Source organism: Rattus norvegicus, chromosome 1 (genome assembly GCF_036323735.1).
Source record: "Rattus norvegicus strain BN/NHsdMcwi chromosome 1, GRCr8, whole genome shotgun sequence".
NCBI lineage: Eukaryota > Metazoa > Chordata > Mammalia > Rodentia > Muridae > Rattus > Rattus norvegicus.
In genome coordinates this window covers 99,706,033-99,778,121 of record NC_086019.1, presented here as the reverse complement: position 1 = coordinate 99,778,121, position 72,089 = coordinate 99,706,033, and positions in this window count along the sequence as shown.

The window sequence follows — 72,089 nt, the reverse complement described above, 5'->3', positions numbered from 1 at the left end:
GCGGTTGCTCCACGGTCGGATCCCTGCCTATGTATGATTTTATTTTCTTCCATTTCATTTGGTTGTGCACAGTGGTTTGTAGTATGCAGCCTCTGATATCTTTTGCATTTTTATATTTAATTCTTTTTGATCTGATTACTTAAACCAGTATATCTTAGTGACATAGCCAGTGTCTGTTCTTTCATTTCTAGGTCCCGTAAGCTTTCCAGTTTCGTGAGTGTCTGGTCTGGAGTACACATCCATAATTTGTAGCTTACCCGCCCTCCCTAGAGTCAGTGGACAGGTTTGTCCTCAGCGTGTTCATAGCCTAATATACTCTTACCTTGTGAGTTATGAAGTTACAGAGGCCCAGCATTGCCTTGTGCTAGTTCCTAATGCTAACCTTGGAGCCAGTGTGGTTGGCCCAGGCAATGCTGGAACCTCAGAGCTGTATGGGCTCGTCCCATCTGTTTACCACTGAGATTGCTGTTGTTTTCAGAAAAGTCTGGACGGTGAATTTTCCCACAGTGTTTGAAATATAGTCAGTGTCTTAGTTAGGGCTTCTATTCTCATGATGAAACTCCACGACCAAAACCAACCTGGGTGAGGAAAGGGTTTGTTTTGCTTATGCTTCCAGATAACAGTCCATCACTGAGGGAAGTCAGCGTAGGAGCCTGGAGGCAGGAACTGAGGCAAAGGCCATGGAAGGGTACTGGAGGTCTTGCTCCTCACGGCCTGCTCAGCTTGCTTTCTTAGAGAACCCAGGACCACCAGGCTAAGGATTTCCCCAGCCACAATGGGCTGGACCCTCTCAGATCAATCACTGATTAAGAAAATGTCCTTTTAGCTTGCCTATAACCTGGTCTTACAGAAGCAGTTTTTAATTTGACGTTCTCTCCTATCAGACTACAGCTTGTGTCAAGTTGACATAAAACGTGCCAGCATGGTCAGCCTCCCTCAACATAAATGTTCTGATTTGATGAGCTGCCCCAGCTTGGAAGGGACTGCTGTGAAAGAGGGTGTCTAAAAAGACACTGTCCCCAGCCTCCCGCCCAGATTTCACTATTTTTCTTGAATGAATATGAAGTAGGGCTGTATTTCCAGATTCTTGTAATGGTTATATTTTGATAATTTTGTCCAACAAACAACAACAGCGTCAACAAATAGAGGCTGGGGAGATGCCTTAGGGGGTTAAGAACACCGACTGCTCTTGCAAGAGACCCCAGTTCACTTCCTAGCACCCACATGGCAGGTTAACAGTGATCTGTAACTCCAGTTCCAGGGCATCCAATATCCTGACCTTCATGGGCACTGCTCCCATGAGGTATGTATATATGTAGGCCTAACAGCCATACATGTAAAAAATAAAGGGCTGGAGGAATGGCTCAGTTTTTGATGTTCAAGGGCTCCAGGCTCACACATAGTACACATACATCCATGAAGGCAGCACACTTATGCACATAATTTTTTTAGACTTATAAACTGTTACAGGTAGATCTAGAGTCATAGTGATAGGCCCACATGTGCTCAGGCCCCACACATGCACAGCACTCATTTTCAGCATCCCCCACCAGAGTGATACTTTCATAGCGATTGTTGAACCCGTATTTACTACCCGAAGCCTGTATTTTAGGGGCCAGCCTTGTTGTACAACATATTTTGTGCCCTAGAAACTCTGTGTCAGTCCCTACTCATTCTCTCTATAACTTTGCCTTTTCCAAAGGTTGGAATCACGTAGCATGTAGGCTTTTCACATTGTCATCTTTCACATATGTTTTAAGTCTTTAAGACTTCTTGGCTCTGATATAATGTTCCACTTAAAGGGATGCCATGGTTTGTCCATTCTCTGCTAAGTAAGGGACACCTTGGTTGCTCCCAGCTGTTTATAGCTCTCAGAGTTCCCATTACCATCAGGTCATTGGGTGGGTGTATATCCAGCCCCTTGTGATAAATGCCAGTTGACAGGATTGCTGGCATGTGTGCTAGGCTACTTTTGTAAAGATTAGCACGCCGCCTTTCAGAATGAGAAGATTCCTGTCTGTTTGTAGCAGTAGTGGCTGAGAGTCCCTGCCCGTCCCCATCCTTGCCAGTGGTTGGTATCTAATGGATTCGGCCCGTTGTGATAAGCTTGTGGCTCTGCCTGGCATTTCCTGGATGGTATAAAATGTAAAACAACTTCCAAATGCTTATTTGATGCCTGTCATTTTGGTGTGGTATGTGTTAAGGATTTAGGCTCAATTTTTTAACAAAGTGGGTTTTCTTATAAAGCTTAAAAATACTGTGTATATATCCTTTGTCAGAGACATATTTCTGTTTTTATTGTTTCCTGAGACAAGATTTCTCTGTGTAACCCTGGCTGCCCTGGAACTCACTCTATAGACCAGGCTGGCCTTGCTCGAACTCAGAGACCAGCCTGCTTCTGCTTCCCAAGGGCTGGTTAAGGCCTGTGCCACCACCCAGCTAGAGATGTCTGTTGGAAATTACTTCCTCCCAGTGTGCTTTTTCATTCTCTTAACAGTAATTTTTACAAACCAGAAGGTTTTAGTTCTAATGAACCTCATCTCTTCATTTATAGGGTAAAAAGTTGTCACTAAACACATTATCTTCATCTGAACTTCTGACTTACAGGTTTGCACTTTTATTTAGGTCTCAAATCATTTTGAGTTAAATTTTATGAAGAGTTTATGGTTTGTGTCCAAGTTACTTCAATTTAACTTTTGAAAGATGTCCTCCTCTGTGTTGCATTGCTGATTAATGGATCATCGGATGTCTCTAGTTATGCCTTTCTCATTTCATAGACTCATGGCATCCCACTAACACTGGACCATCTTGGTTGCTGTTGTCGTGAGCCTCGAGTGTGGAAAATGCTAATGCTTTTCTTTTAATAGTCCGTTCTTTGAAGATTCTGTTGGCTATTCTGGGCATGTTGCTTTTTGCAGGTTTTAAAGTAATTTTGTTGAGATTCCAAGTTAAGTTTCTATGATTGTGATTACAATGTACAGATTAAATTGAGGAAGGCTGATGACAGAATGGTCTTCCTGTCCATGAACATGGACTGCCTTCGTTGTTTTAGTTTTTGAGGGGGGGTATTTTTCTCATCATAAATGTTTTATATGTATTTTCTTTGATTTATACTAAGTGAATCTGTCTGGGGCACAAGTTCATTAGTGTTTGCAGTGTTTCGTAGCTAGCGTGCAGGGAGGCTGTTCACCTTAGCTCTTAGGGATGGCTGCAGTTGCTTGCTAGTTAGAAGAGAGTTTTTTTTTTTTTTTCTTTTTTTTTCGGAGCTGGGGACTGAACCCAGGGCCTTGTGCTTGCTAGGCAAGCGCTCTACCACTGAGCTAAATCCCCAACCCGAGGTTTTTGTTTCTTTTCTTGTCAGTTTTTTTTTTTTTTCAGCTTTTCTCCAAAGATGATTATGTCATCTATGAGCCAAGATAATTTTACTTATTTCTTAGGATAGATATGTCTATCTCTTGTTTCCTTTTCTGGTTTTACTGAATTAGCAACAGTTTCTAGTATAGTTAAAAGGGAAAAATGAGGTTGACTTAACCTTGGGATCTTTATGGGAAAGCTGAAGATTGTCACTGTTAAATATGCTAGATATGGGACAGTGTTTTGTTTTGGGATATTCTTTATTAAACGAAGGAAATTTCCTAGTTTACTGAGTGTATTAGTCAGGGATCTCTAGAGCCACAGAACGTATGGAACTGAGGGAATTTATTATGATGACTTAGTCTGTAGTCCAACTCCTTAACAATGGCCATCTGTGAACTGGAAGTCCAGGCATCTAGTAGTAGCTCAGACCCACGAGGCTGGTTGTTTCAGGTGGTCTTCTGTAGAAGTGGATTCCATCAGAGGTGCTGGCAAGTGAATGCAAGCAGGGGAAGAGGAGCGAATCTTCCTTCTTCCAATGTCTGTATGTAGGTCTCCAGCAGAAGGCGTGGCTTAGATTAAAGGCGTGTACTACCTTGACTGGGCCGAAGCTTCTCATAGCCACCATACCTCAAGATCTCCATGCCAAGATCCAGGTCAGAAACTTGTGTCTTCCAGTCTCCAGATCTGGATCACAGGTGAGCCCCCCAATTCTGGATTGTAGTTGATTCCAGATATAGTCAAGTCGACAACCAGGAATAGCCATTACACTGAGAGACTTAATTTTTTATATGGATGGATGTTATATTTACCAATGCCTTTCATCAGGTGATATGATCATTTTTTTCCCTCTCTCATCTGTATGTTGGGCTACATGAATGTATTCTCAAATACTCAGTGAACATGCCTGAGATAAATCTCACCCGGCCATGGTGTGGTGGATCACACTAACTTCAGACATTGTTACACTTTGTTTGCTAATGCTTTGTTGGGGACTTTTACATCTCCCTTCACGAGTTCATGAGAAGCTTTTGTAGTTTCTGATATGCTTGTCTGGTTTGAATAGGGGAACTCACAGATGGCCCAGGAGCACTCTCCCAGTTGATCTTCTGGAGAGACTGGACAGATCTCTTAAACGCTGACGGATGGACCCGGTTATCTATCTCAGCCTCATGCTTTCTCTCGTGGGCAGTTCCTAACATGTCTTTTTCGATCTGCTGGGGTTCTGTACGCCTCCTTGGGCGAGTTTTGGTGGATTGTGGCGTGCAAGGAATCGCTCCACTTCGTGTGGGTGAGCTCGTGGTGTTCCTTTGTTATCGTTTTAGTCCTCCTGGGATTTCTTTGGAGTCTTCTCATTCTAACCTCAGCCCTCTGTATTCTTGTCTGGCCAGAGGCTTATCAATTTTACTATTAAAAACCAGCTTTTAATTTGGTTGATTTCTCCCCCTACTCCATCCACCAATCTTTTATATTTTCTGATTATATTTTATTGACTTTTGCTTTACTTTCAATGTCAGCATCAGAATGTTCACCATCACACCGGGCAGCCCTCTATCTCTGTTTTGATTTCTTATTTCCTTCCTTCCTTCAGAATGGATGCGTTCTTCTTCTGGTGTTGCTAAGCCTGAAGCTTTGGTGATGGATGGGCTTGGTTTCACTGCACTTCTGAACTTTGACTGGTTGTGCTTTCCTTCTGTTTAGTTCAAAACCTTTTAAAATTCTCATAGAAATTTTTTGCTTTGACCCATGTATTATTTTAAATGTTCTGCTCAGGGTTTCGGCTGTTGTAAACTTTCCAGCAGTCTTTAGTGGTTTCTGGTTTAATTCCATTGTGGTTTAACTTAGTTCAATAAGGTGAGTTTGTTTCTTTTCCCAGTTTTTTTTCTTTGAGTTTTATCCGCTGTGCCTATATTCACACCCACTTCTATGCCACACATACAAATATAAGCTATGATCTGTGTATGAGGAGAAATGGATTTTTGTCTTTTTGAGTCTGTTACTCAGCTTAAAACTTGCCAGTTCCAACCCTTTTCCTACAGATTTTAGATTTTCTGCCTGTCTGTCTGTCTCTCTGTCTGTCTCTGTGTCTGTCTGTCTCTGTCTCTGTGTGTGTATATATATCCCATTTTTAATCTACGGTGGCACTTCTTTGCTCTTGTGACTAGGACAGCCATACACATGGATGTGTAAGTGTCTGTGGTAGGATACAGAGTCCTTTGGGTCATGCCCAGGAGTGGTATGGCTTGGTCCTGTGATAGTTCTGTTTTTGATTCTTTTAAAGGAAGCACCCTGATATCTATAGTTGCAACAGTTAACAGTCCTCCTAACAGTGAATAAGGGTTCATTTCTCCACATCCTTGTCAGCGTTTGTTGTCATTTGTTAATGTCATTTCTTAATGACAGCCATTCTGACTGGGGTGAGATGGGATCTCAGAGTAGTTTTAATTTCTATTTCCCTGATGGCTGGAGATGCTGAACATGTGTTAAAGCTCTTATATGGGCCATTCGTGGTGTTTTTTGAGAACTGCCTGTTTGTTTCATTAGCCTATCTGACTGGCAGATTTGTTTGTGTGTTTTGTTGTTTAATGTTTGCCGTACTTTATACTATTCATTTTCTGTGCATGTCCGTGGGTGTGTCCATGTGTGGAGGCCAGAGGAGGCTGTCACATACGCTACTCTGTTGATCTTCACCTTATGGTTTGAGGCAGTGTCTCTCACTAAACCTAAAGCTTATCATTTCTGCTAGACTGGATGACCAGCAAGCGTCTAGATCTGCCCTGTGCTGCCAGTGTGGGGTTACAGGCGTATGACGCCACATCAGGCCTTTCGTAGGAATGTCAGGGTTTGAACTCAGGTCCTCTCACCCACAGAGCAGGATCTCTCACTCACTGAACCATCTCCACAGCACCTTCATATTTCATGTTAAGCCCCTGTGTGGAGCGTAGCCAACAAGAGAGTGCTCATTCTGTAGGCACTGTTCACCCTTTGATGGTTCGCTTTGCGGTACACAAACTCACATGTCGTGTTGTCCCATTACTAATTTCCTGTGCTGTTGACATCCTGGTCAGGAAGGTCCTACCTGCCTTCATAAGTGTTTCCCTCTTGTGGTCTCATGTTTTAAATCATGGTCCTTGAGTCCACTTTGAACTGGTGTTTTTTCAGGGTGAGAGATAAGGATCTCATTCCGTCTTCTGTAGTTGCATCTCTAGTTTGGTCAGCACAGGGTGGTGAGTGGGCATGCTTTCTTTGCCATATGTGGGTTTACTTCTGGGCTCTGCATTCCACTGCTCTGTTCTTATGCCTACCCATGCTGACTTTGTACACACACACACACACACACACACACACACACGCGCACGCACGCACGCACGCACGCACGCACACACATACACACAGTGTAATTTGAGGTCAGACATGGACATTCCTCACCTTGTTCTCTCCAATAAGCGTTACTTTGGCTACTTTTTTTGAGTGTGTGTGTTTACATGTGACTTTTTGGATTAAATTATTCTTTTCTAGTTCTGTGAAGAATGTCATTTGGTAGTGGCTTCATTGAGTCTGTAGATTACTTGTGGTAGTGTAGACGTCTTCACAGTATTAATTCTGCCCATCTGAGGGCACGCTGTGTCTTTCCATCATCTAATACATTCTTTCTTACTCTCTTCAGGTTTTCATGTGAAGATTCTTCATTTCCATGGCCACGTTTATTCCTTGATGCTTTGTTTTCTTACTGGTTTTGGAGCTACTGTGAGAGGGATATTTCCCCAAGTCCTTAGTAAGTTTTTCACTGGTGTCTATTGGTTTTGTATCCTGCAGCTTCGCCAGAGTGTCTGCTCAACCCAAGAGTTTTCTGGCAGAATCTCTGAGGTCTTGAAAGAATCCAGTCATCTGTGGATGAAGATAATTTGACTTCTTCCTTGGCTTCCACTCCTCCTGTATCTCTTCCTCTTGTCTCAGCGCCCTAGCAAGACTTCAAGCACTGTGCTGAGTAAGAGTGGAGAGAGTGGGCACCCCTATCCTAGTGCAGTCTGTGCTATATTGCCTTGATTGTTTTGAGGTATACTCGGTCTATTACTAACTTTCCTAGGATGTCTGTCACAAGAGCATGTTGAGCTTGTCAAATGCCTTTATCATCTACTGATGTGATTATCTGATTTCAGTCCTTGTGAGCATTTATGTGGTATAGCATGTTTTGCTTTGTGGATGTTAACAGAATCTTGCAATCCTGGGAATGTATGGCTGTCTTAATAGTTGTTGGATTTGGTTCACAAGTGTTTTCATAACAGTTTTTTACACTTGTGCTAATTTTTACACTTGGACGGTGGCTCTCTTTTTTGCTGTGACTTCATCTGGTGTAGGTTTCAGGATAACACTGCCTTCTTTTCTGTTTGGTGGAACAGTTTGAGAAAAGTGTTGGTATTATGTCTTCCTAAAAGTGTGCTAGAACTGGTAGACTTGCTCAGTGGGTAAGCCTAATGGCTGGAGACCTACCCCTGGGACCCACCCGCGTGGTGGAAGGAATTAGTAGGCTCCTGGAAGTTCCATATGTACACTTGGAACAAACACATCAAATACAACAAATAAATACATGAAATGCTGTTTTGAAAAGTTGGATAGACTTAGTGAATTTATCTGATCCCGAGCTTTACTTTGTAGAGAGAATTATGGCTTCAGTCTCATTGCTTGTAATGGGTGTGTTTTAAAGTTATATTTTTAGCTTTAATTCTTGTAGGCCATATGCATCTAGGTATTTATCAGTTTCTTCCTTTTTTTTTTTTTTTGATTTCGGAATATATGTTTTCAGAATACCCCCTAATGTTTTTCTGGGTTTTATTGGAGTGGATGAACAACCCTATTTTTGTCTCTCAGTTTAGTCACTTGGGCTTTGGGTCTCTTGATGCTTATTTGACTGGGAGTTTGTCAATCTCGTCAACTTTTCCAAAGAACAAACTCCTTGATTGATTCTGTATATTCTTTTAGTCTTGACTTCATTAATTTCTGCCTTCATCTTCATTGTTCCCGCTGCTACTGGGTTTGGGGCAGCTTCTTATTTTTAAGGCACATCATTAGGCTGTTTACTTGAGGTTTTTTCCCTTTTCCTTTTCTCCGTTGTTGGTTGTTTGTTTGTTTTTAAAAACAGAGTCTCAGTATACAGCTCTGGCTGTCCTAGAACTCAGTTTTGCCGGCCTCCGCGTCCCAAATTCTGCGACCAAAGGTGTGTCCCACCACACCCAGCCATTTTTCCATTTATTCTATTTTCATTGATTTTCCTTCTGCCTATGGGTTACAAGTTTTTTAAAAGATTTATTTTTACTTTATGCGTGTGGACATTTTGCCTGTGCGCCACGTACATGCATACAGTGCCCACAGAGGCCTAAAGACGACATTGGGTCTCTGGGGCTGGAGTTACAGCCTGGGCTCTCTGGAAGTGCTCTTATCCATCGAGGATTCTCTCCAGCCCTTAGTTGAGATTTCTTAATATGAGCACTCAGCAGCTATACACTTCCTTCTGAAGAACCGATGTCTTAGCTGTGTCCCAGAGGACCTCCTAGCTTGCTCTGTCCTTTTTTTTTTTTTTCATTTGCTCTTAGGAATTATTTCTTCCTTGAGTTGGTGACTCAGCTGTTCATTCAGAAGTATATAGTTCCATCTCTAGGTATTTTTGTAGTTTCTGAAGTTTCTCTTGCTGTTTTTTTCCCCCCTCCATGGTGGACTTATAAGGAATTCTCCGTGTCTCCCTTACTCCTTCTGTCCTCTTCCCTGTCCTTGTCTGTCTTTCTGCATTTGCCAAGGATTGCTTTGTGGCCTATAATGTGATCAATTTTGGAAGTTCCATGTGTTGCTAAGAATCTCTGATGGCAGATGGACTAACCTATAGCAGTTTGATAGCCTGTAGCTATCTGTCCATTCAGTTGGTCTGTGGTATATTAGCTCGGACATGTCTTTGTTGCATTTGGAAGACTATATCAGTTGCTGTTCCTGCTGCTATGATAAAATACCCCAGTAACAGCAACTTCAGGCAAATGAGGTTTATGTTGGCTCATGGTTCCAGGGTCGAGTCCCTCGTGGCAGGGAATCTATGGCAGTAGGAGCTTAAGGCATCAAGCAGCGTTACATTCCTGGTCAGGGAACAGAGGGAGAGAAATGTCTGTGCTTAAGTAGCTTTCTCCTTTTTCATGTTGTCCCGAGCCCAAGCCTAGGAAATGGTGCCACCTTGTTTGAGCGTGGGCCTTCATACTGCATTAACACGGATGACCCCTCATAGGTATGTCAGGAGGCTGTCTCCTAGGTAATGCTTCATCCTATCGGATTGATGAGAGCAGCCATCACAAAGGCCTCTCTGATTCTGAGGGTGCGATGTTGAAGCCTCTCACTACTATCCTATCAGGAACTATGACCGTTCGTGCTTCTCAGTATTTGGTGAAATTGGGAACCCCAGTGCTTAGCGCATAAATGTCCAACATTGTTGATGCATTGTTCCTTTACTAACATGCCACGGCCCTCTTTATCCCCTTTGACAAGTTCTATGTTGAAGTCTACTTCAGCTATGGTAATAGCGATGATAGTTGGTTCTTGTGTTTTGATCCAGTCATTCAACTCATGTTTTATATCAGTGACTTGAGGCCAGTTACATTTAGGTATTTACTACGAGGGACTGAGGGACTGTCATTTTCTTTTCTATTTTATTTTATTTTTCTCGGATATTTTATGTATTTACATTTCAAATGTTATCCCATTTACACCCCCCCCACCACTGTCATTTTGGAGTTTGGTCATCTGCAGTGTTGGACGTGATGACTGGTTTCCTGGCTCCTCTCTGTTCACCTGCCCCTTTCTTCCCATAGCTCTTAAGGAAGAGGCGGTCTTTCTTCTCCCTTTATAGGATTCGTTTTAAGGATTTTCTGCAGTGCTGGATTGGTCGTCACGACTGGGTTGGTCGTGCATGATTTGCACTTGTCTTGAAACACCCTCATTTCTCTCAGTTCTGGAAGATAACTTTGCTGGGTATAGTAATCTTGGTTGGCAGTTACTCCCTTTCATGCCTTGAAATGTATCATTCCATGATTTTCTATGCTTTTTACACCCCCACCCCATCTACTGACGAGACAGTGTCTCTTGCATAGACTAGAACTCATTATGTACACCAGGCTGGCCTTGAAATCACAGAGATCTGCTTGCCTCTGCCTTCCAAATGTTGGGATCAAAGGGGTGCACCACCACACCGAGCTCTTTGCATGGATTCAGTTCTCACTAATTTCCCTCCTGGCTATAGGTAACAGTTTTTTCTTATCCTTATATTTTAATCTCCGTTTAATTTCATACAAGACTCTTTTGTTGATTTTTTGTTTTTATTTTTGGAGACAAGTTCTGAGTTTTAAATCCTCATGGCTCTACCTGCTGATTGCTGGGATTAGAGATGGGCACCATCACATTCAGCTGGAATTTTCTTTATCTTTTTATTCTGGGATTGCGTTACAGGAGATCCTAAGACAGAGTTTTCATATCCTCTCACTCAGTTTCAGTGTGATTGTGTTGCCAGCCTTCAGGTTAATGTGCTGTGAGGTCCATTTGTCAAGGGTGAGGAATTAGCGTGACATAGTGTTGATAAATCCCTGGACTGTCCTAGGGTACCTGTACCCTATCCTGCCTATGGCAGTTTCTTAACTTTTCAGGACCTTCATACTTTTGCATACTTTTTAGTACTTTTATAGAGTAGCTTTCATTTTGGGTTTAGCAGTGTGTTCCTATGAGTGTTGAGGAGTTATGACTTTGGGAACAGTGAAAGCATCAGCTTTCCTTACTGATGTAACCAATCACTTATGGAAGTGACCAGGGAGGGAGAGCTGATTCCGACTGGAGTTGGAGAGGGTGCAGCCCATCCTTCTTGGACGGGCATGGGAGAGTTCTCAGCAGTAAAAGAGCCCCCCTAGGACTCTCACACCTTGTGGACTTGGGAAGCAGAGAGAATTAGACACAAGATAACCCTCTAGGTCCACCTTCCACTGACCCATTTCCCTCAGTTAGGTCCCACCCTCCTAAAACTGCCACCAGCAAGTGTATGTATGAGCCTGTGGGGGATTTTCATGTTCAACCTTGGCATGCCTTTCTACACCTGCCGTGAGATGTTAATCCTAATGACTCTTAAATATTTATTTATTTTTATTTATATAAGTACACTGTAGCTGTCTTCAGACACCAGAAGAGGGCATTGGATCTCATTACAGATGGTTGTGAGCCACCACGTGGTTGCTAGGAATTGAACTCAGGACCTCTGGAAGAATAGTCAGTGCTCTTAACCACTGAACCATCTCTCCAGCCCCCTAATGACTCTTGAATTGGCATTTCATTTGTTTCTTCCCCATAATGCCTAGCTTATTTTGCTTGGATTTCTTCTCCTTATGCTGTAGCTCAATGTCACCTGAGACAGAATCACCACATTTGCTTTTGTCTGTTGGATATCTTGAGTCTCATGCTACCTCTTATCCCAGTATCAGAAACCGCTGTGTGGCTTTGTTGAGGGTGCGATAGCAGCCTGCTCATGCTAGATCAAGGGCTTTGGGTTGGGTCTCTATGTTGGGGCCATTGCTTGGACTTTCTCAGTTAATTCCATGACAGACTACAGCTCACATCTGGGCCCTGGTAACAGCTGGCCCACAGCACATACCTACATAAAATACTAGCCTGTCTTCCTTGGAGCTCAGGGGGACTGAAGCAGGTTTCCTTGTTTTCATAGTGGGAAAATATCTCCTAATGGAGTCTTTCCCCAGCCCCATCTTCCCAAATGATCTTAGCTCTAACTCATTAGTTGAGCCTAAGGGCTTGGTTTCCACCTCTGGTTTTAAGACAAGAAGTTTTTGTTTAGGAACCAGGATACAGTTCTAACCTAATGTGGTTAAGTGTCTGGTGTTTGTTTGTTTGCTTTTTGTTTCTTTTATCTGTTACTGGTGGTTTCTAAAATTTCCTTGCAAGTGTGGCTCTTTTTGAGTTGAGAAGGCCTCTGTTGTATTTTACCCAGCATCCTTTTGAAGTTTTCTAACAGGAGGGCGGGTGGCACTGGAGCCTTTTCCTCTATGTAGAAACTCTGCTCATCCCCTCCACCCCCACTTCCCCAACCCCACTCTCTCTCCAGAGAGTAACAGGCTGCCAAAGTGGTTAGCCTAAGTTGGCAAGGTGGGCCCAGTGAGCAGGTCAAAGGAGAAGGCAAAAGTGTTCTCTGAGACAAGCAGTGAGGGCCAGCCTTGGAGGAACAGGTCTTCAGTGAGATGAGCCACCAACTGCTTGAGTCCGATACTGCACCAGGCGTTCGGGAACCCTGAGGTTTCAGGAGTGTTGGGACCGGACCCAATAAACTGTCCCCTACTGCTGTTCAAGGGTATAGTCTGTCGTCAGCAGCACAGATCTTTGGGAGACTCAGATATTCTCTTTAGATGGGAGATATTTTTGCCCATGGCAGCTTAAAGGACGCGAGTGTGGGTAAGTAGAGGCTTGGTGTTGAGTGGCTCACCGAGGGAACTGCCCATGAGAGTCATTTTACCTACCCAGAGTCCGTCTGGCTAGGCTCCATCACCCACTTGTAGTGGCAGAGGAGAAAAGTAAGTTTGATTTTCCACATCGACTGGAAATCTTTCAAGGGGCTCTTCTTAGGGGCTTAACTGAGGTGTAGCCGAGGAACAGCACTCAGAGCCTCTTGGGGAGGGAGGAATCTGCAGATACTTGCTCGGAACTTGAATGTGTTGGCAAGTGGGAAGCCCCCTTTGGCCTGTGGAGGCTTTCTGCAGGGCCTGGAATCCTCTGCTCTGCATTCTGGTGTCTTCACCCTCCTGTGTGGCTGCCGCATCTTCACGCCGCCGTCAAGTGGGTCCTTGAATGAGAATGGCTTGAAGAAGTTAGAACAGTGTCAGGACTCTGCAAAAACCCGAACAACTGGGGAGATTTTGTGCAGTGCCATCGGGCCTTCCTGAAAAGCAAGGTGGTTGGTGTTGGGTAACTACCCACGCGAAGGAGTGCGAATCGCAACGGGAGAAGCGATGAGCGTTGTTAAATTAGGTTGGTTTTAGAAGTAAAATATTTTGATAAATCACTTTTTCTGTTATAATGAGATCAGCTACTTAGGGCTTAGGAATGGAAAATTCCATGACGCTTAATATGAACTTGATTAGAGAACATCTTTTGTGCCAGTAAATCTCAGACTCATGGAAGGACTTGGGGGTTCTGAGAGTTGTGTGGATAGCTTCTTTGGAACAGCTGTGCCCTGCTGTTTAGCTTCTTCCTACCCTCCATCTTTGTGACGCTCCCCGAGCCTTCGGAACCTTCTCGGGCCGAAAGGACACATGATGTTGCAGTGTCCCGACCAGTCAGACCCGGTGAGTGGTGGAGCAAGGCAGCCGTCAGCCAGGGGACACCTTTTGCAGTGGCTGTCGTGTGAGTCACTCCCCACCCAGTGTTCTCTTGCACTGGAAAATGGCAGCTCTCTGTCCTCAGAGTGGCAAATGCAGCTGGTTTAAAAAAATTTTTTTTTTCTTTTCTGTTTTTTTGGCAGACTTAACGCCTTTCTGCAAAGAAGATGAACTAGGATTAGAAGAAATCAGATGTGTGTACTTGGTATGCAATATTTTTGTATTACAAATAGCTACATTCTAACCCACATTAACCCCATGATATGTGAATTTTGCCAACTCCTGCTGTGTCTTTTAAATCAAATCCAGTAAATCACTATGAATGTTCTAATTTCTAAACAAACTAGTCTTCCATAGAGGTACTTTAACACTGTACTGCAAATTAGACAACCTAAGACGGATGGACCATCTTTGTTAATTATGTAGTTTAATTGATCAAAACTACCAGATAGAATTTTATTTATAGCAGTTTTGCTTAGTATCAAATTCTATACTATTAAGGAGCTCGTGAGTCGTATATGGGGTGGGGGTGGTCATTAAGATATAAGCTGTTATTTAGCTTCTGTTAACCTTATTAAGTACCTTTTTTTGGGGGTACTAGCTTCTGTCATAATATGAAATTGCTTTTAATTGAGATGACCAACTTCCATTAGATTGTCCAACCCCCATTGTGTGGATGAACACAGAGCACTTTTCATTTTCGCTCTATTGATCGAGCAGCGGTTTGTTTGAGCTGCATTCAAAACCTGCTGGAGAAAGATGGGGAAGCGCTCTTTAAAGGCTCGGTTCTTTTTTTTTCTTCCCCCTCTGCCCTGCCCCGCTGTTGACTTGTAGCTTATTCTGCACGCCAGTAGGGAGCAGTGGCGAGCAGAGGCCTGGACAGAAAGCTGCCAGTCAGCAGTGATAGATTACTATTCGCTTCTGTTATAGGTGGGGTGTGCGGTCGGTTACAGTAATAATTACCGGGAGTAGAGGGTTTCCTAGGCAACCGATTCCCCCCCCCCCCATTCACGCTGTTGCTGAGAGTGTCTGGAAAGCATGACATTGCTGTATTCTGAGGTCTGTTGCCCCCCTGCTGCTCCAGGTTTGAGGTTAGTTACAGCATCATAAGACGCTCTCAAGCATAGAGGGCTCAGGCTGGGCTTAAAAAGCATGCCGGCGGTGGCGGTGAGAGGGCCTCTCCTCCCTGGCTTCCCTGCTAAGGACTGGAGTTCTGAAAAATGCAGATTTTCCATCGTGCTTTGCAACAAGGGTATGGGCTCTGAGTCTCAGGGCCCTTTCATTTTCCACTATTTTGGAGACTGCAGACGATACTGTTTTTAAAAGTTTTATTACGCCAGGGAAGGGTGCAGGAACCAGATCTGGCCGTAGGGATTCGAGTCCTATCCATCAACGGGCAGCTGTCACAGCTAATCATAGAGGTCTATGTGGCTTGTTTATCTTATGAAAACGGACCCTAAAGAAGAAGAAGGTAACTTCCTTGCTGGAGCAGGCTCGGTCCCGTATGTGGTAGGAAAATAATAGACACCGCCTCTGTTATCCGGGCACTGTGCATGAATCATAGCATCCTACATCCGGGGCTCTCTAATCTTTCATTTTCATGAACTTTCATCAAGTGCTGTGCAGTGATAAAAAGTAGCATTTGTTTGTGTCTGCTCTGAAGAGAGATAGCATGATTCAGGCTCCAGTCTTAGGCAGACATGTGAAAGGTTTATCCATTTTCCAAGCAGAAGTCACAAACAGAGTTGACAGTCCAGATCTCGTTCTGCGCTAGGTGGCTACAGGAATGCTCGGTCCTGCGTACCAGACCCATTTATTACCTCGGTTCTGAGTGAGCTGTAAGCTGTCCTCCTGTGCATTTGTCATGGAGCCGCACTGGTGCTAGTTGTGACCACTAGGTCTCTTTGCGTGTGAATTGAGAGCGTTGGATGTGCTGGAGCAGCTTAGAGGCCAGGGAAGATGTTAAAGGAGTGGGCTCTGTCCCCCACATGATCTCACTGCATCGTCAGCTCAGCACACATAGCCTTGTTTCTTCTTGCCTTTCTGCTGGCCACAGGGGTTGGGAACCTATAGTGAGGCATCAGAAGCAGGGAGGCTCATGAGGCAGCTTGGCCCTGGTTTTCTGAGAGGCCAGAGACAACAGCTTGGGGCCCTTTGATTTCCCAGAATGCCTGGAGGAGAGTCGTCTCTCACCCGACCTGGCTTCTTCTGTGTTAGGACACAGGCTCCCATGCTGCACTAGGCAGGGGGAATCTGCTTCCTCCCACCTGCCCAATCATACCCCGAGCACCACTAAGGGTATCCTGTCTTCCAGTCGCATAGAGCACCGTGAAGGTACTGAACAGACATTTCCAGTCACCCTCCTTAGATGTAGGCTTCTGGGTTGATTCGCTGAAGAATGAAATATGCGGTCTGTGTTTTTGATAGGGATACTGTAAAATGGAATTGGCTTAAGTGAATCCATGCGGCCGGGGTCATCTGAAGTTTAGGCTCCCTTTAAATACTTTAATCATCTTTTACAAACGCGTTTATAAGCTAAAGCTACGAGGCTAACACCTGCTAGCTCAAACAGTTTCATCGAGTAATTCCAGGTTTTCTTGCAAGCCATTAAAACGACCTAGACGGAAAGGAGTAAGTAAGCCTCTTGGAGCACTGATAGACTTCGCAGTTTAGCCAAGGAACTGACTTTTGATTTTCATATTGCATATCTCCAGTATAAATTATTTGAAGCGTGGGGCTTAGACAAACTAATGGTTCAGGTTAGATAATAAAGGATACCATGATTTACAGCAAATTAAAGACCTACAATGAGCTCATTATTTATTGACAGACAACTACCCTTGTAAGAAGCAGCTGGACGTGGGTCCAGTGAATCCTCTCTGAACTCCAACTCAGAGTCAACCCCTTCTTCTCCATGTCTCTGGATTCTGGGGAAAGAAACAATGTCTTGATTTTTAGAACAGCCAGCTTTCTGTTGATAATAATGATAAAATTATACCTAAAAAAAATAAGCTGGGAAGAGCCTTCCTTATGAGCCTGCTCTTGCTTAATTTTTTTGTTTTTAAATAATTAAACCATGTCAGGCAACATTGTTAAAAATCTTAAGGTTAAAGCATTCCTTCCCCCCCCCCCCCCCGTCTCAAGATTACTCTGCACCCTAGACAAAGGAAATATTTAAACTGTTAAATTTGAACAAAGATGCAGTCTGCATATGACTTCTCTGAAGCCCTATAAAAATTCTTCAAAATTGCCTATTCACTCAAATTTACTGAGTGTAGCAAAAATGTCAAAGGCATAAAGTCAGAGAAGATTGAATAAAATAATGCAGAAAGACAGATTAGTCATGCACAGACCCACACAGCCTTTCAGAGCACACAATACCACTCTTTATTACCGTTCTATCTTTACAAAGACTACGTTCGATACATGGAAGATGATACATGGCCAGCCATGTCATCTGCCTGTGGTTCCAGGACTCATTTATCTGGGCCCTTTTCACAGTGACATTGATGAGAGATCGCAGTGTTTTCGGAGTATTGTTTTATTTATCATATATAATGGCTGGGGAAAAAAATAGGAATTATGTCACCGATAGCACATAAAAGAGTTGCACAGAAGGTTCTGTGACAAAGTTTGGTCAAGCCTAGGACAAGGAGGCTCCTGTCAGCGAGCTTCTCAGATTTCTCCCCTGCTGCCTGCCTCTCTCCCTGACCCCCTGAGTTGAACGCCGCCTCCCCGAGATCTGCGTGCTGATAACGGTTGAGAAATAGACAGAAAATGTTTCATTCGGTCAAATGTCGGATATCCCAGCGCTTGTGAAAACTCTGGCCATTGTGTGTTTTTGTCCAAGTGGAAGGGCCCATTTTAATTACTCCGCAGTCACTGAGCGTGATTTCTGCATTTGCGAAGGGAAGGAGACCGATTATCGGCCACAGTTTTGTGTCTTGCAAATTTAATAAAGAGCAGCCCTTAAGATAGAATTTCGTAGGCTGCCACAATTGACAAAAGCCAGCTATGTTGAAATGTCAACAGCAAGCCTCATCAGCAGGCTGCAATGTTGTGCAATCAAGAGAACACCGTAGCTCCATATAAACAAATGTATAGAATGTGCAGGGGGCAGGGCCTGGGACCCAGGATCTCAGGGCTCAGGAGACAGTGGGCATCAGCTTGCAGTGGGAACATGTTAAGTGATTCTCAGAGGTTAGCGGGGGTGATCCCTTCTTCATCCTCTAGATTGCGGGGAAACTAGAGCTGTCCACACTTCATCAAGACTGTCAGGGAGAGCGGCTGAGCCGGTGACTGACAGCTGCCTTACAGAGTAGGGTGTCTTGCCCTGTGCTCTTTGGGGTGCACCCCATTGCCGTGCCTCTGGTGTGGTGTAGGTGGCGGCGCGTCTCTGGTGGTTGAATCGTAGAACACAGAGCCACCCCCCCCACACACACACACAGACTGAATCTTGAAAACGCTGTCGAGCCCTGTTCTGGGTGCTCGTCCCCTCAGGGAAAGCTTGGGGGCCATGTACACTCCATCCTTGCCTTCTTCCAGCCGACCAACCCTAGTCTTCCCTCCTGAGCCATTTTCCTGTTTGTTCTCTTGAGTTCTATGAAGAAGGCTGTGTGGCTGGGACGGGTCGCACGTGTGAGCCAGTCAGTGCTGCAGTGGGCGAGGTCACGTTTCCTGTGTCCACTGGGGAGCTTTGCTGTGGTCCTGGGCCTTTTTATGTGTCACTGGCCTCTAGTGGACTGGCAGGCTGAATACAGCAAGGATCTCCAAGTGAACAGAGACTCAGAGGCGGGTAAGCCTCCCCGGGGTCAGGAGGCCCCACTGTCTCCAGTTTTACTTTCTCTTCTAGTAGAGACAGTGGATTCCAGGGGTAGAGAGAGAGAGCCAGAGAACGTAGGGTGTCCTCAGGGCTGTTACAGGGACAGCAGAAGTCTTCAGTGGAGAGCTATGCATGTATTGTAGGTATGGAATTTTGGGCCTCATTTGCTATGCAAATGTGTATATAGGCAGACCCTAAACCCTAAATACTGGTAGGTGCTGGGCAAGCTCTCAATCCCTGAACAATGTTCCAGGCATAGGGCCTCAGAAATCTTGCATGGTGTGTGCCAGTCCCATCCTTTGTAATCCCCTTTTGCTCCATTTCTTCTGTCCCTCCTTCCATTCCTTTTCCCTTTCCTCTCTCTTTCCTTTTTCCCTTCCCTCCCTCCTTCCCTTCCTCCCTCGTTCTCTCCTTCCTTCTTTCCTTCCTTCCTTTGCTCTGCTGCCTCTTTGTTCTTTTTTTCTCCTCTTCCTCTTCCTTCCTCCCCTCTCTCCACTGGCCAGGTAAACCTGTGATACTTCAGCCTGCCCCTGGGGCTGGCAGCCATGTGCCAGCCATTCCTGAACTAGCATGTCTACTTCACGCATGAATGATGGCCAGGCACACTCTTGTGGTGCATGCTCAGTAGTGAGTCTGGGAAGAGTGGAAGGGTGAGACCAATCTTGCACCGTGAAGGGGGCCGTGTGCTACCCTCCCTGTGACCAGTACTGGTGCACACTTCTGCCATTATACCATTGCCAGGCACTGCCCAACCGCCCGGATGTTCCTCCCATTCTCTGGGAAGGCTCCAGCAAGCAGATGTCCTGGGGTGGGGGTTGGGGGACAGGGAGCTAGAGAGAAGCAGCAGTCTGCTTCTACGTTGCTGGATTCCTAATGATTCAGACAAGGGAGAAACATGTATTTATATAAAACCAGGCAAGATGACGCATGCCTTGTAATCCCAGCGTTTGAAAGTGGAGGCAGACACTCAAGGACATCCTTGGCTACACCGTGAGTATGAGGCTGGCCTGAGATACAGGAAACGGTCTCAGAAAAATACGTATTTACTTGGAAATCCGAACAGTAGTAGTGAGCAGACCTGGGCTCTACTTCTGTGGAACTTTGGGATATAGGCATAAGTGGATCCAGTGGATAAGTGGATAGGATGTGACTAGGAAAGAGGTGGCATTTCTGAGACTTGAAGGATGACCTGTGGAGGTTGTGGAAAGAGCTAACTGAGGGTGCTGAGGTCCTAGGGTGTGTTGGGAGAAGTTGGGGGACAGGGCAGAAAGCAGAAAGGCTAGGAGTGAGGGGAAGACTGCCAGGGTCTTGCCAGCAGTGGGAGGCTCTGAAAGTTCCTAACAGCACAGGGATGAGGTTCAACTCAGGTTTGAAGACCCTCAGAATTCATGTGGGAGGCCAGTGTGGAGCCAAGGGATCCTCCTTTCAGGTGACATGGTGACAGCACTGGAGAAAGGAGAGATGAGAATAGATTCGAGAGCCAGGAGACTCTTTGATGAACTCTGGGGCAAACACAAGTGAGGACCATCTCTCATTAGCAGGGTAACTGGGGACCCCAGGTAGTTAGAGAGGACGGAGGATCTGGTGATGCCTGGGAGCCAGAAAAGAATGGGTCTAAGAGATCACTAAGGACCACGGGCTTTCCTGGGGGACCTGCAGGACATCTGCTCCCCTGCCCACTGCTGGACCCCGGCTGGCCTTGGCCTTACTCGATCTCACCTTGCTTCCCAGAGCTTCCTTCCCAACTACTTCCTCACCTTTCCGCTCTCCTCTCTTCTTAAAGTCAAAGACAGACTCTTACCACGTAGCTAAAGGTGGCTTAGAGTTCCTGATCCTCCTGCCTCAGCCTCCCCTGTGCTGGGCTTTCTGAAGGAGGCCAGAGAGGTGGCTCAGCAGGACCAGGGTTCGATTCCCAGCACCTTCCTGCAAGCCAGCTCACAGCTGTCTGTAACTCCAGTTGCAGGGGAACTGATGTCTTCTCTGACCTTCACAAGCACCAGCTATGCAAGGGCTACAGAGACATACACGCAGGCAGAACGCCCACGCGTACCAAATAAAGTAAGCAGACAAAAAGTCTCATTTAGGGACCTTTTGTCAAAATGGTGGCATGACAGTAAATCTGACAGCCCTGCACGGTGTGCAGGAGGCAGGGTGGCTCACAAGGGGATAGAAATGGAAGGTGAGGTGAGGTGGGCTGAGAATGGAGTGGGGGAGGAGGCAGGAGGGTCGAGGGTGGGCTGAGGGCACGGGCAGCTGTGTTGCTGAGGGATACTGCCCACCAGGCTGGACATCACACTGATCTGCATAAGGGTTAGACCTGTCGGATGAGACCAGGGCCAGCCCTGTGACTGAAACACAGTGTCTGGAAACAAGCTTGTGGTTGGTTAGGCCCATTCATAGAGGCTGCTGGAGGCAAAGTGATCTACGGAAGTGAGTCAGACCAATCCAGAACCAAGACTTCTGAATCCTTACCCCATGTCTTGTTTTGAAAAACAAAAACAAAAACAAAAACAAAAACAAGATTTTGTTGTATGTGTGTGAATATTTTGTCTCCATGTATGTCTGTGCACCACATGTATGCATGATGTCTGAGGAGTGAGAAGAGGATGCTGGAGCCCCTGGAATTGGAGTTGTAGGTGGTTGTGAGCCAGCACATGGAGGCTGGGAAGCGAACTTGGGTCCTTTGGCGCTCTTAACTGCTGAGCCATCTCTCTAGCCTCTTTGCTACATTAAAAAAAAAAAAAGAAAAAGACAGAAAAATTAGATTCCTAGGGCCTGGAGAAGCGGCCCATCAGCTGTAAGTGCTTGCAGAGGACTTGGGTTCAATTCGTAGCACCTATATCGAGTGGTTCAGAAGCTCCCATCATTCCAATTCCAGGGGACTCGATGCCCTCTTTTGGCTTGCATGGACACTGCATGTATGTCATGCACATATGGACAAGCAGGCATAGACACATACCCATAAATAAAAAATTCTCTATAAACAACTATGTTCCTAACCATACCACAAGCCTGATACCACATGCATACCACATGCTTGTAATCCCAGTCTTTGGGAGTTCCAGTCAGGAGGATCTAAAGTGCAAGGCCAGCCTGGCCTACTGAGTGAGATAATGCCATAAATAAAACCAAGTACATTCCTTATCGTCTCATTACATCTTTTCTTGTAATAGTGACAGACTGGGGAAAGTGACTGGTTCAAAATAAACTACTATAAAAATGCCTGATCATGAAGAGGATTTTATGTAGCTATCTTCAGACACACCAGAAGAGGGCATCAGATCCCATTATAGATTGTTGTGAGCCACCATGTGCTTGCTGGGAATTGAACTCAGGACCTCTGGAAGAGCAGTCAGTGCTCTTAACCACTGAGCCATCTCCTCAGTCCATGAAGAGGATTTTAAAAGCTTCTCCAATACAGTGCACCATCCTCATGATGCATGTGAAGTTATGTGAAGACAGAATGCAGGTGCCTTGCTCTGTGGAGAGTTGCATGGGCAGTCCCTGTTTTAGCCTCGGATAGCCAGGCTCTCCGGAAGGATGAACAAGATGATGGAGAGTGTGAATACACACACGTGCTCAGTTATGGACATATCTATCCTCTATCAATCTGCTGTCCATCTCTGCTATAAGCTGATTGACGAATCTACCCATCCATCTATCTGAATTAGCTTTGTGGTGGCACTTGGTACACCCTAGGTCTCCAGGGCATCCCAGCAGGCTGTGGACCCAGGGAAGAACTGAGGCTACAGTTCAAGTTCAAAGACAGTTGTGAGGCAGCATTTTCTTCTCCTTGGAGAACCCCCATTTTTTTTCCTCTTAAGACCTTCAACTGATTGGATGAGGCTCACCCACATGGTGAAAAGCCATCTTCCCCATCCACATATACTTATTTAAATATCCACCATATTAAAAAACAAAACAGAGACAAACAAAAAACCAGAAGACAATATCTATCTGTGTTCTCAAGTCATTAGACCTGAGACTGTCAAGTGGCTTTACCATGATCCTGGGCTTTCACACACTCACCCTTGTTCTATCTGTGCCCCATATGTGTTGTAATTACTGAAGTGATTTTTTTTATTATGCATCTCTCTGTGTGTCTGAGAGTGTGTATATACCACACATGTGCGGGTGTCTACAGAGGGCAGAAGAGGGCATGAGATCCCATGGAGCTGGAGTTACAAGTCTTTATGAGCTGCCTGATGCAGGTTCTGGGAACGGAACTCAGGATCTCTGGGAGAGCAGTCAGCACTCTTAACTGCTGAGCCATCTCTCCAGCCCCTGAAGTGTTCTTTTCAACAGTGTGAGCCAATTACTTCAGATAGACTAAGAACTTAGTAATCTACAGTTCCCCACCACCATACATCTCCACCCCCTTTACCCAAGGAAACTTCTCAATCCCCCCCATCCTGTGTGTGTGTGTGTGTGTGTGTGTGTGTGTGTGTACACATATCCACAGATTTGTGGTACCGTGTATGCTAGACAAGCTCTCTTCTACTGAGCACTGGTAGATCCTGAGTGTTCTACCACTGACCAGTGTCTATAGTACTCTGTTTATGTTTATGTTAAGATGGGGTCCTGCTAAGTTACCCAGGCTGGTTTTGAACTTGTGATATTCATGCCTTAGAATCCTCAACTGGGATGACAGGTCTTAACCACTTTGCCTAGCATTTTTGTTGCTGCTGTTCATTTTGCATTTTAAAGAAGATTTAGTTTTGTTGTTGATTAGTGTGTGTGTGTGTGTGTGTGTGTGTGTGTGTGTGTGTGTGTGTGTATGTATGTATGTGCATGCATGGGAACACACATTTGTGAGTGAAGATGCACTGGGAGTCCAGAAAAGGGTGTTTGACTCCTCAGAGTTGTGAACTGTTTGATGTGTGTACTGGGAACCAAACTCAGGTCCTCTATAAGATCACTAGGTCCTTTTATCTGCTGAGCCATCTCTCCAGACCACCGAAAGGGCTCCAATCCTCACCTCACCTCACTGGAACCAGCCAGATCTATCTCCAACATGTCATGTGTGATACTTCTACTGTAGCTTCCAATGACGCATGGACCAACATCTGTATGCTTAGTGAATATCTCCTCCCCATCACCTTGCTAACCTCCTCCTGCCAGGAAGGCTTACCAGGGCTGCCCTGAGCTCCGAAGCCTGGATCTTGTTTTGCTTTCCCTGGAGTGAGTGCACAGATGGATGTGGGTTGCTGTTCATCACCATGTGGGTAGAGGCTCCGTTAATGCTTTTGTTTTTAGTGTTGTCTTTTTCACATTGATGTGACGTGTTGGTTTTGTTATATGCTGGATCCCATAGAACTGAGAGTGAGGCTCACTTCTGGGCCTGTTTCTCTGGTTGATTTCTTCTTCCCTTGCTGTCACATTCACATTAAGTCTGACAATGGAGACACAAAGCCTTTTCTTATACCTTTCATATTGAGAGTTATTATTCTTGCCCTTTGTTTTGTCTTTCTAGTCATTTAAGATTTCTTAGACATTCCTGTGTGTGTTTAAAAATGCAACAACACAGAGTCCAATAGATCTATCAGGGAGAGAACCAACATCTACACAGTGTTCTACTAATGTATCCATGGACATGGTCTATCTCCCCATCCGGTTAGGACTTCTTCACAAACCCTTGATAAAACTCCTTATTACTCCTGCAGAACTTATGAACTTACTTTGTTGGATTTCTTCCTAGACAGTCGATATGTTTTTTTTTAAAGATTTATTTATTTATTTTATGTATATGAGTTCTCTCTCTGCAGGCCAGAAGAGGGCATCAGATCACATTACAGATGGTTGTGAGCCACCAATATGGGTGCTGGGAATTGAACTCGGAACCTCTGGAAGAATAGCCAGTGCTCTTAACCACTGAGCTGCCTCTTCAGCCCCTGACATTTGATATTCTTTATCTACATGGATCTTTTCTTTTTGCCATGTAGCACACCAAGATCTCTCTGTTTATCTCTCTCCTCATTCAGCTGGGTTTTAGAATTGGTCTGTTGAAAGCTGGACTGAAGGGATGCTTGTGGAATGGATGGTCTTGCTTATTTGTTACTGTTTGAGCTGATGTGGGATCCCTCTCTGGATTCATTTGGCAAGAGAGCATCTGCTCTTCTCTGAGGTGAGTCGCAGATGTCCCAGGTAATTGAGGGAGCACCTGGTAATGGGAGAAAAACCTGGGCTAGGAGAAAAACGTCTCCTAAGATCTGTGCTTGCATCTTGACTCTGTGGTCTACCAGCCGGACTTCTAGAACATTACTCTCCCTGTTGTTTAACACCAAGGAGCTTGGAGGTGAAGTTCACAGGAGAAAAGATCCGCATGGAGTTTAGAACATCGTAGAAGACTATCTTCTCATTTCCCTAAGAGCTGAGGATAGCAAGTGATTCATTCTACCAGAGGTTCTGTGGTAAATGAGCAGCCACAGGGCTAGAGGCAGCTTAGGGGGCATTAAGGAATGGATGCTGTCCCCTCTGCAGACATAGAGCAGTGACTTTGTGGCCTTTTGTGGTGGGAAGTTTCCTCTGGAAATGAATAGGACTTAGCATAGGCTTAAAGTGACTGTGGAACTCTGGGCTTTGCGAGCTGCGGTGCCTGGGACTGTGTGCTCCTTCTATGGCAGAGCCTGAACAGTTGTGCTAACAGGTGCACTGGGAAGATCACACCAATGGACCCCTGGGGTCTCCCAGCTCCCTTCTAGGACTCTAACATAGGGCTGTCCAGCCCAATCTCAATCCTTGTAGTATCTTGTTGCTACAAGTAGACTGTGTCTACTATATTGTTCCGGCTAGCCTCAGTCCTCCTGTCTTAGCCTTCCAAATGCTGAAATAACAGGCCACCGTGTCCTGTGCAATACCTACTTTTAAGCTTCCCCTTGTCCCGTAAGTCCAACAATTGGAGAATGGTTTGCACTGATAACATCGCGACAGTTTTAAGTTTCCCTTGGTTTCTCTCCAACCTCCTCATGCTGCTGGAGGGACGTGGGCACTGCCCCTTAAGACTTTTAAAGTTGGGCATTGATACAGGGACTTGCATACAGCCCAGGCTCAGCCCCAGCTCACAGTGTAATTCAGGTTGGCCTCAACTTGTGATCCTCTAGCCTCTCCTGTAATATCTACTAGTATTACAGATGTGTGCCACCACGCCCAGCCTAACTTAAATTTTTAAAATCAATACTGGGGATTGAATCTAGGACCTTGTGAATGCTAGGTAAGCCCTCTATTGATTAAATCTATTGATTTAATTTCAATAGACACGTAATAATTGTATATATTCAAGGGTATAGTGCGATAATTTAATATGTATATACGTATTAGTACCAAACCAGGCTAAGTAGCATGTCCAGCTCCTTTTGCATTAATCATTTCCCTCTCTTAGGGGCCTTTGAACTCCTCACTTCTATTTTTGATTTGTTATTTATTTATGTATGTGTACGTGTATCTGTGGATGGGTATGTGAATTGAGCGCAGTACCCACGGAGTCCAGAAGGGGGCGTAGGTTCCTCTGGAGCTGGAGTTACAGGTGGTTGTGAGCCACCTAATGTGGGTGCACAAGGAAGAACTTGCAGTACTTGTCTTTTTGGGCCTAACCTATTTTGAGTTCAGTCCATGCTGGCCAGGAGTCTGTTCTTTTGTGGCTAATGTCCTCTTTTAATCCAGTTGTGTTAGGGGACATATTGCTTGCTCCATTGGCTGTGATATGAGCATGGCTGTGCAGGGGTCCTTTTGCTTGCATCCTTTCATTTATTTTGAGTATTTATCAAGGCGTCTATTTTTTTCATTTGCTGAGGACCCTCCATACTGACCTCCTGAATAGCTGTCCTGAGTCATGTCTTACCAAAAATTCTCTTTAGACTATTTGGTTTGAGCCAGGATATTACTGTGCAGCTCAGACTGGCTTTGAGCTGGAATGATTGAGCTGCCTCAACTTCCTGAGGGCTAGGAATGCATGGTACAGCACCGTACATGGCTTCTCTTACGACTTTTCAATAGCCATGGAGACAGCCTTTCACCCACTCCGTGGGGTTCCCTGTAATCCTTTCCTGAAGCCTAGGTCTTCAGATGACACTTAGGTCCCTCTGTGTGAAGGTTTCCCCACAGGCAGCCATAAAGGCTGGGTCCTCATGGGATTTGTGGTCCACCCAGCAAGAGGAGCCTGCATGGGGCCGATAAGTCATGATCCAGAGAGAGGCTGACAGTCACCCAATGCCCACTGATTAATGAAAACAGGGCTAGTTGGACACAGAGTAGATGGTTATAAATGGTGCTGTCAGAGAAAAATAATTATTGTATTAATAAGGAAGCGATTCAAAACCAGGCTCTAAGAAATGGAGAGCTGGCAACTTTGCATCTCGGTGGCTGGGAGCTGGCTTGGTGGGATTGTGGGGGGGGGTGCCCCACCCCCTCCACCCCTCAGAGGGAGCCTCCTTGCCAGCCACATCCACACTTGCATGTGCTTTCCCCAGTTCCACTTGACCCGGCTCTCCCCGGTGCTGCAGGCCAGACCAGCTGGGGCTGTTTGCAGGTTCTTGGTACCATTTCCAGTGGGAATGGGGGGGAAAAAGCGAGCATATCTTATTGTACCTGAAACACTGTATGATATGTACTAAATATTATGACTACTCGGGGCCTCGCAATAATTGATTCACCCACACAGCCATTTAGTCTGCGAGCTGTTCGTTTTACAAATTCTACAATCTTTTAGAAATTCTTTCAGTGCGGAAGATTGCTGCCTGGCCTCAGATTCATTATGGTGATTGAATCCTCTTCAATAGAGAAGGTTTAGCATGAGCACATGCCCGTGTGTCTCACTCAGAGCGGAGGCACATAGGTTAAAAGCTTGTCTGGGTGGCATAATTCACGGCTGCTGTGCCAAACAATCACGTCTTATTGTGACCTTCATAAGATTCAAAGAGGCAACAGGACGGAGCCTGGCTTTTTTTAAACCCACTCACAGATTTAGCTTCCCAACATCTGAAGCTTGGAGAATTCCTAATTAAATAACCAATTAATAATGTAGAATAGAAAAAGCTATTTTTTTCCTGAAATGCAAAATCATAATTAATCGGAGCACAAAAAAAAAAAAAAATCCGCTGCCTGTCTCTATATCAGAAAAATATAGGCTGGTGTTTAAATATTCCACCACACCTGAACCCTGGCCATCCGTCATTGTTATGACTTAAAACATCTCAAACTAAATTAGGTTTTGTTTGTATAGAGCGGGGAAAGTCAGATGGCTTGAATGACAAAATTAGAACACGCTCAAATCGCTGAGACAAAACCACATGAGCAAAGACGAGCAGACGCAGGGCTGCCAGGGCAGAGCAGACACCCTCCACAGACTCCTGAAAAAATGCGCTCTTCCCCATTTACCCAACCGACTGATCTAAGTATGAATTTCTGACCCCTAGGCAGATATTCATATATATATATATATGTATATATATTTATTTATTTATCCCTGCTTCCCGGTTAATTGCCCAAAATAGCAAGCCTGGCTGGCTGAAGTGACACTGTCCCCTGTGTCCCCCATTGGTGCCAGTACTCTGAACCAGCCTGCTCCTGCCCACAGAGCCAGCCTGTGGCCACCAGGGAAGGCTGGCCCTCTCCTGACCCACTGTCCTGGAACATTTACAGTGTAAACGAAAAGCTGCCTTTTAGGGTTTGTGACCCTCCCTCCCCCAGCTCCTGCAAATACCAAGGCTAGGGAGTAAATTTTCCAAGGAAGGAATCACTTAGACACATAGGAGATGGAGAGATGATGATTTATTGGTCAGGGGCAAGTGCTGCTGCTGCTGCAGAGGACTGGAGTTTGATTCCCAGCACCCACCCCAGAGGCTTACACCCCCAGCTCCACTAGTCTGTATCTGACACCCTCTTCCAACCTCTGCAGGCGCTTTCATTGGAATGGTACCATACTCCTCTTGTAGATACATAATTTACAAGTAGGTATGTGTGGTTTGAGTAGACCAGTGGGTGGTTATCAGCCCCAAAGCCCAAGTCTGAACTGCTTCGCTGACCATTGGCTCTCAAATGCTCAGAGCGCCCAGCATGCCTGCTACTCTCTCTGACTTTGGCAGGTGTCCCCATCGTGTGTCTGTCCTGTGCTAAGCTCTTCTCTTAGAAGTGAACATTTGAAGCACCCCTGTCTTCCAGAGATGGCCCAGTTGTTTTTTGTTTTTTCCCCTTGACTACAACTTCCTGGCTTACCTGGTGCGACACCATACTGTCTAAGCATGGGTGCACTGCCGTTGCTGCTTCGAGACCACACCCGAAGTCCTCCTCATCAGTGCCGGCTGTATTGAGGGTGCTGCCTCTTCTCCTCACCATGGTGTGGAAGAAGCTATGTAAGGGTGGAGGTTTATTTTGGTCTGTGGTTCAGAGGACTTAGTCCATGGTGCTGCGGTAGACGTGGTGCATGGTTGGTCCATGACTTCTGGAGTCTGGGGCACCAACCAAGAGGCAGAGAGCTTGTCCTGAAACCTTTAAGCTCTTAGGTCAGCTAGTGACAGTGACAGCCAGCATTCCAAGAGGTTCCATAGTCTCTCAGAAACAGTGCCACCAGCTGGAGACCAAGTGTTCAAAAGCACATGCTGGTGGGGCATATTTCACAGGTAAACCTTAATACTCTAGACCAGACCCTTACATTGTAGAGTGTGGATCTATGAAGCCTGTGTGGTCTGGGCAGGGCTCAGGAGGGGTGCCCGATGGTGCAGGAGCTTGGAGGGGGACCTTCTCAGCCCACTGTGCTGGTACCCACTACTCTATCCACTACCACTACAAACCATCAATGTATAATTTGCTGTTATGGTAGAAATAAATACTTTTCGGTGACAGTTTTAGTGTCAGACTTTTTTTTTTATTGACAAAACTGCTATGAATCACCATACATGAACATAATAAAACTGTGAGAAGTATCTGCATTACAGCGAGGTTTTCATCAATAGGCCGGGGCATCGATCTCTGTTCCTCTTTGGGTTGGTTCGGTGTGAAACTTATGCCTGTAAAATATGTGACACCCAGGAGGTTCCCTGCCACAGTTTCCTGGACATCCGTCCTCTAGGAGGGTTGAGCTACAGAGATCAGAAGTCTTGGGGGCAAAGGAACAGTGGTGGCAGGGAAGAGAACAAGCTCACCCGTCCTTCCGTCCTGTCTTCCTAGTCAGCTAGGCATCTGGGTCTGCCAGCTGGTACCTTGGGTGTATCCTAAGGACATACCCGAGCCAGCTCTCAGGTGTCTTCCACATCTGGTGGAGAGAGCAGCCTCATGGGGCCGAGGCCATTCAATGTGTTCTGGCAGAGGCCAATGTGAATCGGGCTGGAGCTTTTCATTCAGTTCCTTCCTTTCTCCTGCATTGCTGACATGCCTGCCTCCTTTGCGCCAGGCTAGCGCGATCTTAGGAATCTAAGATCAACGCTCTGTATTTTCTAAGCCATCGTGGTCAAGCAGGGGTCGGGGATGGCAGGGGCGGGACTAAGAGGAGAGTAAACACATAAATAAAAACTATAAGCTCCCTGGAGTGGTGCTGTGTCTCAGCGCCCCCCCCCCCCCCCCAGAGTGGTGTTCTAGGAATGGATGCTAGGGAGCAGAGGAAGTTGGGATGGGAGGGGCGGGGCTTTCTGCTAGAGTGACATCTGAGCAGGGGAGCCAGGCTCAGGGACTCGCCAGCTACAGGAACCCAGAGCACTGCTGGCAGCCAGAGCAGCCTGGGAGGAAGTCCAGTGCCTTCGAGGAGCTGAAAATGTCCCAGTGGCCAAATGGACAGAGAGGGATCAGGGACAGGGAGGAGTTCGGAGTCGGGGAGTGACAGGCATGTCTTCTAGACAAGACCCAGTGAGGACCGGCATGGAGCTGAGAGGGTCAGTGTGACCACAGGCTCAGCCCCTACCCACCCAGCCATCTCTTGTAACCATGGACATGTCCTCTGCAGAATGCCTTGCCACCCCACCTGGACCCGACTCTCGGTTCCCATTACCCTTTGCCAGCTTAGACTCCTGCACCCCTCAGGTTACATGTTTCTGCCGTCTGTCCTCACTGTATCCAAGACCTCTCTTGGTTGGAAGAAGGGTGTGCCTGTGCTCACTTGCTTAGCAATCATGGTCTCTGTAGGACCTATCCCTGTCTCATTCAGCACAGAGAGTCTGCCCTGGACCTGCCTACATGTCTGTGGCTCTCGTATTAACCTAACCCACCAGCTTCCTTCATGCAGCCTTCTCAGATTGCTCCTAGGACAACTGACTTTCCTCTCATCCCAGAAACTTGGGGCTCCTGGGTGTGGGTTCCAAGATTTAACTCAGTCCACCAGAGGAAGGGATTTGCAATGAGGTAGTTGCTTTCAGGGAAAAGGATGGGTAACAGGGAGGCATACCCAGCCTGCTTTGAGGCATTGGATCACTTCTCTCTACTGGGGCTGCCCAGACGTGCCCCCAGCTTAGCCAAGGAGACAGAGTCCACCTGTCTTGGAGGTCTGAACAAGGAGCCTGAGATAAAAGTCAGGATGGGGGCTGGGATATCTCTGAATACCAGCCCCCATGTGGGAGCGCCAGGCATCTTCAAAGCCCACCAGAGTCTGAAGAAGTCCTCATTCTTTTGTTGTCCACACCACCAGGTTCCTTCCCCTTAGTGGGTACTGTCGTTTGAATATGAGGTGTCTCCAGAAAATGCTCAGTCCCTCACGGTGCTACCTAGGAGTGGTTCCATCGTGAGGGCACCGACTTCATCATGGATTGACCCTGTGTTGAGTTAGGTGCTCAGTGGACTGTTAGGAGGTGGGGCCTGGTTGGAGGAAGTAGGTCATGGGGCAGGGTGTCTGTGAAGGGTGCACCTCGCCCCTAGTCCCTTTCTGTCTTTCCTTCTGCTGAATGGCAGCTCTCCTCTTCCCTCAAGCCTCTCTGTCATGATGGTCAGTTCCACACCCTACAGCAACAGGACCAAGCACCCACAGACAGAAACCCCTGAAATCAGGAGCCCCCCCCCCAAATTCTTGAAACTGGTTTGCTAAGGAAATCTATAACAGTGATAAAAAAGTGACTGGTTTGCTTCCTGGAGGCATCTTCCTCCAGTCAGATGCCGAGCTCCTAGAAGCAGGGATGGGACAGCCTCACCAGGAGAGGGGATGCCAAAGGGAGAGTGGTAAAGAATTGGGTGACCCTTGTCCCTCCAGCCTGCCTGTCCGGTACTTGTTCTGTCTGGCTCACATTTCTGCCACCCAGCCCCTGAGCAGCTCTCACTAGAGGTTTGGTCATGCAAAGCAGCTACATGTATGTTCACCCACCTCACTCTGCTGAGGCTAACTGGCCCTTCTCCAGGCTTTCCCCGCCCCGTCCCCTTCTGTCAGGGTTTTGTGACCCTTGGAGCTAGGAAGGAAGGTTTTCTTTTAGGGACAATTGTCACACCAGCAGCCACCCCCTCCCCATAGGGCACCTGGCTCGGTGGCACCTGCCTAGGGTGGCCGCTGTGCTCCCAGCAGCCCTCCTGACGTCAATGGAGGGGACGCCGCCTCCTCTGCCACACGTTGCTCTCACGAAGTGTAGGCAAAAGGCAAGCATCCAATTGCTGCGGTGAGGATGAGAAAGAATTTGGTTTCTAAATTAGGGCTCAGCACGATGGCCAGAGCTGGGAAGGGGAGCCTGTCAATTGATGGTAGCTACTTCTGCAAATGTGTGTGGGGGGAGATGGCCCTGCCCCCTGGAACATTCGGGGGGCTCCCCTCAGCTCAGGCATCTGTGCCAAGAGCCCTGAGAACAAGCCATCTGAAAATCCGGATTGTGTGTTGGCCTGTCAATCCCCAGAAGCACACAGCCTTTCATTAAAACCCGCCTGACATTTCTGTTATGCTCAGAAATCCCGACCCGATGCCAAACGCCTGCTATTTGCCATCCCATCCGCCTGGGAAGCCCAGGGCCCGCCAAACCCACTGTGCCCAAATGCTCCCCAGGAAGTAGGATGGCAGGCTGTGCAGGGTCCTGGTAGGGGGTGGGGAATGCAGAGGCTATGACTGGGTACCTTGGGCTGTGGCTTCAAGATCTTTCAGGGGAAAGAGTGGCTCTCCGCTCACACTTTTGAGAGCAGGAGTACAATTGTAGAGCTGATGGGGGCCTCTGGACCCAGCAAGCCTGCACGCAGCCCACTCTGTCCGTGGGTGTCAGGGCCCTAAGATCTGACGTCTGTCCTCCAGGGCCACAGTCAGGAGGGGCTGGGGAATGTGGGTACAGGAAGCAGATGGGGAAGGTGGTCCCCAGATTGAGGGAGGAGGCAAATGACTCTGTTGGATCAGGAGCTTTGTGGATATTGGGCATTGACTGGGGGCGTCTCGGAGGGGGGACCTGTCATTTGGTCAGCGTGCCAGGAGTAAATGTGCCCGAAAGGTCACAGAGATCACAGTCTGTGTGATATGGAAATGAGTCTTCCCCAGGAAGGCCGGCAGGCTTGGGCAGAGGGACAAAGTGAAGTGGTACAGCTATGTCTCGGCTCTGCCACTGCATACTACCGTCTGCCACAGAACACCTGGAGTCCAGGTGTGGCAGGTGGCTGCTATGAAGATGTGAGATACTCAGAGGCATGGAGGTTGGCCTTAGAGGAAGGACACAGGCAACTTCCTTGCCAGCGTGACCGTGGAAAATATCCTAGGGTTTCTATTGCTGTGATGGAATAGAATGTGTGTGTGTGTGTGTGTGTGTGTGTGTGTGTGTGTGTGTGTGTGTGTGTTGGCCAAAAAGCAACTCAGGGAGGAAAGGGATTATTTGGCTCGCATCTCCATGTTCATCATCTAAGAATCCAAGACAGGAAATCAAACAAGGCAGGAACCTGGAGGCAGGAGATGATGCAGAAGCCATGGAGGGATGCTGCTTACTGGCTTGCTCCTCATGTCTTGCTCAACCTGCCTTCTTATAGATCCCAGGACCATCAGCTCAGGGGTGGCCCTACCCACAATGGGCTGGGCCCTCCCCCATCAATCACTAATTAAGAAAATGCCCTACAGCCAGATCTTAGGAAGACATTTTTCTCAATTGAGGGTTCCTCCTTTCAAATGGCTTTAGTTTGTGTCAAGTTGACATAAAACTGTCCAACCCTGGCGGATCAGTAGTTAGAGGTACCACTTGGTCCTCTGCGTCATCCTGTGATCCATTCATCATCGTGCAGGACAAGGACAGACTGTGCTGACTTAGATGGACTATCCATGCTCCAAGGCTCTTGATGTAGCTGTTCACAGAATGAAACTGTTTCCTGCAGTTTAGCAACTTGGGGGTTGGGAGGCCCCGAACAGACAGACCCTGGGAGGAATGTGCCCTCTGATCTTTCTGTCCCTTCCTCATCCTGCAAAAGCTCTGAGTTATGTACATGAGGTTAGGAACCGAGTGGAGGGAGCTTAGATCTGCACTTGATCTAGACCAGCTAGCTTGTGGGGCCTGGAGCTCGGGTTGAGGGTGGTGAGAACTTTACGTCATCACCAGGAGCCCGACAACCTGCCAGAACTTGGCTCCTGTAAGCTGAATTTTAAACCTGGACTCTGAGGTTTCTTAATTAACTTCCTGGTAATTTAGGGGAGCCTGGAGTGGTGGCCTCTGCTATTCACCTCACCATAGGACAGAATGCAAGGGTATGGGGAGGACTGGCCCAGAGAACATTCTAGGATGGTAATGGCCACAGTATGGAGAAGTATACTGTGAGAGTATACTGGAGGTGGCGAGGACGACCCAGCTGGTCAGCAGAGAGTCTGAACCTGTATGACAGTAAGCAGAGGACAAATCAGAAAGGTGTGGCCTGGTCAGCAGGGTCTGCAATGTCACTGAAGCACACTGGCTCTGTTCTGTGGGTCACAGAGCAGTGGAAACAACCAGGCTTGGGAGAGGATGGGGCTGAAATTACCAACTCATGTTACCTGTTTACCTGCCCACCCATCTATGTGTCTGTCCATTTATCTACCCACCCAGTCACCCTATCATCTTGTCTTCCTTTTCTGTCCACTCAACTATCCATCCACTCATATAGCCATGTACCCCATCCACACATTCATGCATACACCCATTCATCCCATCCACCTATCCATCCATACATTCATTCATCCATCTATCCATCCCATCCCATCCATCCATCCATCCATCCATCCATCCATCAACCCATCCATCCCATCCACCCATCTACCCATACATTCATTCATCCATCTATTAATCCCATCCATCCCAGCCATCCATCCCATCCACCCATCTACCCATACATTCATTCATCTATCTATTAATCCCATCCATCCATCCATCTCAGCCATCCATCCCAGCCATCCATCCATTCATACCAACTGTTCGTCTGCCCATTCATCCATCCATCCATCCATCCATCCATCCATCCATCCATCCCATCCACCAATCTACCCATACATTCATTCATCTATCTATTAATCCCATCCATCCATCCATTCATCCATCAACCCATCCATCCCATCCACCCATCTACCCATACATTCATTCATCCATCTATTAATCCCATCCATCCATCCATCCATCCATCCATCCCAGCCATCCATCCATTCATACCAACTGTCCGTCTGCCCATCCATTCATCCATCCACCCATCCACCCACCCATCCATCCATCCATCCATCCATCCATCCATCCATCCCATCTACCCATCTACCCATACATTCATTCATCTATCTATTAATCCCATCCATCCATCCATCCATCCATCCATCCATCCATCCATCCATCCACCCACCCATCCATCCATCCTAAGAGTTTATATATTGGACACAACCGTCTGAGAATCTTAATGAACGACTGCTGGGAGCCTAAGAACCGGACACTTGGACTTGGAATATAGTTTCCACCTTTGCCTTTGACCTTGAGCCCGGAGGAAAAACAATAATTTGATGTCAGTTATGTGAAGCCACTGGTCTGAATGGGCTGTTACTGCAGGTTTCACTAACTGATCCACCATGGTAACTAAAGTCTGTATCTGGAGCCATGGGAACCCCAGCTTGGTGTGTGCAGGGCAGAAGTCTTTAGCCACAGGTCTTTTGCCCCTGTGCCAGGCTCCCTTGGTTTCTCTGTGGGTACAGGGACAGGCCTAGGTCAGGTCCCCTTTGCCTACTGGATGAGAGGGAGGCATGGCTAGGTAGACGCAGTATTGAAAATGGGCATCACCCCTCCTTGGTCTTGTCCAGTCTTTCTCTTTGCACATAGCCCATGCCTGTGGCTTGAGGCTTCTCTCTGAATCCATGGCATCACCAGTTCCCTTCACTACAGGGCTCAGCTGAAACTTTGTTTCTTCTGGAACCCTTGGACTGCAGGACCCATAACTACCCAAGAAACTGGCTGTCTTCTTTTCTCTCTCGGTATTCGAGATGAGTTTGTTTTATTGTGTTAGCGCCTTCTCCCTGCCATGGTGGCTGCTGGATTCACTAAGCAGGTACTGAGTCAGCATTTGGGGGCTGTCATAGTTTGAATCTCAAATGTCCCCTAAAGGCTCATGTGTCACAGCTTGGCTGCCAGCTCATGAGCCTTTGGGATATGATTTGATCCTGAAACTCTGACCTAATCAGTGGAGTAAGCCGTTGAGATGGATTAATAATTTTGTGGCACTGTCGGTGTGTGTGTGGGGGGTTGGGGGGGGAAGAAGCTGGGAGGTGGGGCTTAGTTGAAAAGAGTGTTCCCCGAAGTTGTCATTCAAGGTCATATCTTGTTCTCTCTGTCTCTCTCCCTTGCCCTCTCTTTTCCTCCCCTTCTTTCCCTTTCTCTGTCCCTTCCTCCTCTCTTTTGGAACCTCTTACCCCCACCCCACTGACTGCCACAGAGTGAGCAGTTTCCTCTATCGTGTTTCTGCTTTGCCATGGGCTGATATGATGCCACCAGCTGACCACGGAGTGAGACACTTCTACAATTGTGAGTCCAAATCAATCTTTCTTTCTTTGGTACTGCTGGAGAATCTTTTCATTCCCTCAGCAATGAGGAAATTAACTAGCACAGGATGGATGGATAGGTGGTTGGATGGATGGATAGATGGATAGATGGATGGATAGATGGATAGATGGATGGATGGATGAATGGATGAATGGATGGATAGATGGATAGATGGATAGATGGATGGATGGATGGATGAATGGATGGATGGATAGATGGATAGATGGATAGATGGATGGATGGATGGATGGATAGATGGATGGATGGATGGATGAATGGATGGATGGATGATAGATGGAGTTGTGTGAACCTTGGGATGGGGCACAGTGCTTGAGAGAGCTGTTTTCTAGGTGGGCTGTGGGAAGCGACGCGGATGTGTAGCCCCAGTTCCCCAGGTACCCTGACACCACATGCTTGCTGCCTCTGGGACTTGTGAGAGACTTGTGGTCCCATTTCTTGGACCCTTTTGGCTCCATGGAGGTCAGTGAATGCAGGAAGGCGGTGGAAAGGGCTGGTAGTTGCTGGTTTCTAAGGAAGTCTGGCCTGCACACACACTGGGCTGCTACACCCTCCCTGCTTCCAGTCCTATTCTAGAAGGGACCCTGAACCCACCTGTTTGCATAGGGCTAAGATTCCTGGTTCTGGAGCTGTGGCTTCAGATTGTGGGCATAGAGAGGGATTAGGAATGTGTCATCTCTGAGGAGAGGGTGAGGGCTCAGACTCCCTGGGTTGGCTGGTCAGTTTGTTTTTTTCTTTTCTTTCTTTCTTTCTTTCTTTCTTTCTTTCTTTCTTTCTTTCTTTCTTTTTTAAAAACTACTCTCATCTTGCCTTGGCTCCCACTGGTATCTCAAATGTAAGTTTTGGGGAGCACAGCCATGCCATACAGTCATGACGTCGACAGCAGGTCAATCTGCTTTTGGCCCATGCTTATAACCCTGGTCTGCCATGAGAGGCTGGGGACCCATGGTTAACTGGTTCAGTAGCTTGAGTATCCTACCCGGATTCCAGGAAGGGTGATGGGTGGTGGGTTTAAAAGAAGCTTAAGTAGCCTCAGCCGTGACCCTGGAGTTACCACTTAGTTTAGTGCTCTCAGGGTTTAGAGAGGATGAAAGGCTAGCATCCCAACTGAGAAGGCAGGATTACAGGGTTGTGTTTGAAGTGAGGGGACAGGCTGCTATGCCGTGTACGTGTATGTGTACATGTATGTCTACGGTGGTAGTGGAAAGGCTGACATCTGGCCTGGGGAGGCAGCATTGGGCTCCCCATTTGATGAGGGCCTGGCTGATCCTCCCCCAGCCTGGCTTCCAGAGCAGCTGGTAGGAAAGTCCTGCCCTCAGCCTTGTTTATTTTTGGAGCGTTTTTAAACTGGTTCACAAGGAAGTGAGCCTTGTTAAAAGGGATTTAACTGTGGGTCACCGCCAGTTTGAGGGGCTTAAGAGGAAAGAAAGAGAGGGCCTTCTGCCTTCATCCTTCCTAGAGCTGGGGCCCCCCTCACAAAGGCAAGGTCCCAGCTCCTCGCCCAGCTGGAGGGGGCTGTTGACAGGGAAGAGCTTAAGTCATTAATAGGAACAGAGAAGGTTTCTTAGCTCGCATACACACAATCACACAATCACATACACAGATACACACACCACACCCCCCCACATCCCCCCACACCCATATATACCACACCACACACACATACCCATATACCACACCATACCACACACACACCACACCACACATACACGCACACACACACACACATACACACCACACACACTACACACACACCACACCACACACACACACCACACCACACACACACACATGCACACACACACCCACATACACACCACACACACTACACACACACACACACACACACACACACACACACCACACACACACACCACTGTTGTTGTAAAAATATAAAAATAATAAAGTATAGTTGTCTTTTATCCCGCTAGGTCCTCACTGCAGTGTCCCAGATATCTGCTAGATATCTTGACGGACACACATCTCAGTCGCACGCTTTCCTACACTCAAACCCTCACATAAAAGAACACACAACACAATAATCTTTGACCCAATTGGTAAGATATAATTGCCCACTCAAACATACAAAGCCCAGTACCATCCATCCCTTAGGTACATTGATAACAACCTGTAAATACACAGAGCAGAATCTTAACATCACGTGCCATGGCTTCTCCCCTCTCTCTCTTCTGTCCTGTCTCCTCCTTTCTCTCCTAGTCTCTTCCTCTTCCTTCAAACTTCTCTCCCGCCCATCCTTCCTTCTCCTCCAATGACAGGCCTCCTTCTATCCTGTACCTGCCCCTCACCTGTACTTTACAAATTCAATGGGGACGCGGTTCTGGTGAAGTCACCTGAGTTCTGAGTAGGGACTAGGCAGCTGTCCTTGGGGCAGTGGAATTAGCATCAAAATACAGATAACTTCAGGGCAAACCACAACATACCGCACCGCACACACACATACCACATCACACACACATACATACCACACCACACCACACACACACCACACACACACCCCATACCCACATATACACACACCAAACCACACCCACACACATACACACCACACCACACACACACACATATACACATACATATACACCCCACACCACACCACACACATATACCACACCACATACACCACACATACCACACATACACACACACCACACACACACACCACACACAAACACACCACATACACACACATACACACACACCCATACACCACACCATACCACATACACACCACACCACACACCACATACCACACACACCACACACCACATACATACCACACACACACCACACACACACACACCACACACACACACATACACACACCACACCACACCCACATCCACACACATAAACACACACCCCACACACACCACACCCACACCACACACACACACACCACACACACACACACACACACCACATACACACACACCATACCCATATACACACACACCAAACCACACCCACACACATACACACCACACCACACACACACACATACATACACCACACACCACACAATACACACCACACACACACACATACACACACCAGACCACACCCACACACATACATACCACACCACACACACATCACATCACATACATACACACACACCACACACCACACACACATACACACTGCATCACACACACATACCCATACACCACACCATACCACACCATACTATACCACACACACACACCACACCACACACCACACACATACACACCACACACCACACACCACACACCACACACATACACACCACACACACACATACACACACACACCATACCACACCCACACCCACATACATACACACACACATACCATACCACATACACACACCACATCACACACACATACCACACACACCACACAAAACACACCACATACACACACACACCACACACACCACACACACACATACATACACACATACACATACACCCCACACCACAGCACACACACACCACACCACACACACACCACACCACATACATACACACACCACACATTACACACCACACAAACACACACACACCACACCCACATATACACCGCACCACACACACATACCCATACACTACACCATACCACACACACACCACACCATACTATACCACACACACACACACACACACTCACACACACACACACACACACACACACACCCCACATCATACCACACACATACCACACCATACCCCCCCCACCCTCCACCCAAAAGAGAGCGTCTTCCAGTTACAGGGTGGCGGTGGAGGTGTGGGGTATGGGGAGGGGTGCTGAGGGGTTGCAAAAGGGACTTCCTAGGGGTTTTTCATCACTGCCCTTCAAGGGGAGGGCTGTCCCTCCGCTGTCTGGAACTCAGGGGCAGCTGGAGACTCAGGGGTCTAGGGCCCACTCTGGGTCTACCTTCTTCTGGTGCCCAATCACAGGAATGACCCTGCCCCATTCCTCATTGCCCTGCAGTGAGTCAGTGTGCTGGCTTCTGTGGCAAGTCTTGTGTGGATTTTGGAAACATGGCCTTGATGGAGGAAGGGGTTGGGGGAACAAGGCAAACAGCGCTGGGTCTTACACCATGGTGGGTGTGAAGCAATGCCCCCATGCTCCAGCCTGGGGACTCAACCTCGATGTTTAGTGCAGGGGGTGGGGGTGCCACCTCTGTCTATCCTCAATCTGTGATGAAGGAAGCCCCCCACCCCTTGGGACTCCTTTGCCCGGGGGGGGGTTGGGTAAAGCTTGGAGGCCTTCCTCTACTGTGGACTCATATGGGGGCTCATGTTGCCCTCTTGAAGGTCGGCAGTTCCTCTAGGAGTGGAGTCCTTAAGGCATCATGTCTATGGGTCAAGCAGAGAAGAGAGCTTCATATCTTGCCCTGGCCTGGTGAGGGGTTTATTGTGGTGGGAAAAAGCCACGGTGGTGAGGAGGGACCCATCAGCTCCACGCCAGATAGAATAGAAACAACTAAATAAAGCACCCTTGAGGCTCGGGGGGAAAATTATACTTGTCAATTATGATTTATGAACGATTGCCAAGCAGGGTGGTGGGCCTGCCCATCTCAGAGACTGCTTTACCGCCTCCCCCTGACTGTAGGGTAAGGCTGGGGCTTCCAGATCTTTCTGGATCTCCAGCTGGGTCTCCAGCAGCATTAACTGTTAACCCCTTGTCTGCAAGCTGCTAAGGGAGGGGGGCACCTCACGCCCCCCATTTGGCACAGAGGTGAGAAGGGCATGTGGACAGCAGCCATTGGAGAGATGCCCACACCAGACCCTGGCTCAGGTCCCAGCACGAGCTTGGGGCAGCGGTGGGTAAGCTCTCCATCCGTCTCTGCCCTATAAGAATTCCTGGCAGAGTTGCCACCGGCGCCAGCGCCGCCTCCCTGTGGAGGGACACCAATTTGTCCTCGCTTTCAACTGCCCAGGCCAGATGGTGGGTATTTCCAGGCCACAAAGTCCGCTGACCTTTGAACAGTTGCCGCCGGATTTCAATAATAGAAGGGCCTCTTTTGAATACGTACAAATGAGACGTTATATTTCCATACATTTTATTTCCAGCCTCATCTGCGAATCTAATATTGACCCGGAGTTATCTGTGATGGGGAAGTTATTAATTCTGACAGATATAAGGGAGAAGCTAATATTCGCCTTTTACAAACACCTAATATTAATCTCGGGCGCTGTAAACGAGCGCGGCGTGCCGGCGTCGGGGAACTGACACCAGCTTGGAATTCGATAATGAAAAATGGGAAAGTTTAATTTCAAGGAATGGATAAAAATGTTTGCCTGCTGAGAGGTAAGCAGCCTTAGAGGGCCCCTGGGCAGCTGTATTCCCAAAGGACAGAGTGCGGTCCAGGGGTGACCGTCGCCTGAAGACTTAGGTGCCTAAGAATGGCAGACGTGAAGGGGGAACCTCCAGACTCTCAGGAGCTCTTCTTCGAAGGAAGCCGCGGGATCGCAGCAGAGCGGGGGGCCGTCAGACCCCCAACAATCTTGCCCAACAATCTTTTCTGGAACTTGCACCCATAGGCTAAAGAGAGAGATGCCCCCCTGTGGCTGCCACCTGGCTAGAGACCGGTCCCTACACCTCAGCAGATAAAGTAGCTTGGAAACCAAGCGGGGGGAAGAAGCCAAATGGCTCCCTGTAACTTGAAGCTGTGGGTCCCCATCTCTGAAGAAGGTAGCATCCCACACCTGCTCTTTCTTCTGGGGCTTCGCTTTCCTAGGGTGCGCTCTAATGCCCCTCACTTCCTGTTTTGTCCTGAGCTCTGTGCAGGTTTGTGGGATTGTTCCTCACCCCCCCTCCCCGCCCCGCCAGCATTGGGTATTAAATCGAAGGCCTCCAACTGTGCTAGGCAAAGGCCATACCTCAGAGCAGCAACCCAGCTCTTCTGTTACAGGTTTTTTTTTTTTTTTTTTTTTTTTTTGGAACATTCACAGGCCTGTCCTCTTTTCTCTTCCACCTCCCACCCCATCAAACCTTAGAATCGGATCTTTTCTGGGGGTCTGCCACACTGTCACAGGCTGAATTGTGTCCCCCCAAATTTAAAGGCGGAAACCCTAAAAGCCCAGTGCCTTGGAATGTGACCTCATTTGGAAATAAGGTCGTCGCAGACATAATTAACTAAGATGAGGTCATGTTGGAATAGTGTGAGTCTCTAATCCGAGATGACTGGTGTCCTATAAAAAGGGGACATTTGGACACAGACACATGCAGGGAAAGAGAGAATGCCGTGTGCAAGCAAGAGCAGAGATGGGGCGGTGCATCTGTGAGACAAGGAGTGGGAGGTGACTGATTGCCAGTGAAAAGCTGGAAGCCAGGACCAGGGCATTCAGCCACCCGGAGGAACCAGCCTTGCTGACATACTGAACTTAGGCCATTGGCTTCAAAACCTGTGAGCCAGTGACTGTCTGTTGAGTCCCCAGTGTGTGCTATTTTGCTAAAACTGGGGCAATCGGTTCACATACCTTGTCACTACAGCAATATTAGTCACCGCTTCAGTGATGCGCTGAGCTGAATGGTGTGTGTGTGTGTGTGTGTGTGTGTGTGTGTGTATGTGTGTATGTGTGTGTGTGTGTGTGCGTGTGCGCGTGTGTGTGTCCAAAGGACTGTGTCAGGTGTCCTCTCTAGTCAGTCACTCTCCACAGTAGGTTTTGAGGCAGGGTCTCTCGCTGAACCTAGAGCCCACCTATACTGGTTCTCCCATCCCTGCCACTTCAGCGCTGTGGTTACAGCTATTTCCCATTGTGCCTGGCTTTTGCATTTTAATATGATATTTTTGTTAACTCTTTGAGAATTTCATACAGTGTATTTTGATCATATACAACCCCCATGTCTCTCCTTAAGGATCTTCCAGATCTAACCATCACCTCTCCACTCCCTTTCAACTGTTTTTTTTTAAATAACCCGGTAAGTCCAGTTCATACTGCCCATATACTCTTGCATGTGGGGTATGATCTGATAGGGTGAAATCCACCTATTAGGGGGTCACACCTTTGAAGGAGACTGACTCTTCCTCTCCCAGAAGCCATTGTTGGCCAACAGCTCTTCAGTTGGTGTTTGGGGATTCCATGCTGGAATGTTGATGGTCTTGGTCCTGTATAGACAGTCACAGAGGCTATGAATTCACGAGTGTCCTGTCTGTTTCCCTCCAACCATCCCCAACCTCTTGCTCTTACAATCTTTCTGCCCTCTCTGCCAGGGTTCCTCAGCTTAGGAATGCATAGTATGTGATAGGTGTTTCGTTTGTTGCTGGACACTTTGACCAGTTGTGGATTTGTGCATTAACTACCGTTCCCCATACACACTTCTCTGCTGAGGTCTGAGAGAGTTGCACCAAACTATGGGTGTGATATGAACTTAGAAGAAAGTTGAATCATATCCATTTAGCAAAATAATAGTGATAGGTGGTTTCATCTGTGGAGCCTGGGGGACGACCATGGGTTCTTGGCCAGAATTACATCAGCAGTCATTTATTACGTCTGGATTTCTAGAATGTGGGTGATGGGGTTCAAACCCCATACCCTTATGGGCTTGAGGCAAACGCTTTACTCACTGGCTATCTCCCCACCTGGAGCTGAATGGCTTTTTCCAAGCTCCAAGAGGACAGCCATTGTTCTATGTGTACTGCTGTGTTCCCGATACCTGACAAAGTGCCAGGCTCACTGAATATACCCAAAGAACACCGACTGGATACCGGGGTGAGGACTGTCTTGCCTCCAGCCATAGACATCAGAGAGCACTCACTAAATTCTTCCCATTTGCCTAGGCCTAGGCTGAAGGATAATTATGTGAAGAGGAAAAACTCTAACCCCCATCCCAGTGTGCTCCATTTCTGGGTTGTTTCCCGAAGGTCGTATGGGTGCTGGGTTTGCTGAAGTGGAGGCTTTCCCAGCAGGTGTTGTTTTTGTTTTGGAGAAAAGGGTTTCAAGTATTCCAAGCTGGCGTCTAACTCCAGAGTCTCTTGTCTCCCCCTCGCAAGTGCTAGCGTCATAGGAGCGTGCCACAGTGCCCAGCTCAGGAGTTGGGAACTCCAGGTAAGACTCTCAGAATGTAGCTCTGGAAGCCCCATAGCTGGAAGCTTCCATTTCTCCTGGCCTGGTGGGCTCTTCCTGGGTGCAGCCTCCTCATGGGTCCTGGTGGTAGCATTGGTCCCAGGCACGGGATTGCGTGCGCATGGTATCAGCAAATGTCAGGGCCCTTCACTTTGGAAGGGTCTCTGGTCTATAGCTAATGGGATGAATTGTGGCTTTGTTTATGGTGCTGGACAGAGCTGAACTCATGGGGTGGACCTAGTACTCTGATGGGGTCTCTTGGATTACTGAATTTACCCTCAGGCCAGGTTGGCAAATGAGGAAACAGGCCAAGGGATGGAGGGCGAGTTATCTCAGGGCACACAGGCCTAGTTAGGGCTTGACACTCTTCCAGGAGGAAGGGGCAGAGTAAATCCTGTTGCTCAGGGGGGAACTCCCTGGTTTCTTTCTTCTTTCTTCCTCCTTGTACTACAGGCTGAATCTGTGTGCTAGCTTTCTAGAGGCTTGGGGGCTGCACCCCATCTTCCTCATGTTTCTTCTTGCTTCCCCTGCTGTCATGTGTGCCCCTTTCCTCAAACTAACCCTGATTGTCACCCCCCATGCATGCTCGCACCTTCTGGGTTCCACCTTTGCGATCATGTGTCCAGTGGACATCATGAGAGGACACATAACATATACTCACATATGCATACATGTACACTCATACCTTGGACATAGTGTGCCCCCGGTCTTGACTACATGTAGACCAATGTTCTGTGAGCAGACCCAGTGCACAGATCTAGTCCCAAACAAAACCTGACTAGAGTCATCAGTATGAACACCCTGAGGCCCTGCAGAGCTCAGGTCATGGTAGACACTGTATGTCTTCCTGATTGTGTTAATGTCTGGCTTGCGACACTTCACATTTTCCCATCCTTTGTGTGGTTCATGTGATACAGGGGATGGCAGCTGTCCCCTTGGTGACTTATGCCCAGGCCCTCCCTCATCCTGAGGTCTGGACATTCTGGGTAACTTGAGATCTCGGCTGGAGCTTCCAACAGGTCCCATCCAAGAGTGCTGGGCCATCTCACCTGAATCTTCTCAAGGGCCTTGCTGGAGGGTTGTGGTAGACTCTTCCTTAGCCTGGGGTGTGCTCAGGTGCTTTCCGTTTTGGGAATGGAGAGCTTCTCCACAGGGATAGTCCTGAGCAGCGACCCCGGTGGCCTCTCCAGTGACCTCCATGAACCTGGGCTGTGTTTATTGTCAGAAAGATGACTATGAAATCCCCAACATATCGTATCATCAGCATTATGATTGGGGAAGTAACACCTCCCAAATCTATTATTCATTAAGTGTAACCAATATATAATTTAAAACAGTGGGTTTTGTCAAATAATGTTAGGTCAGCATAATTTTCTGCCTATTACTAATATCTATAACATCTCTGCCTTAGTCAGCTCTATTTAAATATGCAATCATTTACAGCTTTTGAGAATATTTCTGTGCACTCCCAATTTCCAATATTCAACAACGACAAATTTTATGCTGACATCAATAGCAAACTATTAAAGACAGTATTTCATTATTGGTTTTTCATCCCAAAAGTTATTTACAATTATATACTGAGCACTAATATTAAAGGAAGCCATTTAAATGAGGTGCTTTCTACTTTAACAGTATGTCTGTCACAGAATGAGATTGTGTTTAAAGATTTTATCAAGAAATGGTTGTTTGCTGAGGTTATGTTTTGTCCATGAAATATGCATTTCATATCTCTTTCATTTCATTAACATAATTTAATTTGTGCTTTGCATTTTGTGCATAATACATATTTGATTTACAAAACAAATATTTCCATTAGAAAATGAATTTCATGCAGGCAAAAAAGCAGAACCAAATGATGTATTGAAGGAAAATAAGAAGAAATGAAATGCATTTTCTCAGTCTATTAAAAAATCTATGGCATTGACAGAAAGTGCACTTAGTGCTACATTTAAAAAATACCACATATGTCAATGTATTAACGAATAGGATTGGAAATACAAATATTTCCCTATATCAAGCCAAGAATCTCTTTATTTTAATTGAGTTGATTTAAAAGCCCAACTACAATTTAATTTTTATTTCATGATGTGGTGCGCGGCTGATGCTGTTGAAGCTGTGTGGGGTTGGCAGTTGATGGAGGAAGATAGTTGACCTTAAAAATGGCTTTTTATTGACAATGGAGAGACATGGTTGAATAGGAAGCAAATGGGAAGCAGGCCCTTTGTGATCTGGGGAGCTTCGAGGAGGAGCTGGGGCTGCAGGCTCCTGAGCGCAGCCCTGCTTGGTTGCTTTTCTGTACCCTACTCAGCCCCGCAGCGGGGTGGCTGGCTGGAGGGGGTGTCCCAGGTCTGTATTGACCTCATGGGACAGGGGGGCTTTGCAAGTAGGGGACACGTGGCCCCATAATTTGTGATCCCCATTGCTTCAGGGATTCCAGAAGACCCTGCTTCCTGTTCAGCACCTATGGGTCCTTCTCTTACCCAGGAGCATAGGGAGGGTGGGTTCATGTATATGTGTGGGGGTTGGATAAACACACCCATGAGCTAATGTCTCTATAGCACTTATTTAAAGGTGACAGATGGGGCAGAGAGTGTTGTCCTTAGTGAGAAGGTACTAGAAGAGGTGCCCAAGATGTCCATATGACAGACACAGGACACGGGTTGTCTGACCCACTGGCCCAGGGTCATGGCTCCAGCCTCAGCTCAGCTCTGTGGAGCCGAGGGCTTTGTCAGTTGAAGTGTTGTGGTGGCAGGGTTGCCTTCAAGTCTAGCTAGGGAAACTGAGACCCTGGGCAAGTAATTCTGCACCTCAGGGCAGGACGAGCTGTTTGTATCGCCTTTCCTGCCTCTGCTCCTATCGCTTGACCTAAAGCTCTTTCTGCCTCCCCCGCCCCCAGCTCACTCAGACGTGGACCCCACAGAAGGAAGAAATGCTGGTAGCACACATACATGGTTCTATTAGGGAGGAACTCATGACAGCTCCCATCGTCCTTAGGAAAGATTGGAGGTCCGCTCTGGGCACTGTGGTTATAGATTTGTTGAGAAGGGCTGCCCGGGGCTCCACACCAGGCACGCAGAGGGCAGTCTTGGTGCCTCTGAGTGCGGTCGCGGTATACAGCATGTATACAGCAGTATATGGCTCTACAGGATGCACACTGAACCACAGTCCTCATACAGATGGACATGTGAGACACGCCCCTTCTGGATACACATACCTTGAGTTGTATGGTGACTCTGGGCCCGGTCTTTCAACCACAAGATCGGTAGTATAGCTTTGGTGCCCATGGGTCGTCATAGGCTAGGATTAGGAAGTCTATGCTAGGTCACACCTGCCTCCACGGTCACACAGTGGTCTTTACACTACACATAAGTGATCACCTTTACTCACATACACTCAGGAGACCCCTGGGGCCAGGTGCTCATTATACCCCAGCGGCCTGGGTCCCCACCACTACTCTCCTCCCTTTATCAGAGGAGTCCCCCTCTTTGCCTTAGAGTGTCCTGGCATACTTGAATGGAGGAGGTGTACCACGTTGCTTGTGGGAAATGACCATGAGCCTGTGGTATGCAGGTACCCAGTAGGGGCACAGGGGCTTCCTCTTGTATCCAAATAAGAAGAGTTGGGCAGGCTGGGAGCTATGTGTAACCTTCCTGGCGCCTCTCGCCCCTGATCTGCCCCAGTTCTTCACTGCCCATTCAGGTGAGAGTAAGCGTGTGACTAACAAAACTCCCTCTCCTTCAATCTCAAAGGCAGTGAAGCTGATCAGGGGAGAGGAACAGCTGAGGAAGCAGGTGCTGGAGGCCCTCACACCCCCAGTGAAGGAAGAAAGGAAGGAAGGAGGGAAGGAAGGAAGGAGGGAGGGAAGAAGGAAGGCAGGCGAGTCAGGGGTAGGACACTACCTGAGGCTGGGATAGCTGAGCTGTGACACTGGTAAATGACTAGAGAGTTCCAGTGCTCCAGTCAAGGTTCTTGGCTGGGCTCTTGGGACTGGGGTATGAGGAGGTATGAAGCTTCCTAAGGTCACGTGGGTGGTATCCCTGAGTTTGCAAGAATATGGTTGATTCAGGAGCCTCTCCCCTGTAAGGGAAAGGCACCCATGCCTCAGTGGCCTATTGGAGGCTGCTGGAGTCAGCCTGAATTCTCACTGTGGTCAGGAAACATCTGGACCAAAGAGAGGCTGCCCCTCGAGGACTTGGAAACTCTCATCTCCCTAGTCAATGGGACATCCATCTCCTGGGCACTTGGCACGGCAGGATGCAAGATGGCGTGCTTTCCCCTCTGCACTCTGCATCCATAGCGAAGGCTAGAGTCCATGGTTGTAACCAGCAGACAGTTTGCAGCAGGTCCCAGAGTGTCACGCGCTCTCTCGCTCTACACTCTGATGCCAGCTCCCCGGGAGCCTCTTTCCACTCTTTGAACTGCTTTAATTACTTTTTGTTCCCTGTTACTTTTTCTGTGTTTTAGTTTTTAAGCGTACCATTACTAATTTATGTCAAATTTCTCACCAGAACAGTAGTCTCTTAACACGACAGTCGACATGGTCTGTCTTCCCTTTCTTTCCAGGTTTTGGTCCCCGGGAACCCTCCTTTTAAAGTGTTTGGGTCGGCTGACTGGTCCCCGGATGGGGGACTGCACACACTCCTGGTGGCTCCCTCGACATCAGTTTGTGAGCTGGCTTATGACACTCCTTCATGCAACGTGCCCTACAAGCTGGGTCCTCCTCTACCGTGGTGTCACTGTCATTTTCAAGGTGTACACTTTCCGGCAGCTCTGAGAAAAGTATTTTCGACATGTTCCATGCCTCAAGTGTCCAGTCTTCCCCTTCACCAGTTACTTGGTAGAACCTAGAGTTCTAGGGTGAGATCATTTTCTCTCCCAGTAATGAAGGTATTTCCTAAGGTCTCCTGGGTCCCGGGGCCGGCATTTGAGAAACGTCTCCACTGGGGGAGTCATTAAAAAAGTAAACAGCTGTGGGCTTGTTTCTTTTCTAAAAGCATTAAGATCTTCTATGCCCCCTCCAATCCCCCCATCAATCCCACAAGGATGGGTCTTTCAGCTCAGACACTAATGTCCTTGGGTCCTAGGAGGTCTTCGCCAGTATTTCCTTAAAGTGCATTCTGGAGATTTTCCTCAGCCACCTATTTCTGGAATCCTTTTTGGTCCATTGTTTCACTCTCTGTCTATCCTGCCAACCCTCTGCTTCTGTCTTATTGATTCTCTCCTATTGTTGTTATTGTTTTCTGTTCTGCCTTCTGAAGTATTTCCTTAACTCACAGTGAGGATCAAGTCTCCGTGGACCGATTCTGAGGGGGAACCTACATCCAGACCACAGTGCTGTCTGTCAAACCTGCCTCCCCATTAGCAAATGCCCTTTCCCCACTCTGCTGGCACAGTAAGTCACAGCACAATTCAGGTGGCTCCTTCCCACACAGGACTCAGGCTCCCTGCCCCTACCCCCATGAGGAAGCTGGCTGGCCCTGGCAACCTCACTAGATTCTGTGGAAGCCTCTTTTCAGATCTGCTATGAATTGAGCTGGAGCCGCCGCCGCCACCACCACCACAGTCACCACCACAATCACCACAGTCACCACCACCACCACCACAATCACCACCACCACCACCACAATCACTACCACCACCACCACCACCACCAACAACAACAACAACAACAACCACCATCACAGTCACCACCACCACCACCATCATAGTCACCACTACCACTACCACCACCACAATCACCACCACCACCACCACCACCACCACCATCACAGTCACCACCACCACCACCACCATCACAGTCACCACCACCACCACCACCATCATAGTCACCACCACCACCACAGTCACCACCACAGTCACCACCACCACCACAGTCATCATCATCACCACCACCACCACAATCACCAATATCACCACAGGAACAACTTCATTTTAAAAAAGCATTTTGTCTCAGGTTTTAAACATAGAAAAACATTTTTCCTTCCTTCCTTCCTTCCTTCCTTCCTTCCTTCCTTCCTTCCTCCCTCCCTCCCTCCCTCCCTCCCTCCCTCCCTTCCTTCCTTCCTTCCTTCCTTCCTTCCTTCCTCCCTCCCTCCCTCCCTTCCTCATTCTCCTTCTCTCTCCCCCCATTCCTTTCCCTCTCTTTCTTTCCTTTCTTTCCTCATCCTCCCTTTCCTCTTCCTTTTTCTCCTTTCATCCCATTCATTGGCAAATATTCTCCCTGCCAGTGTCTGACTCTTGTTTCTCTGGCCTCCGTGGGTCATCACGACACTGTCATAGGCATTCCCCTTGGCTTTGCACTATCCCGGCCCCAGCAGGTCCTTTGTGGTCAGATTTTCCTCAGAGGTTGGAGTCTTCAGCAGCATCGTGTCCACTGAACTGAGAACTAGAGCCTTTAAGTCTGTGCTCAGAGCTGGAGCGGGGCTGTGGTCTGAGTCAGGTGGGAGTGCCTGGGGCTGACTGCCTCCATTCCCTAGGACTGCCATAGGCAGTGGTACCTCTCAATTGCTCTCTTGGGCTGGCTGTGTTTGTCACAGAGAACTCTTCTGGTCTTCCCAGGGCAGGACTGTGAGGATGAGATACATAGCTATTTTTCTGGGTCCCTGGACAGGCTGAGGTTCTCTGCTCCCTGGGAGGCACCTCTATGTCCTCCCTATTCCCAGGCCTCTGGAACACCTTCTCAGCGTCTTCTGAGAGTGGGATCCACTTTTTTTGCTGAGCTGCACAGAGATGAAAGATTATTGGGGTGATATGGTTTGAATGAGGATGTCCCTCCGCCCTCGTATTTTTGCATATTAGTCCCCAGTTGATGAAGGATTAGTAGGCATGGCCTTGTTGGAGTAGATGTGTTTCTGGGGTTGGGCTTTGAAGTTTCAAAATCCCAAGGCAGACCCAGTCTCCTTCCCTCACTTTCTTTTTCTTTCTCCCCTCCCCCCTGTGTGTGTCTCTGTCATCTGTCTGTCTGTCTGTCTGTCTGTCTCCCTCTCTCACACACTGCCTGTCTTTCTTTCTGTCTCTCTGCCTGCTGGCTGAGGGTTGGTATATAAACCTCTCAGCTACTTCACCAGCTTCTCTCCCGCCTGCGTGCCGCCATACTTCCAGCCTTCTGAAACCGTAAGCGAGCTCCCTCAGTTAAATGCCTGCTTTCATATAGTTGCCTTGGACATGGTCGGCGTCCCTTCGCAGCAGTAGACCAGTGGCTAAGACATGGGGTGACTCTGACTCTGCCCCCCAAGTCTGGTTCCATCGACGTCCCATGCTCAGACACTCCTGATGCCTGTCCTAGAGCATCCTCCACAGTCTTCATAGACTGACCCTGCCCAGCTAGCCACTGCGTATTCTTCTGATTCCCACCTGTCTGTCTCAGCTTAAAGTGCTGAAGGCCAGGAGTCTAGCTCAAGGTGTCAGCTACGAGCACCTGTTTCTGTCTTCGTGCTTTCAACATGGCTTCCACTCTTGGGACGCATACTCTCCTTATAGCTGAGGAACCATTCCTGGGGTCAGAGCCCTCACAACTGAGATGCCCCCCAAAAGGTGCCGTCTCTCAACAGAACTACAGTGGCATTCTGAGGGGTACACCCACCCAAACCATGTGCCATGCATTAAACCCCCATCACAACCCTTCCTCCACTCTGTCGGATGCTGGTGGCTCCTTTTCACACAGGACTCAGACTCCCCTAGTGAGGAAGGGGCTGAGTGGCCCTGGAAATATTGCTAAGTTCTGCTGTGGGTCGAGCTGACACAATTTCCTATCTGTAACAGATGCCGGCACTGGAAACCAGCACTCAGGGGCCTGTGGGTTCACCTCCCCTCAGTCACCCTGCATGCAAATTTACAGACTAGGATCCTAGACTCCTAGGACTGACTCTCTCTTAGGACTGACTGGTGGTTGTTGTTGGGGTGACAAGAGGGGACGGCCGGGATCACTGCAGCAGGCTAACGAAGCTCCCTCAGAGGACATACACTGGAGCTGGGTCTGCTGCACAACCCTGCCATCTTGGAACTAGGAAGGCTGAAGCAGGAAGATTGTAAGTTTGAGGCTTGTTTAGGCTACATTCTCATACTCTCCCAAACAAAGTAAAACAAAACGGGACAAACATCAACAACAAAAGGCATACATGCGAAAATCCCAGAATTGCCAAGCAAGCCTAGAGATGGCTGTGCCTGCCAGCCGCAGGTTTTGGAAATGGAGTGAAGTCAGAGAAAATGTAAGAAGCAGGAGGCTGGCGGCTTAGGAGATGGGTCTGGGCTAGAGATGGAGAGATGAGATAGCCCAGTGGGTAAGCATGTTCATCTCAAAAAGCTTGAGGACCCAAGTTGGGATCATAGCACCCAAGCCAAAAAGGTGGGTGTGGCCATGTGGGCACCCAACTCTAGGACTGTGGGCGGTGGAGATGGGAGGCTCCCCTAAGCTTGATGACCAACAGTCTGGCTCCAGGTTCAGAGAGAGAGAGAGAGAGAGAGAGAGAGAGAGAGAGAGAGAGAGAGAGAGAGAGAGAGAGAGATCCTGTTTCAAGAGAGTAAGGTGGGTCTGGAGAGATGGCTCAGTGGTTAAGAGCATTGACTGCTCTTGCAGAGGACCTGAGTTCAGTTCCCAGCACCCTCATGGCTGCTCACCTGTTACTCTAGTAACAGATTTCCACAGGAAGGAACTGGAGGGAAGGGACTGTAGGGTTGCAGTGTCTCAGGGAGCCCGGGACCTGAAGCTGTCTGTCCTTAGCTGTGGAGTAGTGGGTTCTGCAACTTAGAACAGAAGGACTGGCACCCAAGGGCAGAAGGACGAGGATGGGCTCTGGAAAGTTGGTTTCTTCAGAAGAAAGTGTTTTGCTCTTTAGGAATTGCCTGCCCTTCTGGGTCAACAAGACCCTAGAAGCCTCTGAAACAGAGTGAAGTTACCTGCTCTGGCTGCCAGCGAGGGACCTCTGTTAGGTGGGTACCAGACGCTGGGGCACGCTAGCAGCCACAGAGCATGGCGGCTGATGGGGGAAGATAGGCTGTCACAGGTGACCAGGCTGGATGTGGAGTCAGGTTCTGTTGGGAAAGTGGAATGTGAGGACGCAAAGGCAGAGGGCTTATCCTGGGAACATCGGCCTTGCTGGGGAGAGGGCTGTGAGCTGACTGAAATGGAAGGAGGATTCTGGAGCAAGTGGGACTCTGGTGATGGGAGCACCCTGGAAGGGAGGGTGGTCATCAGGAGCCATATGCTGGGGACACTCTGGCCATTCAGCAACCGAGGCCTGAGCCTAGAGCTGTGTGCTCTCTGCTGTCCATTCCTCCCTTGCTGCACTCAGTCCTTCATCTGAGAATGTCAGCTAGACCCCAGTTATGTGGGGTGTGTGTGTGTGTGGTGTGTGTGTGTGTGTGTGTGTGTGTGTGTACTCACATGCGTGCAAGTACATGTTTGTGTGTGTGTGTTTGCATGTGGAGGCCAGAGATTACTCTCAGGTGTTAGGAGCTGTCAACCTCGTCTTTTGAGACAGCATTTCTCACTGGACTGGCTCTCACCCGGTAGGCAAGGCTATCTGCTTTTGAGTCTCTACCTAGGGGGGTTTACAAACACAGACCACAGGTCTGGCTTTTTATGTGGGTTCTGGGAATTGAACTTAGGTTTCATTCTTGCACAGAAATCCCTTTACTGGCTGAGTTGTCTCTGTAATCCTAGGTTATGAATGTTAAGTGACCTCTTGGAGGTACCCAGCTAACTGCCCCCCATCAAGTCTTGGGGTATCATTGGTGATGGGGTCACACAGATGGAGGGCTTGGGTCCCTAGCTGTGCTCTTCCAGGAGTCGGGCAGCAGAGAGCTGGAGAGCTACTCTCACGATTACCCAACATTAACAGGTCAAGGAGCCAGCATGGGACATTGCCCAGAGGAGGGGCTTCCCTCAAGTGCTGCCCGATGGTGGGAAAATAAAAAGCCGTGATTTAAAGGCAGCCTGCACTCGACGGGCTTTCTTCGGCAGAGATGCTCAGCTAATGAAGCCCAAGCAGATTCATGGCCATGTGTGAAGTCAACGGAGTCCTCACTCCGCCGAGACGAGCAGCATAAATCTTTGTTTTTAATGTCTAATGATATGTAAAATATTTAAATTTGCAACTCAGAATTATTAAGCTGCCAAGGTTTTTTTCTTTGCCTATTAAGGCGTATTCTTGCCTGAGAATTTATGGGGGTACCCCATGGCCAACATCAACCCCTGCGAGGGGACAGGAGGTATAGATTTGTGGTCTCGTACTGTAAAAAACTTGAGGATCGTCTGACCCTGTAAACTGAAAATTCATGTCCCTCGCCCGGGGACAAACGCGTTCTTTGTAAAGGCGGCCCATGGCCAGCCTTGGGCTCATGTTAGTTTATTGTCACTTGGTTGATAACGTTTAATGGAAAAGATACAAGAGTGCCAAAGAATTTTAATTATTTTTGTGATAAAGTTATATGTTCGGCCTTGAAAAAGTGGAGATAATGCAGGGACTCATTATTATTCCCGGAGTGTTTAAACAGACGACACAGAATGCAAACAAAAGCAGATGAAATTTGAAAAGTATTATCAATATTGCAGATAGCAGATGCCCTTTCGAATCAGAACAAGCGTATCTTCTATAGCAACTTTATGGTTGAGTAGTTCATTCATTTCTATTAGAAGGTTGTACGCTTCTAAAATATGTAGATGGTATCTAGAAAAACCAACCAAGCAGACGGGTCATTCTGCTTGTTTTCCTAAATTTATTATTTCACTTTTGCTGGACCGATCTGAGGGGCATTAACATGGGAGTGTGGTCTCATTGTGTCAAATTCTATCTTGCGCGTGACCTTTGGTGCGGGCGCCCACGCTGGGAGGGACTTGGGTGAGGCGTCTGGATTGCAGCAGACACAGAGCCTTCCTTTGCAACGATTCCGATGTGTTTGTGAGGCTTCCGGTCAGGGGACTTTGGACTTTGCCCCCCCCCCCCCCCCCCCCGTTCAGGGTAAGCAAAATTCAGAAGCAAATTGTAGCGTCCCCTGCCTCTCAGCCCACTGCGGGATCACCTCCCCAGACTCGGGTGTTAACAAATGATTAAGGCTTTGTCTTAGTTGTGGAAAGGGATCTGGGCTGAGAACACGGTTTAGGGTCTCTAGCCCAGGCTGGCCTCTAACTCCCTGGGGACAGCCTTGATCTGATCCTCTTGCCTCCAAGTGTTGGGATTATAGTCATGGTTTATACTGTGCTGGGGATGGAACCCAAGGCCTTCTGCATACTAGGCATGTACTCTACTGGTAAATTGAGCTATATCCCTGTCTCATTGTTTCTTTTAGGGCCCTTCACATGCTAAGCCAGTACTCAGCCTCAGTACTTAAAAAACACCGTCTTTTTTCTCTTTAGTGCACACCCATTGTATGTAGTAATGGGTTTCACAATGGCCTTTTAATTCTTGTATGTCATGCATTTTGACCGCTCTCATCCCCCCACCATCGTCTCCCTCCACTTGACTCCTTCCTCTTCCCAAATAGTCCCCACAAATGCATCACCCACATGTCTGCCTTCTTCCTGGGATTCTTGATGGACTTTCCGAGTTATGTCAACTGTTCTGTGACTTGAGGGGGTGGTGCTTAGAGGACCGACAGACTCCAAGGCCCCGCCCACATTACCTTTAGGTCCTGGGAAGTTCATATTATTATCTTGGCTTTACTTTCTGAGCACCGGATCAATTCTGATCTCTTGTTCTCTCAGTGAGATGGCTTAGAGCCCCAGCGTGGCATCCAGACGGAGTCCTGGACGGACGTGTGAACTCACTTGGGGAGAACGCACTCTCTCCATTGTAATACGGGCTTCAGGACACTGTTGGTGTCTGATGTGAGGCTCTTGGCACCCATGGCATCTTGCCCTCAGTAAGTGCTCAGGAAACATGAGCTGTTACTGTCATTTGGACTGGTGTTGGTGTCTCTCACCCATGGCTGCCTGGCTCCACAGAACCGGAACAAGCTTACCTTATCTCCTTTGAACTTGGCTCCTCCGTGGCTCCTTCTTGGCCTAGAATTCCTTTGAGATGGGCCCAGAAAAGTGAGATCAGTGGCTGAGCCTTAGAGGACTGGACAAGCTGAGTCCCCCATACACAAACATGAAAGAACCCTGTCCTGGAACCTGCAGAACTGAATGAGAAGGGCCACAGGGAGACCCAAGTCCAAACTCTGACTCTCAGGTGGCTTTGAACATGAGACGTCAAGAGCTAACTGTGACTATCAGAATTTGAAATTTGTCAGCAAAGGACTGTGTGTGTATAGTGCGTATACGTGTGTGTGGGGCTGTATGGGGGGCACGTTTGCCTGTGTGTATGTATTTGGAGGTCCGAGGTTGACGTTGGATAGCTTCCTTAACCCCTACCCACTTCAGTTTTCTTTCAGAAAGGATATCTCAATGAATTTGGAGCTCGTGAATTTGGTTTGGCTGGCTGTCTGGCCAGCGAGCTTCTGGGATCCGTCTACACCCCAGCACCAGGATTATTTACGGGCACATGCCGCCATGCCGAGCCTCTATGTGGGCGCTCGAGAACCAGATCCAGGCCATTTTGCTTGCTCAACAGTTATTTGGCTCACTGACTCATCCCCCAGTCTCAGCAAGGGTCTTCTTAGGATAAGTCTCAACATGGAAACCAGGAGATCTACAGAAATTATGCGGCACAAAAGAAGTGTGGAGATCCCAAAGGCTCCGTTTCCCAAAGGGCACTGCTGTGTCCTCTGACCATGGTAGAATGCCCTCAGAGGTTAAGCCAAGGCATTCACATCTGTAGCCCCAGAATTTTGAGGTAGAAGCAGGAGGATGCTAATCTCAAGGCCAGCCTGGGCTACACAGGGAGTCCTTGCTTCCAAACCAAACAAAGAACAAACAAACAAAAACCCCTCTATGCTTGGAAGGTAAACAGCATATTTGAAGGAGAAATAATAAATTAGGAAAATCTAGATTGAGGTAATTTGGGGGTGTACTATAGATACCTAAATATGTGGGACGCAGTGCAATTCAATAGAGGGAAATGTATGCCTTGACATGTTTCTAACAGCCCGGTGTCTGACCGTAAGCATCGGAAAAAGTCACAGGACAAACTCGATGGAGCACGATGAAAAGAAGAATGAAGATAAGAGCGGACACACAAACAACAGAAGACTGGCTGAAGGGCTGGCAGAGACCTAGAGAAAAGGACGTAAGCCTCCTCATTGATAAGAATTACCTGCGTGTGGGTCTGTGCACCGTGTGCATGCAGTGCCTGAAGTGGCCAGTAGAGGGAGTCTGGTTCCCTGGAACTGGAGTTACAGGTAGTTGAGCATCAAACCAGGCTCCTCTAGAAGAGAAGTCAGTGCTCATCACCACTGAGCCATCCCTCCAATCCCCCTTGATATATTTTTAAACTTGAGTTGACTAAGCCACATGAGACACTTAGTGCTCTGCACTTGATATTAAGTACTAGCTGTCAGTTATAAAGCCCAGCCTAATGACAGCACACTTTCTCTCCACACCTCTGACCTGGTTTTATCACCTAGGAAGTAAAGGGTACACTGAAATGAAGAAGGGCTCACCTACCATCCGGCCTCCCTCCATTGTCACATGGTGTTGGTGTAAGACGAACACCCAGAACCTGTGCCCTCAGCTCCTAGGTACCCGCTGGCTTGGTGGACAGAGGGCCATTGTGTTTAACCATTCTTTCCTTATTCCAGGAGGTCCTGCCCCTGCTGACTCCTCCCAGAGTCCTCTATGCACACCGAGCCCGATACAGGTCTCTACCCATTCTCCTTTCATCCAGCGAGGATGTTTTTCATCTTGAGACTCCCTCCCTGCCCTCGTTCTGTGGGCAGATGCCCTGAGGACCCAGATGAGACCTGGAGAGATCAGGTGAGATCCAGATGGAGCACTGGCAGGGTTCCACTCAAGGCCAGGCCCTGCTCTAGGCAATCACGATCTGAGAGCCTCGCTGGCCAGGTCTATTGGCTTCGCACAGGAAGACCGCAGCCGCTCGCAGCGAATCATCCCTGCATTCTCTGCTCTGCAACCTACAATGTTTATCTGGCCTTTCGAGTCCTCTCCGTTACATCTGTTTACTAACTTCTATTCAGCTACTCTGCTGACTTCCAAGAATGGTCTGCAGCAGCATTCCTCCAGAGGGAAGGAGACTCAATATCAGGCACTTGGCATCTCTTAGCGTGGTCCAGTGTTGGTCCCAGCCTTGGACAAGCCAGATCTGTATCCCCAGCTGCTCTGACCCTTGGCCAAGAGCTCATGATGCCTATTTGGAGAACCAAAGATCTCAAGATCTCTGTTCCACTGAGGTCCACATGCCCTGAAGTCCACCTGCTTCTAAGGTCTGCCTGCCTTGAGGTGTATCTGTCATCAGGTCCACTTTCTCCCTAGGGCCATTTGTCTTACCGGGTCCAACTCCTCTCGGGTCCACCTTCCCCGAGGTCCATCTGGGCTGTCACTAGTATCAATGCAGGAAGAAAATTGTGGAAGGTGGCAGAGGGGATGGAAAGGGCATGAGCCTGGGAGATGGAAGGATTTTAAGTCTCCATTTCTTAAAACTGGTGAAGTGGAGATATATTTTCCACCACTGGGCTTTCAGACTCCTCCTCTAGGGTGATGCCAGCATTCCTCAGAATGACAGTGGAGATACAATGTGTTAATGTCTAACAGAGGGTGGTCCCGTGACATAGAAGAAGCTCTGGCTTCTGGGCAGTCCTTCAAATACTTTTGCTTGCTTTCTCTGGTTTTTAAGCAGGTTTCCAAACTTCCAGCAACTTTGAACGGGATACATTGTTGCAAGACTCTGAAGCCTCCTCCCTCAGATACAGCCAGGTACACATATAGTAATGAGCCCAGTACACTATAGTAGGATCCAGGGATACAAAGTAACAGAAATGAAGCCATGGAGGAGTCAGACCCTTATCACCAGCTGAGCTAACCCTTTCCAGGAGGTTACTCAGCTTCCCACTTCCTGTCTCCATACATCCCACTCAACTTCTCACATCTTGTCTCTGTAATCCTCTGTCTTTTTCCTCTTCTTTTTTTAAAGATTTATTCATTTTATTTTAATGTATGAATGTCTTGCATGCATGCACATCTGTATATCATCTACACGCCAGGTACCCACAGAGGTCAGGAGAGGGTATCAGATACCCTGTTACAGGCAGATCAGCGGCCATGTTGGCACTGGGGATTGAACCCTGGTCCTCTGCAAGAACAACAAGTGCTTCTAACTGTTGAGCCGTCTCTGTAGTCCCATCCTCTGTCTTCTGTCTGCAGACACCAGCAGAATGGCTGACTCTCATTCTGGCAAGCTGTCTTGGTCTTTTGGTAGCTGTCGGCCAGAGCAGGCACCTCAGGTCTTGCTGGGAACTAGACAAGAGGGCAACAGTTGGCTTGCTGGAGCTGACACCTGTCTCGGCTTGCCTGACCTCTGGTGTGTCCCAAGGGGCCACACACCAGCCCATATTAGAAACCAGAGAGGAAGGCAGCCATTTTCATCAGGGCTCATGGGACCGTTGGTCTTGGTAGAATTGGTGAAGCTCAGCTCTGTGTGCAAGCAGGGCATTTCCAGCGAGGACTGACATGTGAGATGGTGACTTCGGACGGGCACTGGTACCCACCGTCAGTATAGGTCACACCTTCCAGTGGGCTGGAAGCAGGGAGTAAAAGCCAGGCGAAGACAGCTTAGGTGTATGTACAGCTTTCTTTCTTGAATTCACGAGGCTGCTACCATTAGACTCCAGCTCTTTCAATCTTGCAGCTTGGACTCAACAGCACTGACTCTCTAGGGAGCTTCCAGGTTCTCAGTACCAGACAGGGACTGCCAAGACGTCCAGCTTCTTTGACTGGAGAGCTACGGGGTTCTTAGTCCCTTGGGCATGCGCATGGACATTGCTGGATTACTACCCACTATCATGGAGCCAAGCCAACAAACTCCATTTTACAAGAGGTGTATGTAGTCTAATGGTTCTGTTCCTCTAGAATTTCCTGCCTATAACATCACCTCTTCCCTGACCGGTGTCACTGGGAAGAAGTCATCTTTGCCCTGCCTTGCTATTCGCACCCACCATGGTTGGAAACCTTGAGGTCTGTTCATGGAGGCCAGCTGAAGGGAATTTCCGCAAGCGCAGGCAGGTTCCGTGTGCTTCTGTTTTATAAGCTCTGCTTACCTTTGAAAGTGGAGCTTCTTAAAGCCAACCCTTAGGGGGACGTGGCCTTGACTTCTCCACCATTTATGTGCAATGATAACACTAAAAGCCAACTCAGTCTGCAGGTCTAGGCAGATGTAATTAGGATAATTGTCCCATGTTCCCATGCTCCTCTTCTTGAAAGCTCAAAGCACTCCGAGAGCATTATCCAATTAATTCTGGATATAGATGGGTGAGAGAGGTGGGGACAGGCCTGTCTGCTCCATTCATGGCCGGGCCGCCATAGCACTGACAGGTTAAGTGACTTGCTTAAGGTCCCACAGAGCTGAGAACTGAGCCCTGTCCACAGCTCTGTGACAGGATCGGCGTCCTCACTGAAGCTTCGACCACAAGCAGAGCTCTGAAGTGCAGGTACAAAGGCTTCGTATGAGTGGCAGCAATGTTCCTCTAACAACATGTCAGTTTCTGACTGCCGCCCACGCACCCTGAGCCTGCTCCTGAGATTCCCTCTGTCTGGGCCTGGCTTACTGGAGACAGGGATGTGAAGACAGTTGAAGGGGTTGATTAGTTACTGCAGCTGAGAAGTGGTGGTGACCCGGACAGCTAACCAAGGCAGATACACTTTATGGTTTGCAAAGCAAATTAACTATGAAGAATTACCTCCTTTTTTGAGAAACAATCAACAGAGTCATAATTGTTTAAGTAGCTCTCTTGATGGTGTGGTTTTATGAGCTGGGCTCTGCTGAATTACAAACATCTTAGCCTCTTTGGCAGACAAGCAGTGAGATCCTTAGATGCTTTGACCCCCGAGTGCTAGGATGGAAATGGCTCGTGGGAACTACAGAAGTTCTGTAGGGTCTGTGAGGGTCTATGCAGAGGGTGAGGTGGTGGTAGGATGCTCCCACTGATGGCTACTAGATGCTCTAAAGAATTCTGGGGTCATGTTTGATAAAGGTAAGACACTGACGATAGGTTGTAGGATCTCTGGAGGGTGCTGGGAACGTTGTTTATGATGGCGTGTAGAGAGATTCCCAGGATGCATTATTCTTAGAATGTATTGGACAGCGGCTTTGCTGGAAGATTCTCTCCACTTTAGACTAGACCCAGGGGGTCTAGTTGGAAAGATGAGAGCACAGGCCTCTCTGGAAATTTTGGGGGATTCTTCCACATCCAAACCCCAGGAAGAATCCTTAGGGGATACAGTTGATCAGCTAGAAGGAACCAAGGACCAGCCCCCATAGGCTATATGCAAATTCACTCACATCTCTTTTCTTTTTTTCGGAGCTGGGGACCGAACCCAGGGCCTTGTGCTTGCTAGGCAAGCGCTCTACCGCTGAGCTAAATCCCCAACTCCACTCACATATCTTGAGATATAGGTGACAGCCTCTGGACCTATGGCAATGAGTCAAAATGGAACAAGAAACCACAGTGCTCCAGGTTCTTACTGTTCTAGCATTTGCTGCCTTGGGAGAGGACAGGCGTTGTTCTTCAAGTCCCACCACAGTGACTGCATTAACATGTGAGTTCCAGAGGGGTCCAGGAAGTAGACAGTGGAGGTGGAAGTGGGGGCTGAGGAAGGCTGAGGATACAGGACGACTCCCAAAAGAAGGGGCAGCTTGGGGTAATCCTGAAGGGAATTGCCTATGAAGGCTTGTGTCCAGGTGTAAGTGTTCATGTTCATGTACGTACATGTATGCAAGTGCATATGTGTATGTGTGAAACTGTGTACCTGTGTATGTTTGGATGGGTGTGTGCATGTGTGTGTGTGTGCATGTGTGTGCAGGTAGGAGGGGTGGGCAGTGTCCTGGGCATAGGGAATAGTGAGCCAGCGCCCGCCCACCCTCCTCCATAAGAAGAACAGGGAGGAGCAGTGAAAAGGTGTGAGGGGCTGGAGTGATGTGTGAAAAGCACTTTCCAAACCTTTTTTCTGTCATCTGAATCACCAAAATTAGTTCCACCCAAATTTTCCTTAAGGGGATGTGCAAAGGAGAAAAATTGTAACAGAGAGAGACATGGGAGCGTTAAATCTAAATGGCCATGAGTCTCTATTAGTTTTCTTATTGCTGTGACCAAGTATCTCATGAAGTAGAATTTATTTAGGGTCACCGTGTAAGGGTGCTGATCGCCATGGTGAGGAAGGCCTGGTGGGGTTCATGGCGGCTGTGTGTGCTTCAAGGTGTGTGAGGGTGCTTGTTCACATCTCAATGTGTCAGGAATCAGAGGCTAGGCAGACTGGGGCCAGACCTTCATCAAGGCCTACCCGTGGCATGATGACTTACTCTTTGCCCCGAGACCCCATGTTCTACAACTTCAATAACCTCTCCGAACAATGCCACCAGCAGGAACCCAATGTTCAAACATATTCAAACCATGACAGCCTCCTCACTGGTTCTTGGTGGCTGAAGCTGGGCCTAGAACTCACAGGGTCCTGAGAACTGTGGAGGAAGGAACTCACCCACAGCTGGAGTTCTCCTCGTTTGAGGCTCAAACTGGAGGAACAGCGTAGGCCGGCACGGAGAATGTGCCTGACGGCGGATGGCACAGTCAGCCTGTCATTCTCTCCCAGCTTGGGTAGCCAGTCGGGGTTCTCATGTACGTTCTGGTCCCATAGCAGCAAAAGAGAGTGGGGAAAAGAGAGATGAGAAGAGAGGAGAGCTGACGTATGGGGTCCTCAAGGATCCTGAGGTCCTGTCCCCTGGACCCCTCCTACATGTTCTTCCAAAGGCACAGTTCATACCTTTCAGAGACTCCCAGGATATCAGTTTGCCTCTCTGTTGCTGTGATTAAAACACTGACCAAACACAACTTAGGGAGGAAAGGGTTTAATGGCTTAGAGCTTACAACCCATCATCCAGGCCAGGAGACTGGAGGCAGGAGCTGAAGCAGAGACCACAGAGGAGACATTTGCTCAGTTGGTGGCACATCATGTCAGATAACTCTAGCTCATGCCAAGTCGATAAGAAACCCAACCAGGACAGCCAGTCACGTAGTAAGACCAAGGGTTTATTTTTCACATGCAAACACCCTCAATTTCCCCACTGTTTGGTCTGGTGGTGTCTGGGGTCCCCCAACCATGCACTTCTCACAAAGGCCTGAGCTCTAGGGCTATTCCTTCAGGATGAATTCCCACGATCTGTGAGCATTGGGAAGGCATGTGAGAAGGCACCGGGAACAGCCCTCACTGGCCGCCTTCTTTCTAGGGAGGAATAGGTAGCCCGGTCCTCCCTCCCACCCTGTGATTATACAATAGATTTAAAGTCTCTGGTATCCACAAATCTACATCAAAATATATTCTCTAGCCGTAGGGAACTTCTCAGAATTGTTAACCTTCTCCCCAGGTATTAGAGGTAACACACTGTGAGATTAGATGTATATTTTCTTCAAGATACACCACCCATCGAGGGGTTCATATTTACATCTTTTGTTGATATTTTTTATAGATTAAAAGCGCCTCTTTGCTAGGTGATAATTCTGCTAAGTACTGTAATTTGCTGCCATTAATATTTGTCTGAGTCCTAGTTTGCAAAATATATTTGAAACCACACTAGAAAGTCGCGTAATTGCTTCTTTGCGAGCCGGGGAAATGAGTAGCTTCTTATCCAGCCTTTATCCTGTTAACCTCGGAGGGGAGGGGTGTTTGCTGGAGTCCTGAGAGCAGAGGCTGAGAACATTAGCCAGGAGTTCCAGGGCCGTCTGGGGCCATGATGCAGCCTGGCTAGGCCATCAGCTGGTGGCTTCTGGCCTTTGCTGTGTGTACAGTCCCAGCCCCTCCTCTGTCCATGGACCACAGTGAGCTCCGAGCAAACCCCCACCCCTACCTGGGCCCTGAGCTGTGGGGAGTGGAGACAGCTGGTCAGTCCATGGGAGAATCTTCCTGGACCTATCTCAGTTTCACTTGGAACATGGAGACATTACCGTCTTGATGGGTCTCCCCAGAGGGGGAGTGGGAGAGGCTCTATGCCCAATGGGAATGTGGGGATGGCTTTGCTTGTAGTAGAGCCATGCCTGGATCCCCTGGAATAGAGGGGGCTGAGCATCCCAGACACCACAGGACTAGGTGGGAGGTAATAAACAGCTTCAGTCCTGTGTCAGCCTCAGTGGTCACTCAGGTATGGGCTGAGATCCCAGGTGACCAGCCTCTTGAATTCCAACACAGTGAGTGACCCTAATCTGCTCTCCCTCCCAGTTCAAGCCATCTCCCAGGCCTCCTTCTGAGTAGGTGGATAACTTGTCTCAGTTCTTACTGGAAACCCACATTATTGTTCACAGCCATTGTGCTAGTTAACCCCAGAGGCTGCATCACAGAGAGGGCATCCACCAGGTACCAGCTTTGTGGAAGTTCTGAGGTTCTCTGTATCCTGAGGCAGTGGCCGCTCCTGGCATCTCCAACTAAAAGTGCTGTATGAGGGCTTCTCTGACTTCTCTAGAAGGTGTTCCTATTAAGCTAGGGTCCTACAGAGTGGCTCTGAGCTCTCACTCACGGGCAAACCATACAATGGAACTCATGGTAGCTGTTACATTTGGATAGAAAAGCCCACACAGGTTCATGTTCTGAGAACTTGGTAGCACACTTTCGGAATGTCTTGGGAGGCATGGCCTTACTGAATTTTGTCCTCTGAGAGGCATCTGTGGCTGGCCTCCGACTCCCATCACTTACATTGCATCCTGGTCTGCTGTGATACGAACAGTTTCAATACATACTCCAGAACAAACATTGAGTGCTCTGCTGTATCTCCCCTGCCATTACGGACTGACAAAAAACCAGGAGCCGAAATATATCTTTCCTTCTTCCTGATTTTCACTGCCGGGGATTGTGTGGTCATAGTTACCTCAAATGTTAACTAATATGGCGGCCTGACCTCATGTTCTGCTAAAGGCTGCTTGGATGATATTGTTGTTGGTACATTTTTGCTGAGCGTGGGGATTCGTGAGTGTAGATGTGTACGCAGGAGCCCGTGTGGATGTGGCTCCACTGTATGCACCCCCATGGAGGCCCTAATGCAGATGTGCATGCTTGTGGGGCAGAGTGCTTGCCCATGTCTATGTTAGAGTCGTGATCTACACTCCCACCTCCTCAGGATGCCCCCTGGCCACTCTACCTTGTTCCGATCCTGTCTTTCCAACTACTCTACCCCAGCTCTTGCTGTAGCCTGCTTGTGTCCCTGTCCTCCAACCTTTTTAGCTCCACCCCTACTCCCTGGGTCACCTCCCACTGCTCTGTTCGGGTTTGCACCCATGTCCTCTTGACCAGTATCCCTTGCTTCCTCTTAGCTGGCAGACTCCAGGAACACATCTGCACTGACAGGTATCGCTTTCTCTGGACTCATCTTCCAAACATACTCTACCTCTGTGCCCTGTAGGCTCTCTTTGTGCCTGGTGGCCAAAGGCAGCGTGGTTCACTTACTTGGGCAGAGCCCACTCCGATCCATGCTACCCTGTCTCCATGATACTCAATTCTATTACTAAGATCTGGGAAGGCTGTGTGGGACCACAGCCAGACACAGGGTCATTGGATGCCTGCCTGGGTCTACAGGATATTGTAGTGTCAGAGGAGTGAAGAGTGGTGGGTAAATGCAGGTTATCCACTAGGCATCTGACTCTGGGCATACATGGGTGAGACTGTCTAGCCTATAAGAGGTGGGCATGTGTGTGAGTGCAGATGTGTGTAGCCTGGGTCCACTCTGACATAGTATGGCAAGGCAGACTGGCCACAGGGTGCAAGCCCTTTGAGGTGGTTGCATAGAAAGCTGTCTCTACCTCACCTGGTCCTCTGAGCCTGCTGAAAGCTCCTTTCTCTTCCCTGTTCCTTGATGGATAGATTTGGTCTCTGCCCCATATTTTCTTTTCAGAGGTCTGTTTTCTTCTACTCTGTTTCCTCATGGGCGTTGATGTGAACAACCTCCATCCATGTTCCAACCCCTGAGAACTGAACTTCTTTATCATGCCTTTCCCTTGTCATTAGATTATAGCCCCTGAGCATCCCCCTTCCCCCCCATAAACCTCTTCCCTTAAGTGGTTTTTGTTGAGCACAAGGGCCATGGTGCCGTGTGTCAGGAAGTGGTGCCCTGGAGTTTGAATCCCTGTTACAGACACCTAGCTAATGCATGTGGCCTTTCTGGAGCTGTAAGGGAATGCAGGGAGGACACTGTGGAAATGGCAATTTCTGTAGTGCTAAAGACATTTGTAGGGGAGGCCTAACTAAGCCCCAGTGTTGTCGGACACCCTGGGGTCAGGAACTGACAAGCCTCCAAGGGAAGCCATGGCTCAGGACAGGCTCAGCGGGAGGTGGCAGCTCTTTGAGGGTGGGATCCAGCTTGAAGGTGAGGTGGAGAGAGTTGGGGCTACAGAGAGACTCAGGAGGGAGCAGGAGGTGTTTCCTGTCAATTGGCCTGGCTCTGCTCTCTGTGCAGGCTGGGTAAGTATGTCACCTTCCTTCAGCAAGGACAAGCGTTTGGGCACATAACCTCGATCTTTCTGTGGAAGAGAGACACAGCCTGTCTTCACTTCCTCCAGATCAGGCTGAACTTCAAGCTGCACCAGCGGTTGGGTTCCCTCCCTGGGGGTAGGATGCTGGGAAGTGTGTGTGTGTGTGTGTGTATCCTGAGTACAGATATAGCTCTGGCCACCTGACTGTATAGTGTCACTTTCTGAGGTTCCATCTCTCAGGTCAGGCTGACTCTGCCACATTTGCAGCTAGACACTCTGCCCATGCCCTAGGGATCTCAGCCTGTCTGGGTCCTTGGATTCTTTCTGTCTGCTTGCCTTCCTTCCTTCCTTCCTTCCTTCCTTCCTTCCTTCCTTCCTCCTTCCTTCCTTCCTCCTTCCTTCCTTCCTCCTTCCTTCTTCCTTCTTTCCTTCCTTCCTTCCTCCTTCCTTCCTTCCTCCTTCCTTCTTCCTTCTTTCCTTCCTTCCTTCCTCCTTCCTTCCTTCCTCCTTCCTTCTTTCTTTCCTTCCTTCCTTCCTCCTTCCTTCTTCCTTCCTTCTTCCTTCTTTCCTTCCTTCCTTCCTTCTTCCTTCTTTCCTTCCTTCCTTCCTTCCTCCTTCCTTCTTCCTTCTTTCCTTCCTTCCTTCCTCCTTCCTTCCTTCCTCCTTCCTTCCTCCTTCCTTCTTTCCTTCCTTCCTTCTTCCTTCCTTCCTCCTTCCTTCCTCCTTCCTTCCTTCTTCCTTCCTCCTTCCTTCCTTCTTTCCTTCCTTCCTTCTTCCTTCCTCCTTCCTTCCTCCTTCCTTCCTTCTTTCCTTCCTTCCTTCTTCCTTCCTCCTTCCTTCCTTCCTCCTTCCTTCTTCCTTCTTTCCTTCCTTCCTTCCTTCCTCCTTCCTTCCTTCCTCCTTCCTTCTTCCTTCTTTCCTTCCTTCCTTCCTTCCTTCCTTCCTTCCTTCCTCCTTCCTTCCTTCCTCCTTCCTTCTTCCTTCTTTCCTTCCTTCCTTCCTCCTTCCTTCTTCCTTCTTTCCTTCCTTCCTTCCTCCTTCCTTCTTCCTTCTTTCCTTCCTTCCTTCCTCCTTCCTTCCTTCCTTCTTCCTTCTTTCCTTCCTTCCTTCCTTCCTTCCTTCCTTCCTTCCTTCCTCCTTCCTTCCTTCCTCCTTCCTTCTTCCTTCTTTCCTTCCTTCCTTCCTCCTTCCTTCTTCCTTCTTTCCTTCCTTCCTTCCTCCTTCCTTCTTCCTTCTTTCCTTCCTTCCTTCCTCCTTCCTTCCTTCCTCCTTCCTTCCTTCTTCCTTCTTTCCTTCCTTCCTTCCTTCCTTCCTCCTTCCTTCCTTCCTCCTTCCTTCTTCCTTCTTTCCTTCCTTCCTGTCTGGGTCCTTGGATTCTTTCTGTCTGCTTGCCTTCCTTCCTTCCTTCCTTCCTTCCTTCCTTCCTTCCTTCCTCCTTCCTTCCTTCCTTCTTCCTTCCTCCTTCCTTCTTCCTTCCTTCCTCCTTCCTTCCTTCCTCCTTCCTTCTTCCTTCCTTCCTCCTTCCTTCCTTCCTCCTTCCTCCCTCCTTCCTTCTTCCTTCCTTCCTTCCTCCTTCCTCCTTCCTCCCTCCTTCCTTCATCCTTCCTTCCTTCTTCCTTCATCCTTCCTTCCTTCCTTCCTCTTCCTTCTGCTCCTGCTTCTCGTTTCCTGTTTGTTTTGAGTTTAGTCCCCCTCATTTAGCCCAGACTGTCCTAGAACCCACGATGGTTTCTCAGTTTCCTAAGTGCCAGGGTTGCAGGTGAATGCCACCATACTTCAAAGATTTTAAGACAGCAAAGCTGGAATGACTAGGCTTTATGTGGGCCGAGTCTTGGACCACGGGAACAGGAAATAAAGATTTGCTCTTCCCAAGTGGACTCCACAGATCCCTCAATCCAATTGCAAAAATTCACCACAGTATGTATGAGAGTATGCAAGTTCTGTTTCACAGATGAAAACGTAGTTTGGGAGGAGGTGTAGCCAGGATTAACTGTGTTTGGGGGTCCTCATGTGGGTGTTTTTACTTAAGCCTTGTGGATGCTGAGTGGACAATAAAGAGGCTGATATGAGGGAAAAGTCCTCACGGCCCACAGACAAATGTATTTTGTTGAGGACAGCAGCTGGGGCCCAAGCCAAGGGAAAAAACTCACTCTAACATATTTTAGGTTTAACTTACATGGGATTTTGTATTAGGCCCATTAAAATTGGTGGTTCACCACCTATTCTCCATGAACTCCAACCATTAGGATACCGTTAAGGGTTTCCTGCCTCCCAACACCACCTCAGTCTTGAAGACACAGGCCTCAGGCTGGAAGTGCTCTTCATGGCTGCTAAAGTGTCTCCAGGGCTCTCGATGGCCTGGAAGGCTAGATTCATACTCAAGTGGCAAGTAGGACATGACCAAACTCATAGAAGTGGCAGATCCAGCCCTTTGAGGGCTTGTGGCTAAGGGGGAGGCAAAATAGCATCTAGAGACCCACTGGCATCCCTTCCCAAGGGAACAAGGGAGGGGCGAGGGGCCAGAATATGAACAATACACTGTTATCTGTTGTAAAGCCATGGGCATCCTTGGGCCAAGCCAATGACCTCCTGTGCCTTAATATGTCAGTAGGCTTTCCCATACTGTGACAAAATCCCTGGGGGATCACATTTGAGGGAGGAAAGGTTGACTTGGGCTCATAGTTTCAGAGTTTTTGCTGCCTTTGGCTCTGTGGTGACAAGAACATCACGGAGAGGACACACAGTAACGGCTTCTCACTGCATGTGGTGTCCACGAGGCAGTTATATTCTTCTGTCTGTTCTGCGTAGCTGCCTCTCCTGAGCTCTGAATGCCAGCGCTATTTATTTGGTCTGTCAGTTTGGTCCCACAGCCTTCTTTCCCTGGATCATCCTTCCTAATCCCATAGCTTTTAAACTCACCTTATCCACGAGCTTGTGTCACGATGTGAGCTCAACAAGTGTTCTTGAACTTCACTGTCAAGGAGCGGTGACCAAGCATTCCTTGTCAGTGCTTCTGTAGATTGGCTCCAAGTGCCTCATGCTGTAGCCTGACTTGCAAGAACCATCTTCTCGTGGCCTCTATTAGGCAGTGTCCTCCAGTCCGAACATCTCTGTGCCAAAATACTCGAGGGACGTACTCAAGACAAAGTTCTACCCCTCCCTGGCTTTCCAGCTTTAGACTCCTTGCCCAGGCACCCTTGCTGTGGCCAACTGATTACTTTGAAGGCTGTTCAAGACTATGCATTTCTCAAAGCAGCTGTGCTTCTTTGAGACTCACTATCTCTAGCAGTCAAACGAGCAGATTGAGTCAGGGAGCTCCTGGTTTGGTAGTGGGTGGAGGACAGTTATTCTATCATGGCATTTGCCCTTTGCACCTTGGATTTCTTTTTAAAATATATGTGAAAGGGACTCCTGTGTAGCCTAGGCTAACCTGAAACTTGTGATGGCCTCTCTCTGCCTCAGGTATGCTGGGATTACAGTCATGAGCCACCCCACCACCCTCCACTGAGCACCTCTCCCTGTTTGCACTAGGTGATAATTGTGGGCAAGCTCACCCAAGCCAAGTTTGGGGTGTATGCATGCTAGAACCTTATGCTGACTCTCTCTAGCACATATACCTTGACTTCCCCCGAGCTCTCTTGGATTCTGATGGGGATGCAGGGTGATCGGATGGAGGGACATTGGACAGTGGATGGATGGATGGAAGTGGATGAAAGTCACAGCTCTGTGACTCAACCCCCCCCCCCCCAAGGCCGTCTCTGGGTTCAGAGGCAGCACCTATGTGGGGGTGACAGTTCCAGTGCTGCAGAGAGGAAGGATTCTGTGGGTCATTCTCTTGGAGACAGGTAAGATACAAGGTTACCATGTCCCAGGCAGGCCACCCTCCAGCTCAAAACAACATCCCTGGGGCCTGCGCCCCTTAAACAAAAGCCTGGTCTGACTCCTCAGCCCTGGCACACATCTGTGTTATTAGCAATGCTAATACCATCCTGCAATGATAAATAATTAAACAATTATGGTCATGAATCAATAAGTTTAACACATTTTTTTCATCAGCAAATTGTACTGTATAAACAAGAAATATAAATTACCAAGTCTAATTCCCTCCCCCTTAAAATTATAAGCATTTTTATATCAAATAATTAAAAAAGTATTAGAATTCAACGTAGGATGGTTAGAACTTTAAAGAATTTTCTGTTCCTACCAAGCACCATTAAATTGTCAGTTTTATGTCTCTGAATCTGATTAACATTTTGAGATCTGGCCTCAGAAATCTCTCTTTGTTAGCTCCCGGGGAAGCCCCTCCAGGTTCCTGTTTCTCTCCATTCTCACAGACGGCAACTCTACTGGGCTCCAGCAATGGAGGCTGCAACTGCCAGGTCTGCCTGGAGAGCAGAAACAGTGAGCTTCGGGTGAGAGTACAGGTTACAGAGCGGGCTATGTGGGCTCACCCTGACCTTCATGGACTCTCGGTTCGTTTATTTCTGTTTCTTTTCCTCATTTGCTCTTTTAAAATAAAGTTTTATTTACAAGTTCAAAACAAACAGTATCTATAGCAACAGTGGGTTAGAGTCCCCAGGAGCCCATCCTGTCCTGCACGGTGATGGTCCCTTCTCTTCAGCTCTATCGTGGTGTAGTTTCTACTGTCCTGGCTAAGGGTGCTCATGATTACCTCAGAGGCCGACTGATCGTTCTTATCCTTGGCCTCTGCCTTTCATTTTTGTCATCTGCTCAGCCATATGGGCCACCGAGTTTGCAAACTTGATTTAATGGCTAGAATTCCATGTCCCTCCTACCCTAAGCATGTAACGTCAAGGTCGCCGTCACGGTGGATCTTATTGTCAACTTGATTGGATTGAGAAGCATCTAGGAGAGTTAAAAAGAAAGACGTATATCTGGAGGTATTTTTGGAGAGAATTCACTAGGAAAGGTAGACCCACCCTAAACACGTGTAGCACCAGAATAGACC